Below are 72,089 nucleotides of genomic sequence, written 5' to 3' on the forward strand. Positions count from 1 at the left end.
CAAGAAAAGCATTCTACTAAACTGCGTACTACTAATCCAACAAAAATATAAAATAAATTGAAGTAAAATATATTAAAAAACTAATGAAATAATAATTAAACTACAATATCAAATAAATTCTAAACAAGCATTTTTTTTTAAACTGTCAATTGGAAACAAACATATATATATTTTTTATTTTGATAATATTTAGTATTGTAGTAATAATTATTTTTTAAAATATATTTTATTTTAAAAAATATCAAAATAATATTTTCTATCTTTTAAAATTAATTTTTAATATTAACACATCAAAATAATATAAAACAAAAAAATAATTTAAACAAATTTTTTCTTTTTAATTTCGGTAAAAGCACGGCGCCAAACAAACTTTTCATTTTTCTTTCAATAATTGATTGATGGGTGACGGCCATTGACGTGAAACCATAGAATCTTATAACCATATTTCCTTTTTGTACTTGTTGAATTAAGAGTTAACTTCAAGTTAGATTAGAAGTCAATTAAGGTTAATTTTTGTTTAAGTTTTACGGTGATCTAGTATTTTCAGATGAATAGTTTTTCTTAATTAATGATTCTAAAATTCAAACTCAGAAATTTAGGTAATAGTATTAGATTATCGATATATTTAAAATATTTTTCGAAATTTAATATTAGATTACCATATATTTAAACTGTTTTTTAAAGTTTGCAATCTTAAATTCAAATAAAATCTAGTGCAATAATTTACTTTTTCTTTAACTGTAATAATAACTTTTAATCCAAGTATTAATTACTCTTGAACCTCATATAAAATATTAATCTATCGTCTAGCATAAAATTTGGCATCTCTAAGGAAAGTATACTTCTAATTCAACAAAAAGCCAGTAATGATATTATGATATATGTTATTTTTTAAAAATATTTATTTATTTTTAAAATTAATATATTAAAATTATTAAAAAATACTGCAAAATATTAATTATATATTTTTTAAAGATAAACACACTTAAAAAAAAAATAATCTAAAAATAAGTTTAAAACAAACATATCTCGAATGAGTAACATAATCATGGATGCGAAACTATAGATTTTCATTACCACTTTTTCATTTTGTACTCGATATGGTTAATATTAATTATTTTAAAATGATCTAAAAAACCTTATAGATAAATAAATTTTATTGATTAATAATTCTAAAATTTAAACTTATAAAATCAAAAAAGAAATTAATATTTTAAACCTACTCATTGGGGTTTGTGAATCTTAGTGATAAAACTTATAAATTAACTCGATCATAAACAATCACTAATTTTCATCAGAAAAAAAAAATCATTGAGAGTCCCATTTTGAAAAAATGTCAACATGTTTATTAAAAAAATAGTTTATCCTAATCATGAATCCAGCCAGTGCTATTATATAAATTAGTAGAATTAGTTGGACCGAAGGGTTACAATAATTATTTTTTAATTGAAGGACTAGCCCACTAAGTTAATAATTTAAATAATTCTCAACTACGAAATTAATTAAAAGATTAGTGGCACAGGTGAAACATTCATTCATGGTCCCCTTAAAGCATTTGGTTTGCTTTAATTTTTTTGGCCTGTTTTTGCTGAGGGCCACAAGGCCATTAGAGAGGATAGGGAATAGTTGGATTGTCAATATATATATATATATGCGCGCGCGTATGAAAAAAACCTAGCCACATCTATTTTTGTATCAAAGTTTAAAATACTTTCACAGTAAATATATCACTCTTGAATATTGTTCGTCCATATACAATTCAATTACTTTAAGGTTTGGATTAATTTAGGTTAAAAAAATTAAAAAAAATACCTGATTGACCAGATAATTCAGTTTAATTTGATTAAAATCTAGTTATTAATTCATTGATTTTTTTTAATTAAGATAATATTTTTTTTATCATTTAAAAAAAATTAAGATCAATCTTCACCTATAACTTGCTGCATTTTAAGTTTTAAAACCATGCTCTAGAACCTAAATCTTTCGTACTGAATATGTATTTTTTAAATAAATTTTTGGAGACATGTTAGTATTATTTTGATGCTGTAATGGTTTCTTGTAATATAATATATTAATTGATCCACATGAACCTGTCCATATAAAAAACTTTAATGGCTGATTAAGCTACTCTTCGTTAGGGATTCCCAGGTATTTTGTTAACGAAATGAAATTATTTTGTAAAGGTTATATTGTGGTGTGAAATATATATTTTTTAAAATGTATTAAAATATAATATTTTAAATTTTTTATTTTTAATATCAACACATTAAAATTATCAAAAAATATTAAAAAACCATTAATTTAATATTTTTCAAGACATATTCAAAAGTAAAAATTACTACACTTCTAAACCAAACTATAATTTAAAGTTAATTTGTCAGTAAGTAATACATAACTCGATGAATAACTTATTATTTTAATATTAAAAAAATAGAAATAACAAAATAAAACATAATATCTTGTTATTTTAACCAAATATTTTTTTTAATCTAAATATTTTGCATTGAAACATAAACCAAACATAATAATTGAGTTAAAACATCTTAATTTTTATTAACGGGACATCTCCTTGAATATTTTTTGTAGTTTGTTAATAAAGTGACATTAATTATTAACAATTTTGATTCCCAGTAATTAAGAGAAATGGATGGTGAGAGTTTATCGAAATAAATTAATTTAAAACTCTTCCTCCCTAATTTATCCTGAGCCAAGATGGGGAAATTGAAGAAAATCTTGTGCAAAAAATAGAAGAAAGGAAAACAAGGAAAAGCAAATGATGTCCAATTTGCTCTTTGTGGGGGAGAAAAAAAATGGAAAACATGACCTGTTCTTCACAATTAATTAGCTACATAAAAGGAAAAACTTACCTTTCAATTATTTTTTTAAAAAACTTGTATTTGAACACAAAACTATATTTTCTTGTTTTTTCTTTTTTTCTGAAATAATTATCTCCAAATTTACACTTCCTTAACATCTTTGGGCTAGACAACAAGATAAAATTCCTCCATATATATTTTTGAAATATTTTACAAGTTGAACTTGAAACTTCCAAATACAAATTCCAGAAAGTTATCAATCATTTTTAAATACCATCCATCCTTTCCTATTTAAATATATCATTAATTAAATCATACTCTAATTAATCAAGTGATCTTGACAATAAACACGCCAACACCCTCTCCTAATCTTTCTGTGTTGGTACCCGAACCCTATAAAAACACCATTTTACTTTGCAAGAAAGCACTCCGTCAAAGCTCTTTCAACTTCAATCTCCCTCCCTCCCTCCCTCCCTCTCTCCGAGCAGAAGGACGTGCCCACCATCGTCGCTTCTCTGTAGAACCAAGCCTCTCACCAGTCTCCTCTCCCATCAAATGGTACGTACACATCAAATCTTCTCTGTGAAAATTTACTTTTCATATATATGATCATGCATGGTGGGTCAAGGTATACCAAACCCGCTTATTTGTATTGCCTCCCCTAGCTATTTCAAGAAGCTCTCTTGTGGGCTATTCCCATGTTTTGTCAAGGAAAAAAAGAGCTGTTTTCCGGTGAGTAAAAGCTGTTTTTCAATAGGCAAAAGTAGTTTTCCGGTGGCTCTATATTTCCGTGTGCAAGATGGTATTGATTCCTGTGAAAGCTTTACTAGTTGTCATGCTTAGACTATTTTAGTGGCATGTATTTTGGCATCTTTCTACCTTTTTTTATAGTTCTTCGATACAAATGTAGAGAAATATGCCTCCAAGGTTGCTACTACCCAGGAATAGCAAATATTTTATTACTACACTTATATGAAATAAACTGTTATTTTATTATGCATCATGTATGATTAACAAGGTTAATCAATCTTTGACATATTATAATTTTTTCTTTGATTTTATTTCTCTCTCTCCCACCGGCATATTTAGAGAAAATTATTATTAAACCTGGTTTGGCCAGTGACAACCCAGAATCTATTCTACTGAAGACTTGGCCTAGATTGGAATAATCGAGGTGGTAGCTAACTTATCCCATCAATCCGTTTGATTGGCCATGTTATAGACTTGGAATTAATAATCTTGCAGCAAAATTCAATGTATAATATTTGCGGGTTTGTTATTTTTTGATGTAGAGTGTTTTTTTTATTTATAAATACATTACTTTTTTTTATTTTTAATATTAGCATATTAAAATTATCAAAAAATATTAATTTAATATTTATTTTAAAATAAATATATTTTTAAAATGTAGTTGAAAATACAATACCGCACTGTAATGTTTTTAACGTTTCTCATATAGGCTGAAAGTTATGCTTAATGGATGAAAAAATATTTAATATATTAATTTCTTCTGGTAAGTTAAACCTCTTGATGATAGATGCATGCCTATAATTAGATTATGACTTCACCAATTAATCCTCTCCCAAACTCGCACCACAAATTAAAATAGCTTCATTAATTTCTGCCTGCCTGCCTGCCTGCAATTAATATGCTAGTCGTTTTTGGCCTGCCGAAAGAAACAAAACAGAGCCAAAAAATAGTATAATTCCATGTTCATTATAACATTAGCGCACCCTTTTTGGATATTTTCACATAGTTAGTATTATGTTTATTATTTGGGGTTTTTTTTTTATCAATTTATATTAATTAAGCATCATTTTATAGCATACATTTGCACATCAAGGGGTATGTATTAATGAACATTGAAAAAAAAACTAATTAAAAAATATCTAAATATTCAGAGTTTAATTAATAAAATATTTCGATTTAAACTTAATTGAAAATGAGTAGTATACAGGCTAAAGATTAAATTGAGGTCTCACCTTAGTATTTTGTTGCTTAGAATAAATAACCTTATTGTCTTATTTTTTAGTATTTTCCCCCTTCGACTATATATATATATATATAACATTGTTGATTTGATGAATTAGTCTTTCATGTTACTTAATTTACTTGCCTTTTGCAGCCAACTTAGAAAGCTCATGTTGGCTACACCATCACTTTTGCTTAATTATAGAATATTTCTAATTTTAAATTCTTAATTGGGTGGCTAAGAATGGATTTTAATCAAGAAAGATGGTCAACATTTTCAAAACGTTAAAGATTTCGGTGCCCATAAGATCATTTTCAGACAGCAAATCTTTTTTTTCTTCAATACCTTTTTCTTTGCTTCTGCCCGAAGATTAATTTGGTGCATGAATGGAGTCTTTTCTTTACGTTAATTGTTTTCTCTCTTGCTTGTGTTAAGTGTCAAGCATGGAAGCAATCTTCCTTGATAGAAACCTTTTTTCTTTTTTTTTTTAATTTCTTAATCTTAAAAGCAGTTCAAATCTTAATTATTCAACGATAAGATTACTGATTGAGATGTCATGAACTCTCATATTTATTAAATAAATAAATAATTATAAATAAAATGAAAAAAATTATGAAATACTATTAAGCTTCACATTGTCATAACACACACACAATATTGTAAGAATAGTGAATGAAAAAAAGAAGAAGCTTGAAATGAATTAGGATAAGCATCATGGATGTAAGCACCACAGCCAGTCAAACACTCATTATTCCCTTTTCTTGCTTAGAGAGTACAAGGAAAAATATATTGACTTTCTGTTTCTTGTATCGAATGAGTATGAATTGGACCCAATCAAAGAAATTATAATCAATACAACAACTATTATATTCTGTAAGTACTTAAAAATATAACTTGTTTAGTTTACTTAATTAACCATTATTTTCAAATTTCCTTTTCTTTTAAGTTATTAACTCTGATTAGTCTAAGATCCATTTCAAGAATCGGATTATAAATTAATGGGATTAAATTTATCAATTCTAAATTGATTTTTTTTTAAAAATATAACCCATATCATATATTTAGCTGGTAGGATTTCATGGATATATTTGTTAATATGATAACGGTTGCAGTTTAAAGTATTTTTTTCTCAGAAATATATGAAATAATACTTTTTATTTTTTTAAAATTATTTTTGACTCCAACACATCAAAAATATCTAAAAAATATTAAAAAATACAATTTTTATCATGATTCTAAACACACCAAGATTAAGTTAGTGGCTAAATGGAGTTTGATAAATGTGATATTTTAATAAATTTTAGTGGCATAATCTTTATTATTTGAGTGATTAGTGGGGGTGGATAACATTTTACAGGTCTCTGAAGGCAATGATAATATCCAGGTTGTCCTTACCAAGCCTTTATCAGTGGAAGGAGATGTGGCGGCTGATTACAAGGCTCCTAATCTTGTCCAACGCATGTTAAGCCTGATTAGAAATATACGGCCAGGATCGGATCTCACCAACTTCCAGGCAAGTCAGGTTTTCTGTCATTTCCTGCTATTATAAAACAAATCTTCCACAATTTTCTTTCGCGGTTTATTTTTTCCCCTTTATTTTAATTCATGTTCCTTTCGTGTTTTGTTTGCAAAAAACAATATTTTAATTATTTATGCTCTGATATTTTGGTCCTTAATTGTTACTTGTAGATCATTGCAACACCACGCGCCTAAGTATTATAGTTGTCTGAGTAAAACTTGAGTAAAACTTCTTTTTTTTTTTTTAATGAAAACCATAATTTTACTAGAATTAATTTAGATTGAGTTTGCCTAAGTTGAATGAGTTTCTTCAATTAATATTTTATTTACTTTAGTTATAAACTTTGTCGAGTCATGCTTTGAATTTCAAGTTTCTTGAATCAATTTGAGAAACTAGATTGAATTTAATAACCGTAATTGCTGTGAAACCATGATTACAAAATACCTTTATTTTCACATTAACTCATGATAAAAATTAGAATAAACTAAATAAATTTGATAAATATTGATTATTTTTCTAGAAAATGAGTTGAAGGCCCATCAACCAAGCAATTATTAACATGCGTGCGGTGCCAATATTGATGATGTAGCAAAACTTTGAATCATTGCCGACAATAGAGTAAAGACTAGAAACTTTCTTAGACTGTATTTGAGAAAAAATCATTATTTAGGGATTAAAATGAAAATATTATATAAATCGATTAATTTGTTTGAGAAAATATTATATAAATCTCTATAGCTCACTTGATAATACTTAGGATGATTGAAGTTGTATAAATATAATGAATATGAGATTTTATATTCTTGTGCAAGAATATAAAGGTTTAATTCAACACAACTTAGAGTATGTTAATTCATGATTTCTATTTTTTTTTTGAAATAGCTTCTATATCATGTACATGTATATTCATAATCTATTTTTAATTTTGCATTAAAGAGAGCTATATATATGTTTCCAAAAGAAACTAGCCATTTCTAGCCATTAGAATATCTTTGACGTCTAAAGCGGTCGACTGGTTCAAATGAACATATCATTCGGTCGACTAGTTCCTGCAAAATTTCCAGGTGTTCATCATGAACAAACATTGGTCGACCTATTCATTTGGTATGCCCAAATAGTTAACTAGTTCAGCTTAAAAACCAATTTTGACAGTTTCAAACCTGGTGAAACTTGAATCGATTAAATTTTATCAATTCTAGTTATGCATGCAATGTGAAGTTTGTGAGTTCATTTTAGTTTGCTATTGTGTAAGATATAAAGATTTAACAATAAGCTTTACAATGAATCCTTAATAGCTAAGTTTTCACTTGCTTTGCATCTTAGACTTATTGATGAATTTATTCATTAAATTCCAAATGTTTGTTGATGTGATCTTTATATAAAACTTGTTTAAACTTAATCTCATTTAAGCATACCATTAGTCTCCTTTTCATTTAATTGTTATAATTAAAATACAAGATATTATAAATATTAATATGTGACCCATAGGTCAACAAAAGCCACCACCATCAAACTTTCCTCGTCGAATAGAATCTATCAACACCAAGTTTGACCATTTTTGTTTTTGGTATCGCGACAACCAATCATTTTCTCTCTCTTTTGTAGTTTTTTAGACAACTTTCTCTTCCCTCTCTGTAACTCAAATATTGAAAAATAAACAAAATAATTTTTGAACAAATAAAAATTATTGCAAATTTAAGGTGAGATATGTATTTTCTCAGTGTTTTAGTTTGGAGTTTAATTTCATATAATAAAATCATAAAATGATGTAATTGAAATAATTTTTTTTTTTAAAAAAAACCTTGGCAGGAGATTCATTGGTCATATGAATTGTGGCTGACCTATACTTTTTTTGTTTTTCTGAATTTGCTATTGTTCAAATGAACATTGAAACAATATTTTTGTTTTCAGTTTTTACAATCCTTGTCTTGCTAATTATGCTAATGCCATTATTTCCACAATAAAAATCGGTAGGTTGTTTAAGAACAAAAAAGATGAAGATAGTCAAACATGTTCTCTTGAATTTTTGTTTGAAAGGATATAAATTTGCTCTAAGTTGTTATAAAAATATATTTATTGTTATGTCTTTGACTCCATTCCTCCATCCAAGCATATTTTTGTCCTCTATGTATTTATACCTTATGTCATTAAATAATAACCAAACACACATAATAGCACATCTATGCTAAAATCATATTCTTTTTTTAATTTTCTTTTCTGAGGAATTACATATTTTATAGGTAATCACAATTATTAACAAATTGAATTATTATTGGGTAAACTATTTATGTACCCTCGTAGATTTATCAATATTTCACTTTTGTCCCTACAGTTTAAATGTTTTCAATTTTACCCTTATATTTTTTAAAAAGTTTCAATTTTATCCTTTACCACGAACTAAATGACAAAAATCTAAATTTTTCATATTTTTATTTTTATATTTTTTACTTTTCTCTCATTTTTTCCTCTCAAGTCCATATATAATTCATAATTTTCTTACAAAAACATTTAGAAACCTATAAAACCTCAAAAACCAAATTTAAAAAGTAGGCTATTTAAGGTCCCATTTGGTAGTGTGGCATGGCCACACTTAAAAAAAAATAATTTTTTTAATTCGAATAATTTTTTTATATTTTCAAATTGTTTTGATGTGTTGATGTCAAAAATAAATTTTAAAAAATAAAAAAAATTATTTTGATGTATTTTCAAGTAAAAAATACTTCAAAAAATAACTGTTACTACAATGCCAAACACTACCTTATCAGTTAGAAGTAACATCAAAACTTTTTGAAAAATTAGAAAGGTAATATTGTGAAATTTTAAACTAAGAGGTTAGAAGTGGAACATTGATGAATCTATAGCGGCAAGATTGAAGTTTACCCATTGTTGTCTCATACCTCATCTTGATTTTTTTTTCCCACTGGTGATTAATTACAGGAGTATTAATTTAATGTAACACATTCTTTTGGGCCAAAGTACTGATAATTGTGTTCATTTTGCCAAGTTCAGCTTCCACCTCTATTCAACATTCCAAAGTCCCAGCTCCAATGTTTTGGTGAATCAACCTACTGCTTCAGCAAAAATCTGTTGCAGCAGTGCAACAATGCTGAGAACTCACTGGACAGATTCACCTCTGTTGTAGCATGGAGCATATCTACTACACGTCCTCCCTCTTTTGGTGTTGCCCCTTACAACCCCATTCTTGGAGAGACTCACCATGTTTCCAGAGGAAGCCTCAATGTTCTACTTGAACAGGTACTTAAAATTCTCGTGAGATCCGATGGGCTTGGACTATACAACAGAGGGGGTATTATATCATATGATTGGATTCTTTTAATTCATGGTTTCAGGTGTCCCATCATCCACCAGTTTCAGCCCTCCACGCGACGGACGAGAAAGAAAATATTGAGCTGATTTGGTGCCAACAACCTGTTCCAAAATTCTATGGTAGGACTACTTTTCCCAAACTGCTTTAGCTTGCTTTTAGGTAACATGGATTTTGGTTTTCTTAATGATTTAGCAACTTGGTTTTATTTTTCATTGATTGTAAAGGCACAAGAGTAGAAGCTGAAGTGCTTGGAAAAAGGCAACTTAAACTCCTGAATCATGGAGAAACTTATATGATGAATTCACCAAAGCTCATGATCAGATTTCTTCCACCTCGGGTTGATTGGATTGGCAAGGTAAAAATTTCTTGCCAGGAGACTGGTCTTGAAGCTGAGTTATGCTACATTACCAGTTCTTTACTAGGACGTAGAGGAGAGCATCGCGTTAAAGGAAAGATCTACCAGTCTTCATCTATGAAGACCCTTTATGAGGTTGAAGGATACTGGAGCAGGTAGATGTATATTCACTCATGCACACAGAAACAAACTTCTTCTAGAATCATTATGCGTGTAAATAGTTTAAGATCAGTGTTAATCTCACTGAAAGATTCTTACTGAAATCACTTACTGAATCCAGTATTGTCAAAGCCAAGGACATTAATAGTGGCAAGGAGACAATTATATATGATGCAAAGGAAGTGTTCTCTGAGCTCAAGACTCCTATAGTCAAGGATTTGCAGGTAGCTTCATAGTTTATACTTATCGGTCGCTTGATATTTTTTTTGTTGTGCTTCTTATTAAGAGACTTTCAGAAATGACTCTTCTATATGACCACCAAAATCCTGATTTAGACTCAGAAGGTTGAGTTCTTTGTTTCACCGTGGCAGATAGATTTCTCTCTGTAGCAATCAATACATTGTCTTGCTGCAAAAAGGCTATTCTGCTGTGTTGAGAGTTTCAATATATTCTGATTTGTATCTGTAATGTGCATGCAAGGATACATGACTTGGTTTATGATGCTTGCATCCCGCTGGTTTCTTGTTTTGTAAGGGAATTTGGCCAACTGAATCAACTGCAGTGTGGAGTGAGGTGAGCAAAGGCATACTGAGCAAAAACTGGACGAAGGCAAGAGAAGCAAAGAGCACAGTTGAGGATAACCAGAGAAAACTTGCTAAAGAGAGGGTATCAAAGGGAGAAACTTGGGTTCCTAATCATTTCACTGTATCTGATAGCAAAGAAGATGGTTGGGACTGCTCACCTATTCAAGAAAGAGTCCCACCAGCCCCCATTGTTGTCCCTCTTTAATATTCTTTGATTTGTGGTAATCTAGCAGTTTACAATGAACAACATTTATGTGGTTTATCAGGTTTTAAGTCCCTTCTCTTGGTTTGTTCATGCGATTATTCTATTATCAGCAAAGAAAGGAAGGTTCTATACTTCCGTTAGTAGCTGGAGAACCTTCCTGTAAACAAGGTTTGAGCTTCATTGATTACAGTACTTCATCATCCTTAACCAAAACAGCAAATAAATTATGTGATTACTAGGTATTTTGCAACGAGAAGCTGTTTTCTTTCAAGCATTTTCCTGAAAAATTCGTGGTCCTTCCCTTTTCGCGTCCACAATACTACAGAGATTAGTGCAAAACCTGGTTCTTAGTGACCATTGATGGCAACTAGTTTCCTTGGCTAGCCATTCAGCTATGCGTTTCAGCTTCCACCAATAAGAGAAACAATTTTCAGGCAACCCGAACTATGTATCAAGTTACAGGATCAGATGACTAGTTTCGAAACGAATGTTCTGGTTAATCCTACAGCTAGATCCTCTATCACCAAGGCAGAGCTGAATTTTCAGGATTCGGTCAAGCCACGTTTAATCACCTACCCCGCTTTCTTTCAAACCATACTCACCAGTCGTCCTAACCTATGTTGCTTTGACGTCCTTCATTTTGCCTTATAGAGTACCCGTATCAGATATAGATCTATAGACACACGGAGACTCCAATTATATGGAAAGATTCGAAAACATAGGTATGCATGTCGGTTACGCCCCCATATCTGATATAGATCTCGAGTCCGAGCAATATAGACCCTGAAAATTAAGATGCTGTTCTTGATCAAAGAAGCATAACAAGTCTGCTTAGAACTTTTGTATACATGATTGTAATATTATCATATTACACTAACCCCAGAAACTACAGATGATAAAAATCTTAAACTGAAAAGGAACAAGAAGGTGGGTGGTATATAGACTCACAGTCGATTGTTGGGTTAAATGTTATGTATGTAAACCTTTATGCGTGCAGTCTCGAGTGATTCCCCAACATATATCTCCCTCCCTAACAAGTGGTATCGGAGCTAGACTAATGGTGGCAAGTATTTGTTTATTCGGATCTGTAAACTCTCATGCATATACGTCCAATTGAGTCTCCGATGTTGATGATCTTCCCAACACTTTCAGAATTTGGAATAGCAATACAATCAGGAAATTGAAATGATGAGGGTTAGAATGCAATATAAATGAAAAAGATTAAAAGCAGGCTAGGCACCATTTGTGTGCCTGTATATTCACATCGTATCCCTCAAATCTAATAGCAAGCTACAACTGCTAGAATACATCACACCTCAAACTTAAGCTTACAAATTATCATTTGCTGCATTTTTCAGAACTGCCATCCTCTTTTGGCTAGTTACAAGAATACATCACACCTCAAACTTAAGCTTACAAATTATCATTTGCTGCATTTTTCAGAACTGCTGTCCTCTTTTGGTTAGTTACAAGAATACATCATACCTCAAGCTCCTTTTCGAGGTCTCGAAATCCATGTCCTGTAGCTCTGATTCACTCCTCCGGTTGAAGGACTTCTCTCTGATGGTATCCAAAACCGGCTTCCATGACGTTCTAACCTGTGCTCTACATATCGGATTACTCTGGCCCAACGAGGAACTAGTTCCTGAAGACTTAGCCTGACCGCACCTGCTAGACTTTGCTATTGAACTGAGCTTCTTTACCAAAGCAAGAAAGTCCACAGGAGAAACATCAGGCTGCAGTATTGAGTATGGAAGCAAGAAGTAGAGTTGGCCTGTCTCTAGCTGAACATCAGGCTTCAATGGTTTCGATTCCGCAGAAAGAAGCTGCGCGGCAGTGAAGACAAGATTCCTTGAGGGTAATTGGCCTGTAGTCACTTGGCTAACTGACACGGGATTTTCAAATTCTTGTACATAACCATTGAAGTGAACTACTCGAATATTGTTGAATTTTGTAGATGATTTGCATGAAAAACAACCACCCATCTCTCCTTGTCTTCTCTCTTTCTCAATGGATTATAGTGTTTGTAAAGATTGGATCAGTATGTGTTTATGATTGAATATTGTGTGTGGCTTGTTATATGGAAATACTTTTTTGGCTAACCACTTTGCTATATTTTATTCCCATGTGAGACTATATATATTACTTTGTTTGCTACCAATCTGTGGAATGCGGAGTAGAATTAGGGTAATATGAAGTCATCAAGAAATTTCAAGATTCCTTTAGTGGTAAAATCACTTTCAACAGTACCACTAGAAATAAAGTTTGAAAGTTCTTCGCTAACCAAAATCAAAATCAAGATCAAAATCAAGGGGAAGAATGGATTTAAGATTCTTCCATATTTTTCATTGTTCTAGAAAAAAAAAATTATATTCTTCGAGTTCCAAGATGGTAATAGTAAACGCATATTTAGTAATGTAATATATATAATACTTTTTAAAAGTATTTTTTGATTGAAAATATATTAAAATAATTCGTTGTTTTTTTTTAATTTAAAGTTAAACGAGAATAGCATGGAACTAAATTTTTTGTTGATTTATCATTTTTTTTATAAACAATTTCAAAGCATATTGTACAAATTATTCCTCATTTTTACTATAAGGACAAAAATTGAGTGTTTGAAACGGTCAGTCCAATCCTCCCCCAGCTTGGTGGATGACTTGGATTGCTTGACTTCATTAGGAACAAAAATGTTGCCGTGGGGTTAGGGCTAAGCACAATGATTGAAAAAGTTTGATGTATGAATTGGATAATATTTTCATAAAAAAAAATAAATATTAATGAAAATATATACCCATTGGTTTACAGCTAAATTAATTCCTTCAAGTTGACGGGCAAGTTGCTTTAATTACTTTGATCCCTTCAGGAAGTAGTCCTTAGTCAACGAATAGTTTTTATTGAAGATAAAACATAACTCAGAAACCATAAATATAAACTTATTTCACTCTTTATTGTTTACAAAATTTTATATACAGCAGCACCTTATGGTATTTAAAATTTTATTGATTGCAGTATAAAATCTCTTTTTTTTAATAAGAAAACATGATATTAATTAAATGGAACTCTTAATTTATATATATTACCTTAATTATTTTTAGTTTATTGCAATTATAGATGGTGAAATGTAGGAAAAAAAACTCTATAAATTATGATTTGCAATAAAAGAGAGGCACAATATTTTATAATTGATTATGAACCTCTTAATTAATAAATTGATAAATTAAAAAATCTACACGGAATTACTTATCATATATTAAGGTCTCGTTTGTTTGCTGGAAAACAGTTTTTTTTTGAAAAGTGAATTTCAGAAAAATAAATTCCGGAAAAGTGAATTATTTTCCGATGTTTGGTAGTATAATGAAAAATAAGTTGGAAAACACTTTTCAATGTTTGGTTATTATTTTAAGTTTATTAAAATAATAAGAAATAAATTTTACAAATTAAAAAGTTGAATGAGAATGAAATTGAAAAAAAATATAATTTCATAAATTATCTCAAATAAAATAAAATTAAAATTAAACGAATAGTTTTTATTGAAGACAAAATATAACTCAGAAACCATAAATATAAACTTACTTCACTCTTTATTGTTTACAAAATTTTATATACAGCAGCACCTTATGGTATTTAAGATTTTATTGCAGTATAAAATCTCTTTTTTTAATAATAAAAAATCTACACGGAATTACTTAATCATATATGAATTAATATGATTTGTCATGACATAATCCGGCAAATTTATGCCAGCAGTTCATTTGTCAATTTAGAGAAAATTACCAATATTTTGCACTTATTTTACTATTATATATTGATTATTATCTTGAATTAATTAATTTTCTCAAGATAATCACGCAACTACATAAGTATTAAATTTACTGTATTTAACAAAAATAAGAACTTAAAGTAAAACGAACAACATCAATAATAATAATAATAAACGAATTTTTTTAACTACAAATGCAAGCAAGCCAAGCTATAAAAAAATGGACACTTCTGATAAAATAGTTTTGATCTTAGTCCCTTTGTCAGCTATTAATATTATTACTTTTCGGGACAAAAGGTTTGTTATCTCTATAATCTCAGATTTGAGCCCTATAGTTGTTTATATGATGACCACTATAAGTTTACGTGGTCGTTAACTTCAAGGCTCGTGGGATTAGTCGAAGTGCGCACAAACTGATCCGGATGCCTATATTAAACTAAAAAAAAAATATTATTTCTTATCACCTGTTTTTTAATAGCTTGGCTTGCTTGCATTTCTACAGCAAGCTGGAATTCAAACGTATCAAAGGGTCATTCTCAATCATTCCTACAAAGAACTTGTAATTTTCTACGGTAGCAAATCCTACAGTCAATTCCAACTAAAATTAAGAAAAGAAAGGCTTGCCCATACGATAAGTAATGACTTAAATCATTTATATTAAAGGTCAATTGACCTCTTATGTTGTTATCTAATGGACAGACAAAATAAATTAAGACCTCGTCTACAGAGACCTCTTCATATACTAAGGTAATTAATAACAAAGCCAACACTGACATCTTATTTAGTTTTCATCAACTCAAAATACAAAAAAATCAAGCAAAATAGCATATATATATTTTAAATTAACTGAGATATTTCAATCTTTTCTCTGTTTTTTTTTCAAAAAAAAAAACAAAACAAAAATGCAGTCACAACAACCAGCAGAATATGTTTTTAGTCTATGTATAAACAGTGATATGAACACAAGGGGACAGTCTTCTTGACCTGAAGAGAATTGCCGGTGACTTCATCATTGCCTATGGATGATCTTTTCTTAATTTGGTCTGTCCTTCGTATTTGTTCGAAGAAAAAATTCATATAAATAAACACATATCCGTTGCTGGGAATTATATTGAATTTCCATATTACTACTGTATGAATTAATTAAGAGATTTATGGATATAAAGAGAGGGATTTGTTGGAGAAATTCAAGATATTGATTAATTTAATTTATTTTGTTTTGATTTATTCCCTCTTTTTTGTGCATCAATAATTATAAAGATGAGTGTTTTGTAACCTCTAAAATCATAGAAATAAAGTATTTATTGTGATTTTACATAATTAATGAATTTTTAAATCGTAGATTTTAATTAGGGTAAGTGGTCTTAGATCATTTCCAACGATGACATAATTTAATTTTTATTTCTAGAGGTTTACTAAGGTTAGTAAGTGGGTTATTTTACGTGTTATTATTGAATATTAGCGATCGACTCTAATCCTAGTTAGAGGAGACTTCAAGAAAATAAATTCTTATAAATTTTATATAAATAACCTATTCAATAATCAATTCAATAGAGGTTGCCTTGAAAGATTAAAGTTAATTTGAGAATATATTTTTTATTATTAAAAGTAAAAAACAATTGCCTCTAATGCATGCTTTTTATACTAAGAGGTGTTTGGAAGTGTAATTGCGGTTATTTTTTAAAATATTTTTTATTTAGAAATTCATCAAAACAATATTTTTTTTATTTTTAAAAAATTATTTTTAATATCAGCGCATCAAAACGATTCAAAAATACTAAAAAAATATTAATTTTAAATAAAAAAAATTAAAATTTTTAGAAACACGGGTTGAACCGTATACTAAAAATCTTTAAACCAGAAGATCATTTATTTTTTATGTATCCTATCTTCTTGGAAACAAAAAAAAGTTCTAATTTCTATGATTAAAAAGCAGTTAATTCAACTTAAAAATAAAATAAAAGAAAGGTAATGACGAGACCAAGCATCCGGGCTTGGTTCTACCAATTCTACAAATCTATCCATCCCATGAGAGCCAAGTCCATATGCATTATTATAGTTGTAATATATCTCTTACTAAGTATATGGTACCAAAATTTTGTGTTTAAGCTGCAATTTCTTTCACCTAAATAATTGAATTCCTTAAGAGAATATATAATTTAGAGTCCCAATTGGAGCAGAAATTAAGTTGAACAAAAAAAAAAGAGTTTCAATAAATATAATCTTCAACCAGTTATAATTATATTATATTTTCATAAAATTAATGTATTTAGGTAATTAAATAAAATTGGGTCTCTAATCCCCTTGCATTATTAAGATTATAAACTATTTAAACTTGAAAAATTAAATAATTAAAATAATTGCTCTCCTAGCAAGATATAAGGATTTTGGAAATGATGCTCTCAATGTGTTTGTTGGTATCTCCCACACCCACTTGACAACTTGGCCACCTAAGTCCATGCAATTACAAATTATATTTTTGTAAAAATATTAAATTAGTCCTTTTAGTTTCAGAAATTAAAAATCAATGCTTTTCCCAGCTTTAACCATCAAGTTGTTCTCAGATTTCTTAAGTTTTTGTTTTTTCTTGCCAAACCAGAGGAACTAACCGTTTCTATTTCTTAAAAGTGTAAGGACTAACTTATAATTTACTCAAATACTCCTTTTCTTTTGGGCTTAAGAAGCGGGCTCTTCTATAGCTTTTTTTCAATAAATACAACTGACCATGGAAACCCACAAAGGCTAATTGCGGCTCAGCTCAAACCCAAATTCCAGGCCTCTAACAATTTTAGGAGCTACAAATCATGGTTTTCGTTTTCATGCTGGTTCGGGATCTTACCTGAAAAAAATCGGAGTTTTGAGGTCATCAGTTAACTTGGATCTAACAATTTTTAATATTTATTTATTTATTATTGTGAGTTAATCTACTAAGTCATTCAAGATTAGCTTGATAAATATTAAAATCGAGTTGAGTTGGGTTCTTAATTGCAAGTAAACTCATATGCCGGTTTAATAATCATAGTACAGGCACCCATTTTTTACTGGAAAAGCCTGAAGATTAAAGAAGTTGACTTCATGAATTTAGGGCCTGCCAAGAAAGCAAAATTTTCACTGCAGCTTGCTTGCTCTAATCATTCTTTATGTCTGACTTCATGGATTCTTGGAATGTTATTGCTGTTGTTAAGTTTTTTTTGTCTTTGGATTCATTTCCTCACCTAAGGAAAGAAGAGAGATTGACTGAAGCTTATTTAACTTGCTTTGCTTAAGAGATGTTTCTTTGCTTCTATGTTCTGTTGTTTAAGTGATCTTCTTTTAAGGTTTCAATACCTTATGATATATTTTGACTGAAATTTGCAACTGATTCATTGTAATTCAACACATAATTATTATACAGGCATGAAATCTTAGTAAATATCTTTGGAAAACTAGTGCTTTAACGTTGTTTTAGATGACTCTAAGGTGCGTGTGAAGGCCCAATGCTAGTGATCTGCATATTTTAACTGATAACCAGATTAGTTTGGTTTTCTCATAGCAATAAATACCTTAGAAAACTAAGAGTATTTCTAACGTATCATGAACAGAAGAACTGAGTTCAACTGATCTGCTGTTAATTTGGAAGAAGGATTCTTGGGGTGGGGGAATCTGAAGTAAAGGGCCTGTTTGGGATGCCGGTGCAACCGCAGCCATGACCGCATTCCCAAACGGGCACGAGGCTGTTTCAAACTACGTTCCAAACGACGTCCCACACTCTCGAACACCACTACAATTCAAATTCCCAAAGGTTGAACAACTTGAGCGTTTTCTTTGCTTGAGTTGGTCCTGGAAAGAAAAAAAGGCTGTTAAGCTTCCAATTTTCTGTCGGTAGGTTCAAATTTTCTGACAAAAAATGAGACAGTAACCAGAATTCACACAACTGGAATATAGAGCTAGTGGTTCTCCCACGGCCCTCGGTGCAATCATCGGCGTACTGAGTCGTTCCCAGGAGTTTCTAGTAAATGATCCTTATGGTGACATTAACAATCTATATGATTTTGGCATGCAAAATATGGAGGGCCTATAAAAAATGTGTTGTCTCCGGATGTAATGCGATGGAGATTCTTGCAGAGGGGAAGGAATTAGAAGAAGACATCTTTCCCAACTTGGAGGATTTGAGACTTTATGATCTGCTAAGGTTGAGTAATATAGTGGAAGGGCATGTGTCACCTGGAAGCTTTGCAGATCTGACGTTCTTGTCTCTAGAAAAATGTGATAATCTGAGATATATCTTCTCATGGAGCATGATCGAGCAACTCCCTAAACTGGAGACTCTCTATATCAGTAATTGCAAGAACCTTGAAGATTTCTTCGAAGAGAATGCGACTGAGACCGAGATGGTCAATTATGAACTTCTTTCCCTTGAAATGCCTGCCTAAAATTGTCAGCATTGATAAGATTGTGGCATTGGCTTTATCCTCAATAGAGGAAGTTTATACTATCCATTGTATAAGCGTAAAATCTCTTCCTAGGAGCCTTGTCAATGCACCAAGATTAATGATCGTTACAGGTCAAAGAAAATGGTGGGATGAAGAACTACAATGGGAGGATATCAAGCAACAACTTCAGCCAATCTTTTAGAAACATCAAAGATCGGAATCTGGGGCAAACAAAGATCGAAATCTGCTTATATTTTCTCTGTCTTCTGTTCTTTTGCCTTTTGTGTTTGGCTGCAGAGAATTAATTCTTGCATTGTACTGTTCAAATTCTGAGACTAATAAATGATTTTTTCTCTTCCAGGAAAAAACTCCACAAATACTTCTGCTGGATTGTCATTAAGCTTACCAGAATATGAGCTTAAGCACAGCATTTCCACCTTAGCTATTGCTTAATGACAGAGATTAATCTACTCCTAAGGACTAGATTACGCTGGATAATACTAGCTTGTACTTCCAAATTATCTACTAATTAATCTACTCCTAAGGACTAGATTACGCTGGATAATACTAGCTTGTACTTCCAAATTATCTACTAATTAATGAAGCCAAGTTTTTAATTGGAATGAGCTCAATGGATTTTTTGATACCCGGACTTCTTATTTGCCTGGTGAAGCACACATGCCTATGGCAGAAAGCCTCTAGTATTACACTCAAGATTTGGATTCAGAGAAACCTTACCAATCTTTTTCAGTCCCATCAAAGCAAATTCTTTATGCGTTACAGGTGGAAATGGCACAGCAATAATTTGGCATCACATCAACATTGCATATTCAAGAAAAACTGAGGAGAAGAAAATGCAGATGCTGTGCATTTGGTGTTATTGTTTATGCAAAGTAATTTTTGATAAGGTTTTTTTTTTTTAAAAAAAAATGTAAATAATTTTTTTAATTTGAACATCAATATATCAAAATTATTTAAAAATATTATAAAAAATATCAACTTAATATTTTTTTTAAAAAAACTTTCAAAATATAGTTTAAAATGTACTTTTAGAACGTGTTTAAGAACAAAGTTATTTACGTATTTTTAAAATTTTAATATTTTTTTATTTAAAATATTTTTTATATGTCGGTATGTTTTAAAAAATAAAAATATATTTTTTAAAAAACAACTATTGTTGTTTATTAGTGTAATAATTGTAAATACATAGACAACAATTAATTTATTTTACATTATCACATTTTATTAAGTAAGTATTTAGATGAGTATTTAGAATTGCTGGAATTTTTGTTTTTAAATGATTTTAAAATAATCTTTTATTTAAAAAATATTAAATTAATTTTGTTTATTTTTTAGATAATTCTAATAAGTTAATGTTAAAATTTAAAAAATAGTTTTAATATAATTTTTAAACTCAATAAATCTTGATTTTTATAAAAAAATTTAAAGATATAATAGATTTAGCTTTTAGTCGAGGTTTTATTTTACCATAACCTCGATAGTTTATTTTAAAAAATATTTCCATATTTCGGACTGGGGCACCAAATCCTTTCGAGGATTCCCTGGGGACTCTGTGAGTTTCTCAGAGCCTAAAATCCTTAATGACACAGAACAACGTTTTCCAAATTCAAAGTAGCAAAGAGAACTCATGTCTTTCTCTCCTTCCTCCTCCTCTTCTTCTGTACAAACTCTACTCAAAAGTGGGTTCTCTCCAACTCTCAAATCCATCAACCAATTTCTCCACTTTCTCTCAAAATCCCACAAATACGAATTGATCACTCACTTTTTCTGTCAAATTAATCGAAACAAGATCAAATGCAACCCCCAAACTCATTCAGTTTTCACCTGTGCTCTCCTCAAACTCGACAAATTTGAAGAAGCAGAGCATTTTATGAAGACCCAGATGGAGAAATCTTTAAAAGTTTCAGGATTTGGCGTCTGGGATTCTTTAATTCGAGGTTTTAGTGTCAATAAAAAGGACCCTGAGAAGGGTTTGTCGATACTAAAAGATTGCTTGAGGAATTATGGTATTGTGCCTTCTTCTTTTACTTTTTGTTCACTGATTCATAGTTTTAGTTATAAAGGAAATATGAGTGGAGCAATTGAGGTGTTAGAGTTAATGAAGGACGAGAAAGTTAGATACCCTTTTAATAATTTTGTTTGTAGTTCAATCATTTATGGGTTTTGTAGGATAGGAAAGCCAGAACTTGCTATTGGGTTTTTTGAAAATGCTGTAAAGGTTGGAGCTTTAAGGCCCAATGTTGTGACATATACTACACTTGTGAGTGCACTTTGTATGTTAGGTAGAGTTAGTGAGGTCTGTGATTTGATTTGTAGGATGGAGAAGAAAGGACTGGCATTTGATGTTGTCTTTTATAGCAATTGGATTTGTGGGTATTTTAGGGAAGGGATGTTAATGGAAGCGTTACGAAAGCATGGGGAAATGGTGGAAAAAGGAATAAATCTGGATATGGTAAGCTATACTGTACTCATTGATGGTTTTTCCAAGGGAGGGAATGTGGAGAAGGCGGTTGGTTTTCTAGACAAGATGATTCAAAATGGTTCAAGACCCAATTTGGTTACCTATACTTCAATTGTGATGGGGTTTTGCCAGAAAGGAAAAATGGATGAGGCGTTTGCAGCATTTAAGATGGTTGAAGATATGGGAATGGAAGTGGATGAGTTCGTTTATGCTGTTTTGATTGAAGGGTTTTGTAGGGAAGGAGACTTTGATCGTGTTTATCAGTTGCTTCAGGACATGGAGCTTAAGAGGATTAGTCCAAGCATTGTTACATATAATACTTTGATCAATGGGTTGTGCAAGAGTGGGAGGACATTAGAAGCAGATGAAGTCTCAAAAAGGATACAAGGAGATGTAGTTACATACAGTACCCTGTTACATGGGTACACAGAGGAAGAGAACGGTGCAGGGATTTTGGAAATTAAAAGGAGGTGGGAAGAAGCTGGAGTTTGCATGGATATTGTAATGTGTAACATACTTGTCAAAGCACTTTTTATGGTTGGTGCATTTGAAGATGTGTATGCACTGTACAAAGGAATGAAAGAAATGGATTTGGTTGCAGATTCAGTTACTTATTGTACATTGATCGATGGATATTGTAAATCCAGTAGAATTGATGAAGCACTTGAGATATTTGATGAGTTTAGGAAGACGTTAGCTTCTTCAGTTGCATGCTACAATTGTATGATTAATGGGCTGTGCAAGAATGGTATGGTGGATGTGGCCACAGAGGTATTCATTGAACTCAGTGAGAAAGGTTTGACTTTTGATGGGGGCATCTATATGACTTTAATCAAGGCAATAGCTAAAGCAGAAAGCATGGAGGGAGTTTTGAATCTAATTTATAGAATTGAGAATCTGGGATTGGACATTTATGACACTCTATGCAATGACACAATCAGTTTTCTGTGCAAGCAGAAATGTCCCCTGGCTGCAACTGAAGTGTTCATGGTGCTCAGGAAGAATCAGTTGATTGTTACATGTACGTCTTACTATTCAATTTTGAAAGGGCTTATTGATGATGGAAAAATATGGCTGAGTAAGCTCTTACTAGGAAGTTTTATGAAAGACTATGGCATTTCAGAACCTAAATTAAGTAAGATACTGCTGCATTACCTCAGTCTGAAAGACATTAACAGTGCACTTTGTTTTCTGAGTAAGATGAAGGAGAATGATTCATCTGTCACTTTTCCTGTTTGTGCTTTAAAAGTACTTATGAAAACTGGTAGATTTTTGGCTGCCTATGAACTTGTCATGGGAGCTAAACATAATCTACCAGTTATGGATGTGGTTGATTACTCTATCATTGTTGATGGCCTTTGCAAAGGAGGGTATCCTGTCAAGGCTTTGGATCTCTGTGCTTTTGTTGAAAAGATGGGTGTAATTTTTAACATTATAACTTATAATTCAGTCATAAACGGACTGTGCCGACAGGGTTGTCTTGTTGAAGCGTTTCGGCTATTCGATTCATTAGAGAAAATCAACTTGATTCCCTCAGAAATAACATATGCGACACTCATTGACAACTTATGTAAAGAAGGATATTTGGTGGATGCCAAGAAATTACTTGAGAGGATGCTTCTCAAGGGCTATAAAGGAAACACACGCATCTATAACTCATTCATTCACGGTTACTGCAAGTTTGGACAACTAGAGGAAGCTTTGATGATTCTGGATCATATGGAGATCAAATACCTTGTTCCTGATGAATTTACTGTCAGTTCTGTGATTTATGGTTTTTGTCAAAAGGGTGACATGGAAGGGGCTCTAGGATTTTATTTTGAACACAAGGGGAAAGGTATATCCCCTGATTTCTTGGGTTTTCTGCGTTTGATAAGAGGCCTTTGTGCAAAGGGGAGGATGGAAGAGGCCAGGAGCATTTTAAGAGAAATGCTTCAGTCACAATCTGTTAAGGAGCTTATAAACAGAGTCAACACAGAGGTGGAAACAGAATCAATAGAAAGTATTCTTGTCTTTTTATGTGAGCAGGGAAGTATCAAGGAAGCAGTTACTGTACTCAATGAAGTTGGCTCTGTGTTTTTTCCTGTTGAAAAGTGGTTTGGCCCTTTTCATGAATCTCAAGAACTGCTGCCACTTTCAGAGTTGAATGGTTTTAGTAGTGTTTCTTCCAGCACTGTATCTTCTTGTGAAAGAAATGATTTGGATTTGGCATCTGTGAATAAAGTAGATAACATGGTGGAGAACCCTGGTGATTTGAAGAGGTTTTCTCAATGTAATTTCTTTGACTCTTATTACTCTCTCATCGCACCACTCTGCTTGAAAGGGGAGCTACGGGAGGCTAATATATTAGCAAAGGAGATGCTTGCTAGTTTGGATGGAGATTGTTAATGGATTACACATTGTTTGGTTCTACCAAGTTCACAGTTTCTTCCTCCCATGCAGAACATGTAACCTCCCTATTACAAATTTCAGGTACATCAAACTAATTTTTGCTTGTTTATGGTCTTTAAACTGAGATAATGTTATTCAGTATTGTGGTCTACGATAAATAATCCTGCAAAGAGCAGTTTAACACAATAATGATGCTAGAATTTAAATATGTGATGTAGTGGATAAGATGGTGTCTTTAATTAACGGTTTGACTTGGTCATATGTGATTTCAGAATAAATGAGTCAAAACTTTGAAATAGTATCTTAGGAAAGTTAAACTATACCTATGAGATTATTGGTTTCAAGAGGTCAAGGAAATAGAAATCTTGCAAGCACCAAAGACTATCTAAGGCTATATAAGTAGTCTTGTAGTGTAGATGTCATATCATGTTATTTTATTTTTTTAATGAACTATCTTTTATGGTTGTTTAGGTTGTGTTTGGCTCCCTTCTATCCATTTATGGTTTGCTTCTTCTTCTTTTTTTTCCACGTGTGTGGATTTGAATATTTATGTTTCTTCTCTCCTCCTGTTGTATCAATAAGTCTTATCTTCTGTTATAAAAGGCATTCCAATAAAATCAACATTAAAGTGTTTTTGAACTCGTTGCATCTGGGTTACTGAGAAGATTATATAAGGTTGAAGTCTAATTCATCTTGTGAAATTCAACTAGATCAGCTTACTAGCACATATTTTTTATTGGAAACCAAATGTTTTTAATTTTGGGTTTTGCATGTCCCCATTTGTAAGCTTTTTATATTTTCAGCTACGTCCTTGTATTATAGTCCTCCATACATGACATGAGGAACCCATTTCTTTGGCTTGAGGCATTTGAAGGAGCCAACTTCTATCTTGCATTGCTTATATATATATATATATATATATATATATATATATATATATATATATAACTTCCTCTTGCAATCCTTTCATAGCTGCTCTTGGCTGGGTTTGCGCTTTCCACCATCCCCTCCCTTCGACTCTCTGTCACCTTAAGTCGTAATATTGTGAAGATTGTTGTTCTCTTTTTGTTACAATTGTTTCAAAACTTTCCTGTTTTCTTTTTGCATTTATGCTCGTTAGAGATAAGCTTTCTAGTGTGAAATTAAATTAATAATACAAGGTATTAGAACTCATTTAAGTTGTTCTGCTTTTGGGAACAATTTAGGAGTTCAACTGAAACAATGTATATGAAATATTAAATGAGAATACTTCAGAGTAGACAAATGACAAAGACTGTGATTGGTCTTATGGTTTAATAAAATGCCTCATTTTTCTGGCCTTGAAACTGTGGTTTCAGGGTTTTAGTAAGCATAATGGGCAAGCATTTACTCTATATTTTTTAAGGAAGAAACGATCACTGGGTGCTTTTAAAAGTTGCTTCCAAGGATGTAGGTTTGTAAATGCTTTTCCACCAAATTCCCCAAGTATGTAAGCATTCTTTCCTCCATTTCAAGATCCAGATGGATCGTAGCACCCCCCTTCCACTTCTTTTTCTTCATATGCTTTTCCTTGCATATCAAAACAGAAATAAATTTGACAATGATGAAAATGATCTCATTTTAAACATCTCCATCCTCCTCTTTTTCTTTTTCTTGTAATTTCCGTTTCATCCATATGGTTATTCATTCAGCTTCATAATAAGACCTTCACTTGAACAGCGTCATCCACAAGTAAAATATTCACTTTTATCATTGGATATGATTTGGTTCCCTTTTCTTTTTTAGCTGGTGCATCAAATTTACATTGACTAGAACCATTTACATTGATACAGGGAATGGTGAGGCTAGGAAATTGAATGAATGAAGCAGCATCACTCGCTTCAGCAATCTCATTTTGTTTAAGGTAAATTTTAAAATTCTTGATGTTTTTATATTCTCCTCTGTTTTGTCTTTCCTTCATTTTGGTCTTGGATTGTTAATTTAGAGTTTTCTTTTTTGTTATTTTAGGATGTCTTGATGGGATTGCTTTTTGTTGAGGTGATTCTGGGAGGCTGGACTTTCGTGTTCTGGAATGGTTCAACAGCGCTTGCATGAGCTGAAGATGGATTTAATAGAGGCGTAGCAGGGATCTTTCCTATTTCATTGGCCCTATCTGTCCTAATTGCCATGGAGACCATAGTGCCTGTCAATCCAACATGCTTGGGGTTTTGAATTTTGTCATTTCGCATCTTATGATGAAAATCAGCAGGGTTTAGGTTCTCTCTATAACTTGCTTTCTTCTATGGCTGTAATGTAACCTCCTTTTTTATGGTTTTTCTTGGTGGGGTTGCCTCTAACGTCCAAAATTGCTAGATAGAATCGGAGAGGGTTCTGCTCTTACACTTGTGATGGTTTGTGAAAATTGGCAGGGACACTCCAATGTTTCTTCTGCAAAGCTAGGATGAGTCCGTATAAAAAGATGCATTGCATGAGGGGATCAAGAGATGTTATTCCGATCCACACAGTGGGGTGTCTAGCAACAAAGTTTGGATATTTAGGCGTCTGAGTTGGCTGCTGACACAACAAGATGATGCCTTTCTGCATGGCGTCTTCTGGCAATGTTTCTGCGTTGGTTTTCCAGGAATGTAATCTTCTGCATTCAATATCAGAAATATAATCTTGTGATCATAGTTCAACCTGGCCAAATCAGATAATGTAAATTATAGTTTTTGTGATCATAGTTCGGCATTCAATATCAGATAATGTACATTATAAACCGTAATCAATATATTATAGTCATTATAGGGATTCTAAAATAAATAGAAAAAATTATATTGCATCAAATATGCACTAATTAAATTGATGAATTATTTATTATGTATGAGGGCTAGATTTGTAAATTTTTTAAGGGAAAAAAACTTGGAAAAAACAGATTAAATCAAGAAAATTAAAAAAAAATCTAACTGAAAAAACCAAATAAGTATATTAGAAAACCCCAAAAAGAAAATGTTTGGTTTCGGTTTTAAAAATTTAAAACTGATTAAACTGGATTGATTTAACTAGTATTGAACCAGATTGGTTCAACCAGCACACTAAACCAAGTTGCAAAAAACCAGATATAAATAAAGAATTTTCTTCTAACCATGAAATAATTAAAATATTAGTTTTATTTAATTGTTTTATAATTGCTGTTATATAACATGATAAGTTTTTATATGAATAACCCCTCGAATTATTTTAAGCATCCTGGCATTGAATTGCTACATTCAAATAAATTTAATAAATTTTCCTTTATGTTACCCAAAGATTTAAATACAAAAAATCAAAAACAAATTAATCAAAATTATAGTTTATTTCTATTTTAATTGAAGATGTGGCTAACTTGTCATTCACTATTTAGTTTATGTAATGAAAGCCCATTATATCATTCTAGATCATGAAAGCAAGTTACAATAACCAACTAATATGATCTACTTTTATGACATGTTTAGTGGCATAGTTGACTTTTATAACCTATAATGAAATGGCTTGCTTTTATGGTATGGTTGGTTTTTATGACATGACTGGTTTTTATAACCTAAAATGTCTAGCTTGTAATGGTTAAGTGGAGCTCTATCAAGTCAATAATCAATCTAGAATTTGCATGATGTCTTAGTGTATCTATACACCCAGTTCTTGAGATTTTTTTCACGAAGAAAAAAATGTATAATTAATGAAGAAATTAATGTGTTATCATTGACAAGTCATGGTAGCTACATTAGTTAAGTGTCATTCTATGATTGTTGTGCCACACTTTATTGATGGAAATGATGTATGCTCTTCATAGTGCCCAAGTGAAAGAAAGAACTTTTCAGGCTCATTATGAAATTTTATAGAGCTTAACTGGGTCTAGTGTGTATGATATGTTATACAACGAGTTTGCGCATGAAAAAATATAATGGACAGTGTCCTAATTATAATATCTAACTACTAGGTAAACCTGGTGACCTGCTAATATAGGATCTGGCTTGCACAAGATTGCTGAAAAAACTTGGAGATTTTTTAAAATTATATTATCTTAGGCTTTTTTTTTTCAAACATTTATTTTTTTTAAAAAAAAACTTGAGTTAACTTACCTGTTCTTGTTCCAAACCTTATATCATATTGATTTTTAGGTCGGTTTATAATTATGGCAGGTGCAAAGATGTTTTTCCAATGAAGTCACCAATTAGAAGGGTGCAAATAGACATTCCAGATTGCTTTGTTTTTCTTGATAATATGAGAAAGGAGTCCAGGTGAGGAAATGCTACCAACTCCCCATTGAGTCTATAGACAAATCAGACCCCTCCAAAGCCGAAGGATCTCCTCTTCACTGTGCAACTCAGCTCCTTCCTCGTCAAGATCCATTCAAATGCAGACAGGTGTTGTCTCTCAGGTTTTTACCACAGCATTATTCAAATGTAATGCCGTATAGAAGCATCTACAAAGACAGGCATCCAAATTCAACAAGCCAAGGTGAGAGGTCCTAGAATTTGGGAATTTTGAAGAAAAGAAATTCTCTTTCAATTCAAATGGAAAGCAGGAAAATTGGGAGTTTTAAGCTGATTAACTTCCTATACTTCTTTTTTAAAAAAACAATTTGAAGGAATTTTGTTTTTAAGCTTCTCACAAATTTTCAAATAAGTTGTACAAAGTTTTGTCTTTGCAAGTTCGCAATTTTATTTTAATTTTTTTATTTTTACAAAACATCCAACCATTAAATGCACTAAAATAAATCCCTCAAAATTCACTATACCAAAGGAGAACACTAATGGCCCAAAATGAAGGGGAAAAAATGGATAACAAATCACCCACTCCTGTGGAAGGCGGCAACACTAGCTAACTGTTGGCCTCCATCCCATCTAAAGTCATCCTAACTGATCTCCAAGTTGCCCTTGCACACAAGAATTGTGCTAGAGGAACGGAACATTCACACCTTGATGACACAACATTTACAAATTTGTAACTTGGAAGGTTCGATGAGAAACCAAGATGGTGGGTGGTCGAAAGCAACAGTCGGTTCGACCAAAGAATTTGAAGTGTTAAAACTATCTCACTCAAAGTGCTGTGTAGTTCGAGAAAAGCTGCAACAAATCATCAATAGTTTCTTTGTGGAATTTCCTCGCAAACAAGTAACATGGTCGTGTGATACCATTCCACAGGCAAGGCTGCACCTGCACTTCCTTCTACAAAAAGCACAAGGGAACGGAGAAACAAAGACGTCAGCCAACAACTTGTGAAAGAATCCAGTACCTAAATAGCCTTGAAAAAATTGTACCTTTTCATCACTTGTCACATGAATACTCAAATCGATTGACTGCGTAAAGATAAAAACATTCATATGGTTACGATCAAGTCCCGTATGATAACACGGTTCAACAAAACCCATCCATAAGAAATTAACTCCAAATATAACAAGAACAACCAGTCCACCTTTAAACATATTGGCATGCCAACCTACAAAAAGGCCAGTAAATGATCCAATCCAAGTTCTGATGACCAATTATACCGTTTTACATTGTCATACAAAGGGGAAGCAAGGGAATAGTAACTAAAATGATTGGGTATCTCGGATGAAGGAGTGGGTATTTGATGGATGCTTGTAAACTCCAATCACTTCCATTCAGCTGTATCTACAAAGAACTTTAAACTACTATGCCAGTGATAAACCAAACTCTCACAAAACACACCAATGGCAGTACCTATTCGAAAAGATACTCTTAAATATGAAGAAAGACCTACCGTAATATTCCTCAGAAGGTCATAAGTAACATCCTGAGACCTATACAATTTTGGATGCCACTTTCTCTCAGACCAGTCAACATGTGTTACTGACCAGTTTGCTATTCCACCTGGATCAACCATCTGAATTCACATATATAAAAGAATGTCATAATGAGGAACCAGGATATGGAAGGTCAAGTTAATGGAATATTGAGGAAGATTCTCACATGGAAGTAGGTTGGTAAATAATGTTCATCAGCAATGCAATTTTTCCCATCCAAGCCAGGCTGAAATTATGTAAAAAATCCATGTCAATATCATAATCAGAACAAAATTTAGAAACTCCACAATGTACAAAGTCCCACGAGGAAGCATGTTGTCATGAAACATTTAAAAATGGTCACACGGTTAACAAATGCAAGATAAAAGACAATTTGTTGTGGCATTTGCTTGAACTTAAAACATGGAAGAAGGGTTCAAAGTTAAGCTGAATGAGATTGAATATCAAACAATTTTTTTATTTAGATCATCCCACCATCCAGTAATGACATCATATTGTTCCCTGCTGTGGGAATCTGATATGGTTCCAGGACGAAAACACTAGTTGGATGCAAAGCGTCCAAAATATTTTGTTGGTGAAAGAGATGCAGACAGTCTGGTTGTAATAGGTTTTCAAATTGCAATCCAAGTAAAGAACAAAAAAAAAAGGAATAAAACAAAGAAAGAAAAGGACAAATAATTAAGAAATTATAAAGAAAGAACATATGAATCTTCAAACAAAAAAAACAGAGCATGCAGCGATCATGAACAAATAAAGAATCCTTTATTCTGATTATTATTCCTAATATTAGAGTTGTATGACCAAATGTGAATGATATAAAAAAAAAAAAGTTCTCTGGATGGAGGTCAGTCGAATCAAACAAAATTTAGGAAGATCTCTAAGATCTTTAAGGAAAAATTCCCTAAAATCTCAAATACTGTTTTGATATTCCAATGTGAGAATCAAGAGCTAAGTGTGCATTCAGCAAACCAAATTCTTGCACTACACTCAGAAGAGACAACGTGTACCATGAAGAAAATAAAACAATCATATACATATATGCAACTCTGTGGCTGTTGGAATAATGCAAAACCCATATAGAACAGATTATAAACACCTATTACAAAACCATAACTTAAGTCAGAATTCAGGAGAAAATACCTTGCAGTAATCACGGAATTTTGAATAGTAAAGGCTGTCAGCCAAAACCATCACAGCATGTTGTCGCTTCATTGAGAACCACTGCATAACAGTTCATTCATTAAAAACTGTGAAAATAAACTGACAGAATTTGAATCGAGCATCTATGTTCTATGTTGACGTATCTATCTACACCAAAAGCTCCATTGTAAACATGACAACATATCTAGAAGTCACACTAATATGCTTCTATGCCTGACTGTAAGATATTACATCAAGAACCCACGTTCAAGGGCAAATAGCCAAAAGCTTAGCATGATCATAACTAGTAGGAATTACAATAGACATTTACATCAGGCCTTCTAACGCATGTTCATGCAGCCACTAATGAAAAATATGAAATAATTGACTGCATTATTTTCTTTAGTTGCTCCTGGGAGAACAAAAAGGGTTGCCATAAAAAATATAGCCATATGGTCAAATTGGCTTGGAGGAAGTATACCTGTGCACCCTTACTAAAGTCTTTCATCTCAACTTCAGGTAACATGTGCTCTGAATACCTGCCATTGCCATGTGGGCCAGGATCGTAAAAGCTGAAAACAAAAGGGCACATCCATCAGGAAGGGGAAAAAAGGATCAATTTGTAGTGATTGATCTATGACAGTCCAAACAAACAACATTTCTATAATCAAAGTAGCCAACTGGAGAACCTTACACAAGTACCATAAGGTCACCGCCATGTATGAGAACAGTACTTACCGATCAACATAGCTTATATTTGTAAACATAAGATAGTTGTAGATGTAGTCAAACTTGTACAATGGCACACAACTGCAATGTCAGATGAGATTTGATCATCCAGTCAGGGCAGTCAAAATTATATCAAATTCAGGTTAATTTCAAGATTGAATGGGTAAAAGCTACAGGAAGATATAATGTGATACCTATCAGAAAGTAACACAAAGTGTTGGTTATCAGGGTCTCTAAGAGCATTTGCCAATAGGCGTCTCTCTGCATCAATCATCGAAATTTTTCCCCATATCACCTGCAAAAAAATTCCCCAAGCCTGAATTTATTAGCTGTTCACCAGATCCAAACTCATTTAGTAATTTGAGTGATATGTGATCTGTTTTTCAGTCAATGAACATACACTAAAAATATAGCTTTCAGTATGTCTAATAACATGAGATAATTCTACCATTCATCACATAGTTTATAGTGCATGCTACAGGTGTCCCATTACTCATTACAAGGGTAGCATTAACATGATCTCTACATCATATATGGTAAAATTAACTAGTTTTACCAACTCTTTGGAGATTAAGCATGGATTTGGGAAATCAATATCTGCAGTACCATGATGATTTTGATGCAGATAAATTCCATCCTTTACCAATAGTCTGTCAGAAAGTTTAAATTTTCCCACTCTCAGAACAACTATTGATTAGTCAAAATTTGTTCCACATCTTCAGATATAGCAAACAAGATAGTTTTTACAAGATTTATGCAGATGTTTTGGTTCATTATCATTAAATAGTGCTGACTCCAGAACAGAGGGACAATTGAAGAAGGCATCAGGTCACCACTGATTCATCTTTCAATGGCTGACATTTGACATTATCAGCAGAGCAGGGGAAATGGTCAATCAGGAAAAGGAAAGTGGACAGCTTATAGAAGGAACAGGACTCCAAGAGCACCAAGGCATCATCCCAAATGAATATCCCGAATGGGTGTATTAAAAGAAGCCAAAACCTATTAACTCATCTAGCATGTCCTTTCTTACAAGCCCCAGATACAACAAATGTGATTGACAAGGCAAGTTTGTTTGAGAAATCATTGGTCAGCCATCTATTCTTAACAATGGGAAACCCAAACCTAGAAAATAACTAATCACTGTTAATTTGAAAGCAGAGCAAGCACCAGAAACCAAGAGACTATGTGTAACCAAAAAATAATGAAGAAACTTAGAGGCCTGCAAAGCCCTGAAACAAATGCAGCAAATAGGGAAAAAGTAGAAAGGCAATAAGATATTCTTTTAAACATACATCCAAAAGTGTGAAAAATCAAAGTAAAACATTAATAGATTAAATATATGAAAATCCAAAAAGGCACGTTACATTGACATTAAATTTACAGACCTGGTCACTGCGTATATCTTGATTAACAAAGTAACGGCTCACATGAACTGGTTTTTCCTTGGATGCATGCACATAAACAGAGAATCTATCCTCGTGACCCTGGCAGAGAAGATAAATTAGTTTCAGCTACAGGTACTTTTATAACAAGATTAGAGTCTAACCGAACATACAACAAATAGGAAATCTGTCAGCAAACATCAGCAGTTTTGACATTGATTACAGCATATTAACATCCCATCACCTAACACCTGAACTGCACAATGACATCGTGTACATAGCTGAACCACACAGAAATCTGAGTTGGCTAAATCAATTGTGCAAGCAGCACCTAAAACCTGTAGTATTTATTGTATATGTATTATGGACCACATAAATCACTAAACAAGCTTTACTAGTTTAGGAAAATCAACCGTTACAGTTCAGAACGACATGCAGCTTGACAATATCGACAATGTTTTTCAATTGCAACTTCACTGGAGCATGTTATAACAGTCAATAATGCAATGACTTTTTGTGATATTACAATTTCTTTGGGGATAAAAATCATATTTCCAGCTAGGACTTCTGGAAATGAATCTCTGTAAAATAAGCTTCCAGACAAGATTGTTTGCACTACATTTCAGAGTCCTAGCTTCACGTCTTCAAACATATTATCAGATCTAACACAGAGAAAATGATGACTATATGTATACCTTTTCTCCTCCAAAGATTCTTTTACGTTTTTTTATCCTATGACATGCAAGAAGAATCTTTCCCATGAAACTATCTTAAACAACGTTGCATTCATACCTTCCTATCAAATCATTTAAACATTCATCAAAATCATCTTATCTGTATTAGAATACTGGGACTAATCTTCTAGCTAATGCAATGTGCCAATTTCTAGCCTGTCCAATCCAAGACATAGATGGGAACTAACGATCATCAATCAACATAGAGTTAAAGCCTTATCTATAAATTCAAGATTAGTAGACAGTTTAAATATGTTTACTTATCAAAGATTGTCTGAAACATGAACATGCATAAGCTCCATCTATTCTCGTAAAAATGATAAGCCACAACTAGAAAATGATTTCTTTGATCCAATAACTTTCAAGGCAATAATTGATAATAATTCAGCAGAATGAACAGAAAAGATATGAATATTTAACATAAGGTGAGATCAAAGCTTACAGAGAAAAATTTGTCCCAGAGTTTCTCGAAAGGTAATGGGCCAGGAGTCAAAAACATAAAAGCAATTTTAGCGTTCTTTGTTGGAGTAAGAGATGCACTCAAAATTTCCCTAATCACAACACGAGAAGCAATTTCTTCATCCGTAAGTTCCCTTGTAGGAGCAGGTGGAAGCCAATCTGTTAGAACCTGGCATCCTCTTGAAGAAAATACATAACAAGCATTCCTGCTTTGCGGTGGATAGATATAAGCACAAACTAGAAACAGGCTGACCATTGAAACCAAAACAATAATCCATGTTGGCCTCTTCGAAGGAGGGCGGTGGCGAGCTACAGGCAAAATCTGCATATCACCCATGCCTAGACGCCACACTTGAGATGTCTTCATCCACTACAAGCACATCAGAGAAGAAACTCCCAGTGATGCATCACTTTTCACCACTCTCTCTCAAACACGAAATTAGGATTTGAAAGCAAGAAGGGATTCTCCAATTGATTGAAAAAAATCTCCAATAGAGCGCAAAAGATCTGAAGTCAGAAAGTAGAAATCATTAGTTGGTGTAACATAATCCATCAATTAATATTCGACATGTTAAAATACACCTATTTGGATTGCATAACTGATAATCAAGTATAAACCCCAGGAACAAATAAAAGAAGAGGAATAGGTTTGCTTCTTAACAAATGGGGCAGAGAATCTTCAATGCTTTGCAATAACAAAGAGAAAACCATTTTATTTGCAAACATGCCCTCGGAAAACAAAACAGGGAAAAACAGCACAATCATGCCATCATTAACCCAAACTAATCGCCAGATAAATAATAACACAACCATTAACCAAGCCAAGAAATCGCACAACAAACTCTCAAACATTAGAAATAATGTAGGTGAGGATCTAAGAGTAAGAAGAAACAAACTAAAAGGAAAAAGGGTATAATGTCAGAAGGCACCTTTATGGTCAAATCAAGCTCCAATCAGATGGCACTTGAGAATTTACTTGGCTAATAGCACAAAATCTAAATTCTAAAACTCAAAATCTTTATCCTACCTTTTCTAAGCAAACAAACTGAGCCAAAAAAGGTTAAAGCTTTTTGAACAATTGAAGATTAAAACCAAACCATGACGAAAGATCAAATAAAAAACAAGATCAAGAACCTTAAAAGGAAAATAAAAAAGCCTAGATGGATACAAACAATTCAAAGTCCTCGAATTGCCCAACTACTAAAACCAAACCTGTATCCCCTGCTTCACCAATAAATTCATATAAAAAACAAACCCCTGGAAAGAAGTCAAACCAATCCACAACAATTCTTAAATATCAAAATCTTCACACTTCAATTCCCTCCTACAGTTCCAAAGCAAAACACAAAACCCACGACTCATTCCAAATCCAAAACCAAAATGCACACTCAATTGCACTGAAGTCAACCCCTCCCCTTCCTAAATATCAAAATTTTCACACTTCAATTCCCACCCCCTGTTTGGTTCCCAAGAAAATAAAAGAAGCAATCTTTTCTTGCAATAAAATTCAAAAGTATACTGAATTAGCCATTCACTTGACCAGCCTAAAACACTCACTTAGATCCATGCAACCATACAACAATTCTTAATACCAACACAACCCACAAAAACAAAACAAACATAACAAAAGATTCATTCTTTCCTCTCCTTTCACTTCCTTTTCCTCAATTCTTTCCCTCAAAACCCAAACAACAAACATGAATCAAAACCCCCCCGCCCCAATCAACTAAAAAAACCAATGAATGAGCCAAAAACAATAACAACACCTGATAAAGCTGAACAGAGAAGAACCCAGATCTCAAATTCTCTCAATCAATTCAAAAACTTGATTCAAAAAGATCAAATATTTCTCCCCTTATTGGCTGTTCAAGATCTGGTGCCACCCAAGAACCACAAAAATAAAATAAAAAACAAAAACACAAAAACCTAGAAAGGAAAACACTTTATATTTACATATATAGCGAGAGGTGAGAGAGTGTTTGTGTCTGTCTCTGTGTCTTCGTATGATCCGTTTATGTGTGTTGCGTTTTGTTGTGAGTTTCTTCTTCTCTCTGTTGTTTTGCTTGCTCTCTCTCTCTCTCTCTCTCTCTCTGTCTTAATATATATTTTTCTCTCCCTCTTACATCCAAAAATGGTAAGAAAATGGAGAAGTCTTCCTGTGTGGTATGATCCGGTCGTTATTTAGGGAGGGGCTGGCTCTGTTCCAAACAGAAAAACAGGTAGGAAAATCAAGCCGGCGGATTATTTTTGTTAATTAAGTAGTAATTAAATTGATTAATGATTCATTACGGTTTTCTTAATAGTATGACCATGCTTGCTTTGATTATTTGATGGATAAATTAGGAAAAGAAAAAAGAAAAAAAAAAGGAAATGTGTCTTGTTGCATGATAGGAAGTGATCGCTGTGTGCCGGTGTTTTGAGTTGAGTTGGAAAATTAAGGATGTGAAATGACTTAAAACACCCTTGTAATTTTAATTGACCACACTCATAGATGTATGTGTATATTTTAAGCTTTGGTTTTGACATGTTTATAAGTAAAAAAAAAAATTAAAACTCTTGGTGTGTACATCTATTTTATCAATAAAAAAATATATATTATTGGTATGAGAGGCAAGATTTTGTGTTTCGAGGTACGCTTAATTTGTATACCTTAAAACTAATTTAAGATATCATTCATTAAAATAAAAATAATAATTATGGGGTCAATGTTTTTTTTCTTTGCTTTAGTACAAGAGATTGACTTTGCAGTTTCTTATTGATTTGTTCAATTTGTCATAGATATTTAGGTCTAGGGAGGCATAGTTGGAACAATTCAAAGTTTCAAATAAAAAAAATAAGACAATAATAAACTATAAATTATAATTTATTAGTGGAAATTTCAATTCATTAAACAATTTTTTATGTCTTGCTTTTATAATAGAACACTAGGGCCATGATTTAGGATCTAATCTTAATCCTTCTATTGTTTCATTCTCTGTCCCTTCTCCTTTTTTTTTTTTTTTGGAATTTTATGAGTCCTTATCCATCTTTTGGGAATTGATCCTTTTTTAAAAAAAATTTCTTATTGTAATTATGATGTGATTTAGAGATATTGACTTTTCTTACCTAATTTGATGGTTTCAGAACTGTTGCCATTGAATCAAACAACTACCCTAAATGGAAGGATCTCGCTTGCTATGATCAAAATACATGCAAAAAATTAATATTTTCTAAAAAAATAGAAAATAAAATCCTTATTAATTGTTTGCCATGTTTTAATTGCCCTACAGCAAATATTACATCTATTTCTAGACCTTTCCCCCCCTATATAAATGAATTAAAAAATAGAAAAAATGGAGTAATAATTTAATTCCCAATTTTACATGTCGTTTTGTTGCAGGCAAGGTTGCATCTGCCAAATGGGTCAAACGAAGCTCTATTTAAGTGCTATGCATAGTTTTGTTCAAATTATTTAATTTTCAACTATGTAGGAATGGAAAAGGAAAGGTCTCACATTGATTTGATCGATCTGACTGTTTCTAAGAAACACTCTGCCGCTAACAAAGATAATTTAATAATGGGTATGGAACGGTCCTTGGAAGCATTCTCCTTTTCTTTTTTTCTTTTTTCTTTTTGCATTAATAAAAGTATTTTTAAATTATTCTCGTATACTTTCACTAAATCATTCTTGGATCTAGTTTTAAGAAGTGGTATTGGACTTGCCCATTCAACACCTAGTATGAGCTGTATTTTAAATTAATCTAGAAGTAGTTTGCTAGGTTGATTGTACAAGTCTACTCGGTCAAATTTTTGTATGATTTTTGTGTAATAATTTTCAAAACAATTTTATTTTACTTATTTTAAAAAAATTTAAAAATAATATTTTTTTATTAACTCAGTTTAGTTAGGTAAATCAATTTAACGGTTTTAAAAATAATTTTTACATATCTAATTAATCTATAAATCCAAACCTTCATTAATTTACTAATAATCTACAAAGTAAAGTGAAGCAATTAATTATAGACTCAGTTTAGTTAGGTAAATCAATTTAACGGTTTTAAAAATAATTTTTACATATCTAATTAATATATAAATCCAAACCTTCATTAATTTACTAATAATCTACAAAGTAAAGTGAAGCAATTAATTATAGACTCAGTTTAGTTAGGTAAATCAATTTAACGGTTTTAAAAATAATTTTTACATATCTAATTAATATATAAATTCAAACCTTCATTAATTTACTAATAATCTACAAAATAAAGTGAAGCAATTAATTATAGATGTTTACTAATTAATAATGATATAATTCTTTTTTGGCAATTATTATTGGCTCATTTGACATTTGATGAGGGATCACACACAGATGACACATTTCTTCACGTGGAGAGGGTCTGCTGTTGACCTAAACAAACTTAACTATAGGCTCGAACAAATCATGCAAAAAAAAATAGGATTCATTGTTTATTTTTCTCTTGAAACTTTGTAACATGGCTCGTGAGCCACAATTATGTGGTCACACTATATATTAAATATTCAATCATTTTTTTTTTGAAAAAGAATTATTTGTCATGTTATCTTATGATGGATGAACAAATTTTCAAATGCTAAGCTTGTATTCATGAACCTTTTCCCCCCTCATCCATGCATGATTCGATGGATCTCGGAGTAAGTAAATAAATAAATAAAACAAATATTTTAATTTTTACTATTGTTTGGTTATAAAATAGTCATTCGCTTCAAGTTCTTTCTCTCTGTTTGGAATTTTGTTCTAACTCATGGGAAATGATATGCTTTTATTGAGGAATTATTTGCAATAGAGACTCGCCGTTTCCTCTTCCTTTCCTGTAAAAACAATGTATTGTCACTCAATTTCTTAAAAAACTAATGTTAATTTCTAGAAGTAGAACGGTCGATCTCCATGCTTTATATATATATATATATATATATATATATATATATATATATATATATATATATATATGTTGACATGCAAGATCAAATTTGGAGTCTAAGATTTGATTTTTGGGCATTGAAAAGTAAACGGGAGACGAGAGAAAAACCTTCTTAAAGGATTTTGTGTTTGCTTCTAAGGTAATATATATACCAAATACAAAGACAGAGTCAAAGGTGAACAGTTGTCTTTCAATTTATCAGAAGATAACATTGCCCAATTAGCACTTCTCCCTATGATGATGCTTTTTTATTTATATATATATATATTGTTTTTATTGTTGAATGGTGCTAGAATCCAGTGAGAAATTATTTTCTTTCAAATATTAATGCTAATAATTTAATACAATGATATTAAAATGAATTTTTTTATATATATTCATTTATTTAGATAACATTTATTTATGTAGTGTTTGATTACAAAAACGATAAAAATATAATAGATATATCTTTATGTATTTTTTATTTTCAAAGTATAAAAATTTATTTCAAAACTATCACGTATTTATTTTATTTTTATACATTTTTAATTAAACATATTTATATTTTCATTATTTTTGTTTTTTCTATCTTAAAAACAATAATCAAATACTTTTATACAAATGACTTTCTTATTATGTGATAAGAAAATCTTAAAAGTAATTCATGAATGCCCTAAAAATTTTTTTTTAAAAAAAATAGAATAAAAAAGTCATTAAGTTTATAATATTGAATGTTAGATCTAACCCATCTGATTTTCTTTTGGGTTTGAATTAAAAAAAAAAAAAAAACTCCTCCATTGGTTTAATGGTTTGCAATTGAATGATTGTCCCCAACCTGCCCAATCAGCTGAATTTTAAATTAAAAAAAAAACCTTATAATATTTTCATTGATTTACTAAAAAAAACCTTTTATTACTTCAACGTAGATTCTTTTACAGATTTAATATCTTGGACAAGTTGAATTAAAAAAATAAATGTAAGGTCAACAGCTCCAAAGAAAACTATATTAATATTATTGAAAAGGTATGATCCATCTTATCTTTTTTCCACAAGGAACCTAATTAGCTGTCATGTTTAGTCTCTTGGGACACCCATAAGCTAATCACACCTCTTAATTATTTTCTTAAACTCCTTAGAGATCTATCCACGTAACCCCCATCTGCTTAGTGCCACAATAATTGTCTAGTGTGCCCTAAAGCCCATCATCCAACATTACGGCCTCCACATTCTTAACAAGTTTGTTAAATATTTATAATTTAATTATTTGAGATTAAACTTTTTTAATATTGTTGTAGAAGAAAAGGTTTTTAATATTGTATGTAGGGATTTAGGAGAGTACTTGAGGATTTATTAGCCCTAGATTCAACAAATGTCTCCATGTAAGCTCACATATCTCCCTTCCTTTCCTTTTCTTTTATTCCACTCCTAACTACCTGGGACATTGATTTTTAGATTACTTTGCACCAAAATAAAACACCTTTTTGGATTGGAGTGTGATAATTTTTATTTTTAGATGAATATTAAAAATATATTTTATTTGAAAATATCAAATTGATATTTTTTAGTGCTTTTCAATTATTTTAATATGCTAAATTTAAAAATAAAAAATTATTTAGAAGCAAGTTTTAGTGAGAAATACTTTTAAAAAATATTATGCATTACAATATCAAACACATTTTTAATAATAGATAAACTTGCTTCATTTAGTCCTTCAAGTTGTTTAAAAATATCAAATAAATCATTTTATTTTAACTTTGGACATGTCAACCACACACTTTTCGATGTATTGTCAATTGCAGTTTTTTCATCCATCTAAGTGTGTACATGTGAGAGATAAAATATGAACTTTTGTTGCACAAAGGGACCACATGTGACTAAATTGAAAGTTTAAGGACTATAGAGGCTGATTTAATCAAATTATTGATTAATTACAAGATCTAGTTGTGTTTTGTTTAATTGGCACCTTAGCTACATCATTAAAAAGAGATTAAATTGCATTGTAAGTTCATTTATAATAAAATCGAGAAACTCTAAAGTCTTTAAGGACTATAGAGGCTGATTTAATCAAATTATTGATTAATTACAAGATCTAGTTGTGTTTTGTTTAATTGGCACCTTAGCTACATCATTAACAAGAGATTAAATTGCATTGTAAGTTCATTTATAATAAAATCGAGAAACTCTAAAGTCAACTAACATTATATGCAAAGAAACTATGAATAATCATAGTATATGATTAGGGGTAAAGCCAACTGGAGACAAGAGGGGGAAATTGCCCCTTTATTTTTTTTAAATACTTTTTATATTAAAATATTAATATAACAGCCTATATCTTGTACAACAAATTAAACAAAAAAATAAAAGAAAATAGAAAATGACGTGGTTAGAGAAAGGCCGCAACTTATGAGTTTATATCTCAATAATTTTTATTTTCTTGTTATTTTTTTCTTGTCAATTTCTTTGCATCTTCGTGTAGGTTGATCTTTTTTTTTATTCTTTCCTGACTTATTTGTATTAGATGGATATATGTCATACTCACTTTTTAGAATTTCAGGATTACAATGATTCTTGAATTTTTAGTGTCAATTTCTGTTCAAATTTTCTAAATAACAAATTTAGCTAAGGTTATTTCACTTTTTTTTTTCTCTTTCAAGAAAGTTTGAGAATTTTGATCCTAAGTTTTAAAGGATAACTAACAAAAATTAAATTTTTAGGGCTTATGCCAAGCAAAAACTATATGAATAACTTGTTATTTTTTAGATGCATACACATAGTGTTTCAATATGTTATGTTAGCAATTCTATGATTACTTAATCCCTTGTTATTTTATTATTAATTAATTAGCGATTGAAAAAGTAATTGTCAAGTTTATAAACAGAATTTAATAACTTGGACCTGGAAAAAAAAGTTTAATCTCTGCTTTTTGCATGTTATCACTACAATTTATTTATTAAAAAAAGCTACTAATTTGAAAATATAACCTCAAAAACATAATTAATGATCTAAAAAATATTAGTTATATATCCTAGTTTACACTGTTACTAATGTTTTATAAAAAAAATACTACTGAATAGGAAATTTAGTCTAAGAATATTAAAGTAAAATATTAATTGTTGTAATTTTTCTACATGAACAAAACCTTCATGCAATATATTACCACAGTAAATGAAAACAACTTCATGGTTAGCACCTGTGTTTGTATATAATTTTGACTTAAAATTTATTTTATTATCATCAAATAAAACAAATTGTAATTAGGTAAATATATAAGGCTAACACAATTTTACATATATATATTGTTACTTTAAAATCAAATATAATTAAGATTGTTTGATAGTTAAATCAAATCTATATAATATCATAATAATTACTGTGTAACTTAACTGACTTTTGCTTAACAACAAATTATTTTGTGTGTAGTTATGTTAATTGTTTAACAATATCATTAAGATACAACTTAATGAGTCAGGATTGATCATTTCACTGAGGCAAATGCGGAATTACTTCTTTTATATTAGCATATTTAAACTCAAATGATTCTTTATCTGCTTCCAGCAAAAAAAAGCTTACTCGTCTTGCTCATTTTTATTCCAATGAATTCTTTATAGTAGACCTTATGGTAATTTGTGATCAACTAGATACGTATATTATTGATCTACATAATAATGATAAGTTCTCTGGTATTGAAGGCATTGTTAGTCTTGCGGAGAAAATGATAAAAACAAATAATTATAGTTTGAAGAGAGTTTTTCAAATTGGTATATATGCTAATTAAATTTTCATTACTTCTACCGGTTGTAATTGTTACAGTGAAGAGTTTTTTCTATTATGCATATTATCAAGAGTAGATTGTGGAATACGATGAAAGATAAACAAATAAATGATATTTTGATTATATACATTAAAAAATATATTTTCAATAAAATTGATAATGAAATCATTATGAAGTGGTTTTAAAATATAAAAAACTTAAAAAGAATAATTATAACATAAGCATTCTTATTTTTAAAATATTTTTAAATTAATTTTTTTATATAACATATATTTATATAATATTAAATATTTATTAGTAATTTATACTATGATTTAAAAAATCTTGGCTTAGTCACTGCATGTGATTCGGATTAAAAAACAGTACTAGCACATCTTGCCATGAAACTGGTATAACTCCAATTGTGCGAGCTTGTTCCGATCCTCCTGCAAATGCATGTGCACACTTGCTATCATCATCCACACACACACACACACACACACATAAAGAAATTAACCGAAGAAAATGAGAAGTAATGAGGAGCTAAATTTCACTTGTATGCTATTTTCTTTTCTCATTTTCTTTTCTAATTTTGTGAATGTAAAAGGAAGTAAATAATTATAGAGTGACTTATAGCTTATTTGATTTCTCCGTGTTATCGATGGGGAATGGTGTGTTACCTCTGCAGGAAGGAAAGGGTTTAAAACATAGTTTTAATACTTGCTTTTAAATCAACCTTGAAATAATATTGTTTTAAATAATAATAATAAAAATGGTTCAAAGTAAAACCCATTCCAAACTAGGAAATCATCATGTTAACCTGGCAGGCTAGTTTTATAACCATATGTTGGAAATGCAACAAACGTTGCTCTCACTCACCTTTGTTTTGCATATGATCTGAAGATATTAATTTAATGACAGTCCTAAAGCTATGATGGCTATTAATTTAATGACAGAAACTTTTAATCCTTTGAAGAGTGGGATTTTCTACACAAAAGCCTGTCTAATGCTCTCATCTCATGCTTTGAATCTTCAATGTATGAAGTATGTTTCTAATCACTGTCTTTTCAGATTGGAACTCATTAATTACACCACTAATTCTCAGCATTTAAGTTTATCCTTCCTTCTGCGATTAAAGCTGTTGAGCAGAAGTACCACTCTTTTTTATGGGATGGTAAAGATAATCCTTCTGTTTGTAGTAACCCAAATTTTTACTTTTATTTTTGCATATTTAAAAAAAATAAATTCAAATATATATATTTTTTCAATAAATTTAATTTTTTTTTATTTTCATCATTTTTTTTTATTTTTGTGTGCTTACAAGTAATCATAAAAAATACAAAAAAATAATAAAAAAAAACACATACCTAGAGTTAGACTGGACCAATAAATAATCATTAGAGACAAAAATTGAGTTTGGAAATTTCTAGGGCAGAATTGAGGTTTGAATTGAAGAGAAAATTAAGAAAATAAGGTTTAATTTGATTTAATTTGGCTAAGATTAAAATAAATTTGAAGTTCAAGAATGAGTTCAAAACAAATAGTCAATTTAGAAATTAATTGAGGGTTTAATTGAAGAAAAAATTAAAAGTGAAAGTCAATTTGGCTTAAAAATAGAGAATTGAAGGATGAAGGACTAATATGAGAGAAACAGAAAAATCAGAGGGCATGTTGTAATTTAATTGGGGATGAAATTGAAAACAAATTAAGAAAAAAAGGTGAGAATTCACTAAAATTAGAAAATTGAAAGAACAGGAACCGAAAAGCAAAAGGCACCAAAGTGAAAGGACTGGTCTAAAATTAGTATGATTAAATTAGAAAAAACCCAATTCCAATTGAGAAAGAAAAACAGCACTGTTTCATATTAAATGATACGGTGCGTTTTAAATAAATTGGAGAAGAACACCCTTTGAAGATTCAAAGCAAACGATGTCATTTTGTAATTTAATTTTGCAGAGTTTTGGGCAAGGCAGAAACGGCTAGCTTTCACACGATCTTTAAGCTTAATTTCTGATCTTGATTGATTCTCTTGACAACGTACAATGCAAGAAATGTGTTCTCTAATAGGTCAGCAACAATCATGATTTAATTCCTTGAATCTACTTGAGATTTTGAGCCAAATCCACACGCTCAATCAACATCTTTTCTAGACCATAATCTAGCATTTCCATTCTTGTTTAAGATCCAGCCTTTAAACTTTGATTCTCTCCCAACATCAGCTTTCCAAGTTATACATCAGCTTCTCGAAGACGTTGATACATCAGCCTTCCAAGTTCGAGCTAATGAAGGCAGCCCTTTATTTGGAACTGTAGATCCAGTTATGAAATAAAAGCACAGCAAGTAGCTCTAGACATTGCAGGTACTCCCTCCATACCTATTTTATACTTTATGTTTGCTGTTTGGTGTTGCTTCTCCCACTTTCGTTAGCTCCTTGCCTTTTCAAGTGGAAGTTACAATATCTAAAGTGGCCATCTTTCTTGAGCATGGCATGCTGACAGTAAAAGAGCAAGTATTCGGCGGTGTATCTTTAAAACCAATTTTATTCCTTTTCAAGGTTTTTGTCTTAAGCCCCGTGTCTTGATCCATTTTCTTTCAATGAAGAAGTATGGGCTGGTGTTTGTGGGCCTAAATATATCTATATGTTGGGTTGGTCTTAGACTTTCCTAGATAAAAGCTACTGAGTTTTCGGGCTATGGTTTGACAACTCGGGTTTCTTTATTTTGAGTCGTGTTTATCGGGTTTGGGCTAAGCATATTCATGTTCAGAAAGAAATAAATATAAATATGTAGAGTACATTACAGAAAAGTCTTTTAAAAAGAATTATTTTTGCATATTGTATAATAATTAAAAAAGAAATTTTCTTTTTAAAAAATATTGTAAAACGAGAGATTGCGACAAAAAGTCAATGAAGTGCTAACTCTTGCTAGGTTCTCATTCCCTCTCAGGATTTAACATAAAGGGTAAGAAAAATATTCATAGCTTTATCTCCTATATATGCAATATTGTTTTTCATCAAGTATTTTGAGAACTTCTCGAGTCTTTTAATCTTAATTATTTTGTATATTAATTAATCGCGCGCAATATATAAATTTTAATAATTTGATAACACTCTTTAATCTGGTGCCTGTAACTTTTTGCATTTTAGTCCTTTGCTTTGTGTCTAGTTAACTATATATCTCAGAAATTATTTAGAACTGTTGGTAGCTAATGCTTACATTCTACCATGTAAAAGGACTCATTTTATACGATATCTTGTGTGATTATATGATTTATGTTTACTTTTTTTTTTCACTTGAACCATAAATTTAATAAAACATTAAATATTAACAAATTTTATTCCAGTCGTCCGAGATGTCTAATTTTTTTTATTAACCATCCTTTTTTTTTTTTCCTGTTCAATAGTTTGCTATCTCTGAACAAGCCAATACAATAAAAGCCATAGTTGAAAAAGGATCGGGTCAAATCTTAATTTTATTTAGATACTAATCTATGGTTTGGATAAAAAAAAAAATTAATTTTTTTTAGCATTATTAAACCCGGTATATCGGTTAAACTTGAGAACTTCTGTCTCGATTCTTTACTTAATACAAATTTTTAATTAAATTTTTTGGAAGTTGCCTTGACATAAATTTATCAACTTAGCAGAATCGAAGGAAAAAAATAGACTAGATTAACTCAGTAAACTTGTGAAACTGTGACTTAGATCATGGACTCCACCATATTTAATTAGTTTTTATTTTATTTTATTATATGATAAAAAATATGAGAATCCATTTAAAATAAATAAAATTTTAAAAAATAAAATTAAAAAAGATAATTAAAACTCAACATTGAAGAATAAGATTGGAAAAATAATACCAAAATACTAAAAAAATCCTATAGGATAAAAACAAAAAACTAGACACGCAGGCCTAAGAGATATAACAACGATGAGTTTCATTGTTGAAAGTGGCTAAACGACCACTTTCTATCTCCTCACTATTTTTAGGTGAGTTTCTCTTTTTTTTCTCTAACTTAGAGACTAAAAAAATAAAAAAAATAAACTTTTAGATCAAAATAAAAATTGTCATTATTATAGAGTTATCCATATATTTTCCCTATTTTTTATATTTTAGTCTCCTATGTTTCAACTTTGTATTTTTACCATTTCTTGGAGCCTAATGTTTCCTAATTAGGCTATAAAATGGTTTTATTGAAAGAAAGAAAAAGTTTATAAATAAAATAATAAGTTATTTAACTGCTTATAAGAATAATAAAACCAACTCCATCTGTTTTAGTTGTTTTTTTTTTAATTACACTGGATAAATAATTTATTTAGAGATTCTGTACTATTTTGAGTAGTAATTAAGGAGGGTGGAATACTTTTTACTCTAGTTATAAAATCTAACTCGACAAATCATGTTAACTCGATGATTTATCAACTCTAGCCTGGGCTGGATCAGTGAAGAAATTAGTGGTTTTTTGTTTTGCTCTTGTTTTTTTAAAGTTAGGTTGATCCAAATCAACCCACCCAACTCGTAATCTAGGCCTTAAGTCGGGTCAACCTTGAATTGGATCATAACTATATATTTTTACCCAATTAATCTAAGCTATTAGACATTAGTTTGTTTAGTTTTCACTAGATTAATGGGTTATATAAAAAACATGTTCAGGATATAGGAAATTATTTGATATTTTTATTAAACTCGATCCATTGAGTCAACCTTAAAATGTACCTCCTTACCTCCTCATTTAGCTCATGTTTAAAATTAAATCGTGTAGAAGTTATCCTGATATGAACTAGTTAACTTGATTAGTTCAAAGACAACTCGGACAACTAATAAAAATGGTTGAACTTTTTTAAAAAAATTCAAGATAATACCTTTTGTTTTAATATTGAAATAATGATATATTGGATCGACTCAGGCTTTATAGTTTAACCTATTAAAACTGCAACTTGAGTCATGAACTTCAATGAGCTTCATAATTTTGTATTTTAAAATTACTTTTCACTTAATTATATGATAATAAAAGTAGATGTTCATAAAATTGAACATAAATCAAATGACAGGATTTTTGTTTGAGATTGAAATAACTTTATATAAAATAAATCAAAACAAATTATAAAGATTAATTTAATATTAACCATGAAGGATGATATTAAAATAAAGCAATAAAAAAAATTGAATATAAACACAATGTTAATGATAAAATTAGAAAAAAAAAGGAAAAAACCTCCTTCCATATTTATAATGGTGAGTTATATCCTAACCTTTCTAGTATGAATTATTTTAGCCCTATTGTCAACACCAAAAAATCCACTCATAGGAAAGAATTATTGAAGGCAATCGCTCTCATTTCATTTATCGCTCTTTAATTGGAAATCTCTCTCCTCTGTCAACTACTTGATGGCATGCTTAGGGCCCAGAGTATCAGTACATGATATATATGCTTCCTTCCGGCAACTTAAAAGTTAAAAGGATAGGAGTCCAAATTGGTGGACATGATCAGGTTTTTCCCCTGGATTCTCCCTCTCCCTCCCTCTCTCTCTCTCTATATATATACTTATATATGATATGGACCAGTAATTCTATCCTGCATGCACTTGGGGATTGTTCCTACACTATGAAAAAAGATTATTGACTGTGTGTCGGCATCGTAAGAAAATTAAGGAAGCTTTTTGATTGGCTCATGAACACTGTTCATTGAACAGTGTAGAGAGATCGTTTTTAAAATCATATAGAAAATAGATTTATTTTCAATTGACATATAAACTAACGAAGGGTAACATTGAAAAGTAAAAAATCACCATCCCTGATGATGTGGGTTATATATAAAATACGTTTAGCAACACACAAAAGAATGCATAAAATTAAAATAAACCTTCAGCGAAGATTGAGAACATAGTTCCGAGGTCTGGGCTCAAGGTGCCATCGCCATCGGCACGCAATTAGCTCTTGAGAGGCTCGCATGAGAAAACGAAGAGCAAAGTTGAGCCAAGAACGACTCGGCGGAATACTCATTCTAGCATACATATTGCTCTGTACGTAGCAATTGCTAGCCTGCCGGCAAGTCATTCTTGGCTCGGTCTCTACTCTTCATCTTTTCATGGAAGACACTCAAGATAAGCAACAAGAAGCTTCAACATTGTCCCTAATTAATTACATCTCCTAATGGAACATCTCCAGTACTCTCCTTTTTCTCTACTAGATCTCAATATCAATCTTGCGCAGCATTGTCTACGTATTTATAGCCCAAAATATTCAAGGAATACGGATTGCAAATCTCTATCCAAACCATCACGCCACCTAAGGGTATCAATGCAACTAGGTCAATTTATTCTCTTGTCATCCAAATTAGCATGAGGCAGATATCATAAGAAGTGGCAATATAATATGTCAACGGGAATTGATTCTTGGACTTCAGATAGAGTGGTATGATAAGGTTCCCTCTCATATGCAAGGCATCTGCATGGCCAGTACTTAGATTAGTTTCATATCCTTTCGTGAGAGTATTTCTCTTACTTTTGTAATTCAGAAGTGTTTCAAGTAAATTTTCTCCCCTAAATCCTCAAATCTTGTGAAAGTGATAAATACTGATATGATTGTGAGCTAGTGCTGGGGGATAAATATTTTGTTCGGTATATCATTCACTTTTTTATCTGTTTTTTCAACGTAAAAAATAGATAATTGGCTGTCAAAATACTTCAAAATCAAATAAAGTCTGAAAACAAAAACCTAAACGATACCAGATTATTGAGGAGATGCGTAAGGGAGTGTCATTTAGGGTGCTCGTTCATGGACCTGCATGAGTGAGAGCTCACATGCATTATTTTAGGTGGCTCGAAATTTCTTTAGCTAAAAGTTTTATTCTTCTTTAGCATGTCAAAGTCAATTACAAGCTGCGATGCTCATCAGAAAGTATCTTAGTATTGAAACATACAGCAAAAATAATGAACACGATCTAACATAGATTTTATTTTTGTCGAAGTCAACAACTGTTGGCAATCGGTAAGCTGTTGGTAATAATCACAATAGCTGATGGTCGTTAGTAAGCTATATTGGTAATAGTTTTTGTTGAAGATTTTTAGCAACAAGTTCTTTCGTATGATAATTGATTGGTAATTTATATTGTTCAATATTTAGATCTACAAGATAAATGAACGATAGAGGAAATCTACTATAAAATAGTTAAAGATTATAAGAAATCACATAAAATTATTCTTATTCCAAAATCTCAAATAATCCAATCTCACTTTCTCTCGATCTATCATTCTAACTTGATACAGGAGAGAATAAGAAAATCTTATTCTTTTCTCTATGCAACATGCAAGAGAAACCGCTAACTATCTTTTCTCGTCGAGAATAAACACTCCTCTCACGCTTATCCTAAAATATAATAACCTTGAGAATTTATATGGGCTAAAGCTATTTGCAATTTTATTTTTATGTTTTAAAATTATTTTAAAAAACAATTACTACCATACTCATACTCAAATGGGACACAAATGATCCCTCGCCGCCTTGTATTTTTCACTTCTTGGCCTACATAAGAGCTTATTAGAGCCTTAATTCTGCCAAGTCTAAACTCCTCCTTTCCCTTAAATGAGGAGCTCTTTCTGTACACTTCAATATTCAGGCCTTCACAACGAGTTAGTCGTGGTTTTTTATTCATGTTATATTAGCCTTATAAGTAGTTCAGATCAAGCATAAGCATTCAAGTGTCTGCAGAATGTTGGCTACTCTACTCTATGATGGCTTCTCCACTCAAATTAATGGTTTATGCTGTGCAGAATCATTTTTTAAGAGCTTTGCAAGCCAAGTTTTCTTTCAAAATTTGTTGGCAGTTTTATTTTTTGAAAAGAAAAGGAGAACGAACAACTCCTGACATATTTTTGAATGTCAATAAGATCTCTCTCTCTCTCTGTGAAAGTTGATAATAATTAATGCATGCGGTGAATGCGTGGCTGGCTCTCTTGGATTAATCTCAAGTTATCTCTCACGAACTTGGTCTTGAAAGTCTAATTAGTTGACTCCAGGGATCCAAGTGTTATTAGAAAGAATCGGATTCGGGATACAGAATTTATTTTATCAACATGAATAGTAAAGCCAAGCATGGTGGCTTTCATTCTTTGTTCTTTCAGAGCGAAGTGTCCTTCGAAAAAATATTCTGCTTCTGGTTTTTGGATTCAAAAAGTTTTCCTTTAAAAAACAAAACGATAACATCATACATTAGCCGGCATAAAAGAAAAAGTCAACTCGCTAGAAGGAGGGCTTGAACCTCCGACCTTGTGGTTAACAGCCACACGCTCTAACCAACTGAGCTATTCCAGCTTATTGATCCTGCTCCTTTTTAGTTTGATTATATATACATACATTGACACTGTATATGGTCACAAAAAGTTTCGTGTAACTATTAAGATTATGAGTTTGCGAGGTCAATGTCAAAAGATATCTTTTTATTTTTTAAAATAAAATTTTGTATTTTTTTTAAAATCCCTTCTCTTCACCTAGATTTAATTAAATCAATTTTTAAACTAATTTAAAATAAAACGAGTTAAGTTTTTAAGTTGATGAGTGATGAAATGGACTTTTTAGAGATAAGGAGGTTTAATAGGACTTTTTTTTTCTGAATTATTTTGTTCTATTTTTTGAAAAAAAGTTTATGATATTTTTTCACACGTATCAAAAGGCCAGATCTAGAGCCCATGAATATGAGAGTGGGCCAAGGATTAGGGTCGTTGGGCCAATAATTCTTTTTGGTTGTCAAAGTTAAACAAACTCAATATCTAAGGGCAATGATACTAGTCTCAGTCTAAGCAAGAAATAGTGTTCAATGTAAGAGTAAAAAAAAGAAAAAAGAAAAAAGGAAGGATGTGCACTCTAGTAGAGTTTCAATTTAAAGGACGCAAACCGGCCGGTTCTCAAACAAGTTGGTAGACTGTTAATTTGGTTCTCAAGTAGTCGTCCATGATTTATCCATACAGATATTCGTCCATTAAAAATTAGTAAAAATATTATTTTAATTTATTTCTTAAATAAAAACCACTTTAGAATACAACTATACTATACTTTCAAATATTTTTTTAATATAAATTAAAAAAATACAAAGCTATAATTCTATCAACCCGTCTAGTTCTTGAATAGTGGATGTTTTATATTTATAGGATCATGCTCCTTCTTCTTTTTAATTTTTTAACTGAATTTTCAATGCAAATACATTTTTGTTTTATTAAACAATAGACATGCAGGGTATGTCTTGAATTTTGAGATATAGAAGGAGGACCATACAAAATACCAACAGCAACAACAATAAGAAATAAGGTGGCATACTTTGTCTTCGTGATTATTTATAATAGGTCCCTTCCACCTTTTGATATGTTGCTCGTCTAGCAATATTATTTTCCTCCATAGATCAAGGATCTTGCTAATAGACATGTTACAGAAGGATATCAATACGAAATTACTTGATTAACATTAATAATATGACAGAAATATATAGGTATATGATACATTATGGGAGTCGATCAACTCTTAGACTAGGCTATATATATGGGAGCATGGCTAAATATAAAAAGTAGAGTAACAAGAGATAGGTTAGAAAACATACAAAATGAAACAAGGACCATGCAGAGTTGAATAAAATGATCATTGGAGTTCATGTCATTGAAATCACTCTGTAACCACTACTGTAACTGCTATGATCTCAAGTATAACAATGTTTTTTTTGAAAGAAACTGGTAGAATTATTCAGAATAGGAGCTTGTTCTGACATTACATGATATATTAAAGCACTCTTGAAAAGATCTTGTAAGAAATAAAAACTGCCTGTAAAGGAGCTTCCCAAACTCCTGGAATCACTTGAGACATCGGATTCTGCTACGAAGATTGTGCGAATAGGTCTATGGTCTGACAATCTCGATTCACCTCTGCTGAATTCTTGCTGCTTCAGTCCCTCTCGAAAACAAATTATTCGATCACACCAAGCAGGAGCATGCTTCTTTTCACCCTTCATCTTCTGATCACAGTCATACAAACCTGTGAGTTCTGATAGTACTTGTAAGTGGGTGCAGATTCAATTAATCCTTCACGCCAACCCTTGAAAACATGACACTTCATGAGCTTGGCCTTGAGCTGATCCCTTTCCAACAAGATTATGAAAGAAAGGGTATATGTGAAAATTTCAAAAAGTTTGGGATGAATGTGGCCACCTGTAATCCCTTATTTATACAATTAATATCTCTTTATTTTATTTTATTTTTCAAAAAGTTCCGGACTTTTCTATTAAAACCAAAAGAGAACTAGGTTAATTAACACTTCGTGTTTAAATCATTTTAATAAAAGAATGTACAATTTGAATTAGGCATTTAATATCTATACACAGTACGTAGATTATGAATATGTTTCTAATTTAGTTATGAAACTAAAAATAAAATGAATTAAACCACTCACTTCAGTAAATAGATCAGAACATCTAGCCCCTCTTGTTGCTTCTTGAAAACCATGGCAACCTTTGAAGCAACTGGAAAACAATCTCGCATGAGGAAATACAGAGCGAAGGAGAACCAAGGATGCTTGCCACCCAAAACCCCCCTTGGTATGTGATCAGCAAGGACCATGCATCTGCGGCAAGTCATCCTTGGCTCAAATCCACTCTCTATCACTTCATGCAAGATAATAGATAACTAAGCTTCATTTTGATGATCATGATTGATCATCCTAGCTACGTACGTACCGCCTTAGCTTCTCTAGCAAACCTAACTCAATTTCACGTAAAACTTGCAGCATTGTTAGCATATTTATATACAGTAGTCGATGATAAGGTTTCATGCATGACTCGGAAATTCCAATTCCACAAAGCTTTGTTGTTTCAAAACCAAAAGATGCCACTGGCCACCATGCATGCCCACTTGTACGGCAATATGAACAAAAGCTTCCACCCACATTATCTACTTTTATCGATAAAACCTTCAAATAGAGCACACAACACGTATATATAGCTGGTCCTGCATTCCACTAATGTAGTAAAATGGATGCTGTATGCCATTAATATTTGGAATAAAATCTTGAAGATTTTTAGGAGAAGGTGTAATTGGTTAGAAAATGTCAACACGAATTTGTTCTTATATGTTTAAGTTAGAGACATAATATAAGGATAATTGAATGCACGTAGTTTAAGTGGTTAGAAATTTGTTTAAGGCTAAATTAAAAGTCTCATTTTTATTGAAAAATCATTCTTCAATAAAAGTATTTTAACATAGAACATTAATATAATTAAAATAAATTATGGACAAATAAAAAATTAATTCTAAAAAATCTTTAGTTGATATATTTTGTGAAACTCAAAACTCTCTATTCCATATAAAAAAAAAATATAAGACTTTCTTGTAACTTATATATATAATGAAAAGTTAAAAGGTTTTTGAAAGAGCCCATACACACCAAAATTTTTAGAAGAGAGAGGACCTAAACAAAGTGAATTTGAGACTTAAACAACACTCGAAGCTTACTTGCCTCGCATGCTCGCTCGGCTTGCATTACACAAACACGGGCTCTAGGTCCCTAAGTATAGGTTTATTGCAAAATAAAATTTTGACCTATAAAGAAATATTTTTTGCCTACCCATTTTGATTTTAGATTTTCTATAAATTGATTTTTTTTTTGGCATATAAAGAATTATTTTGCTTGCCCATTTAGTTTAGCTAGCCCATGAATAAATAGTTTAATCTTCCACTTCAAGAATAATTTTAGTTTCTAAGTAAAAATATATGATTTTCAAGGTAAAAACTATTTTTTTTATGATGGGTAATTAAAGCAAAGTGATATGAATTAATTTTGGTAATTACTAAAATCAATTCTGCATTAATTTTGGTTATAAAATCACTATAAAAAGGGTTGAAAGTGAGATGTTTTGCACACAATGCAACACCTCATTTGCCTTCTCATGTTCGATTTTCTTAGTTTTTTTTTATCCCATTAGCTTGCTTAGGTTTTTCGCCCCCTTTTTCTTATGTTCTAGAGCTTATGTTCTATTTATTTATAGAGAGATATTAAGTTTAATTATTCTTTTAGTTCGTAGACTTTCAAAGAAAGTTTATTTTTTAAAAAATTAAGTTCTTAGAATCCTGGAAGACTACGTTCCAAAAAATTATTTGCATTAAGTGACAAGTATTTTAGTCTTTAATGGCACATGTTTTAATCATTAACATAAACACTTCCTTACTTTGTCCAAATATCTTCAACAAGTACGTAACTTACATCTACACTATTTTTATTATACTAATTATTTGTTGCCATGATTTTTTTATATTTAAATGCAACCTTAAATATTTTAGTACATGCATAATAGGATTTGATTTTTTAACTTTTTTAAATCTGTTGCTAGTTTATGTATTTTCATCTTGTTTTATGACATTACATGCCATCTAAACTAGATAATTGGAGCCCCTGAAAATACCAACATGAGGTCACAATATTAACCACATAAATAAAAAGATAGCTTGTTGGTAGTTTACTTACACATGTAGCTATATTTATAATGAATTGGTGAAATACTTTAGACTAGATTTGTATTTTCTATGGATTGTGATTTTGGGCTGGTGGGGTGACTGGGCTTTGTTATTGGTCCAGTGGGTTGATAACTACTTCCCTAAGCCTTTTTTGCATAACAATTCCTTTATAAAAAGAGACCCTTAAATGTTTAAGTTAGTAAAATATAAAACAAAAACAATATTCAAGAAAGTTAATAATGTGGGAGAGTGTATATGTGAAGGCTGTGTATTTTGTTTGAACTTGTTTAATTGTTGAATGATTGCTTATGCTTCCTAGAATTATTGTGTGGTTGCTAGTTGTTTCTTTTACTTAGTGACTAAAAATATTTATAGATCTTAGTAACACTTGTCTCGTAAAGTGTGATGTTATAGTTATCTCATGATGTATAGAGCTACAACTTAATGATGAAAAGTCTCGTGATGAGTAGAGAATATCATTAATGATGAAATTAGTGTTCATCTAATGGAGAATGATGTTGTAAGCACATGATGATGGAGAAATTGGTTATTGTGCTTGTCATGTTATTGGTAAAAAAGTTGGTGATTAATGGTTATAGACAAGAAAAGTGATGTCTTCTTTGCATGAAAGATTTTAATGTGCACCCACTCTAACTTCCCGAGAATGAAAAAATACATTAAGGTATGTGCTAATCCCTAAATTTTTTTTTGTGATTTTTCTATGTCAAGATGAGAGAAAGAGGAGGGGTTTGGGTTATTGGCCAAAACTGGATACTTTTATATTTTTTTTTGTGAATGACACATTTGATGCACCTGCCATCAAGGAAGCTACTTTGTTATTTTTTGAGCAACGTATGCTACTCACACTAGCCTCAAAAAGCAACCTTTTAAGGTGTATATAAATTCTTCTTATTAAGATTTTTTTTTATTATATTAGAGGTGTCATCGTCGAATTTTTGGTGTGATTTTTATGTGCCTTTCTTTATCTCTCCTTTTCTCTCTCTCTTGTATGCTAACTTGTGTTTTCTTATTAGTCCCCATTCTTCTGTTTTTATTTCGGTTCATTTAGATTATGTGAAACATATATTTTTTTTTATTATTATTATGTGTACCATCAATTTCAATTACCTCTTCTCGTGTTACCATTTGCGTTCTAATGGAGTTGAGTTCATCCAGGTGATCGGGCTTGCTTGTGTGGAGATAATGAAGATAATGGAACCTAAGTATCCAAGGATGTCATATGTACAAAGGTACTTTATTTAAAGTGTCCAAGGGCTCGTATCCATGTTTGACTATCCATGGATGTCGACATATGGACAAGGCAGGATATATCTATGCACAAGAGTGATTGATTAATTAAGGATCTAGTTAAGAAGGAATTTAATCAATTTTCCTATTTTGTAACATAATTTATTATAGACATAAAAAATATTATCTTATAAAATATCATTGTTTATTGTCTTTAATTAATGACATATTCTTTTAATATTGGATGTCTATTCTTTTTTTTATTTCAATCAAGCAAAAATAAGTCTAATAAATGCATATATATACTTCACTAATAATGTATGCGGAATACTTTTTGGGCCCTTTTGTAATTTGCTAAGAAAGATCCTCTTCTCACTCTCTTTTTCAGTCAGTCCTATCCGTATTCAAACATGAGAATTGATTTCCAGCATTAAGCTAGAAGGGTCTGGCCTCATCATGAATTTAAAGAATAAGATACAGAGAGGTAAAGCTCTTAGATTCTCACATTCTCTTGAGTTATATTCTATACTTGCAAAAAAAGGGTTTGGTCCTGCAAGAATTGGATTCAATCCAATCACATATGCCGCTCAAATAATTGTGCATTTCTTTAATTCCTCCTTTCTAACTTTGAGGGGAAAGCAGGAAGTCAATGCCTATTGCCTGATTGAAATCCTTTCTTTGGAAAGTTTTTCGAAATCAATGGCTGATTGTTGTTATCTTTCGTCTCCTCCTTCTCGATGAAGCAATGCCAAAAAAATAATTTGGACTTGGAACACATTAAAAGTCTACCAAATATCATATTCTTTTTTTTTTATATTATTACTTCCCAAATATGTTTAAAAAATTATTTAAATAATTTTATGAGAAAAGTAGAATATTTTTCTCCAAACCATTAGCTATTAGTTTAAAGTTAGTAGGCAAATCTCACAAGCTGTCCACAAATACATGGGGTCTTGAATGAGTTACCACTTACCAAACCAAAACTTGTCTCAAATACATCCTCAAGGAATTAGAAACTTTTCAATTGAGTCCCTCTTTTTCATTAAGAGCATGCATGGAAAACTATTTGATAATTGAACTCAATTGGGCAACTACCTAGAACTGATTACAGAAGGGAAAAGGGCAAGTAAAAATCGGATATGAAGGGAAATGATTACTCTCTTAATTATTTGACGATGGAAATTAAGAATCCACTTAGTAAAGCACACCCGACATAAAATTATTTTGACAAAGAATTGTACTAATATAATATTCCATTTCTAGAGAATCCTCATCTGTCATCAAATACTAGTGGTCAAATATATATTTGGACATCGATATTGGTGCTCTTGTCAATGTGTTTTTGTACTTGCTTGTGGGATTTTCTATTCCACAGAAAATGATTTTCCTTGATGCCGTTTTCAATGTCAACGAGTTTCTATCATTTTGTTTTCCAGTTACGCGTTTCATCCTCTAATTATTCTACAATCACTATCGGCCCCCTTTTTGTGACCTCAGATCCTAGAAAAACAAGAATTAAAATCTTAGATTTTAACTTGATTAAGGTTAAATATTCAAATGTTAACAATACAGCTAATGACTACTTTGCTTGATGCCAATTTCATTGTCAACCAGCCTATGTCTAAGCAATTATAAGATCTTCTGGGACGATGAAGTACTCTCCTTGCTTAGCTAATTGATTGGACATTCTGTTTCCTTCTCTCGGTACGTCAACATTCTTGATCTTCTGAAAGAACTTAGAGGAGATGTCAATTTCCTCTTAGACTCATTTTTCATCCAACCAATAACGATTTTGAGAATCCGATTCTAGCATGAGATTTTATGCCACTAACACCATCATTTGAAAATAATGTAACATCCAAAGCTTTCCCAATGGCTAAAAGTTCAGCTTCATTAGACTTCAAAATCCACCACAAAATACAAGATGCCACCATTACCATGATTTTCCAGTTGAGAACCATTACAATTCCACTTGAACCAACAAGCGCAAGGAAGAATCCAGTTAATGGCAGTCCTATTAACTTAAATAAGACCATCAGCTGACCTGGATAAATCGAAAGCATTGTAGGGAAAATCATCCACAAAGTCGTGTTTGGTTATTGTTAATGGATAAAAGGGACAAATATGGAAGGAAAAAACATTTTTGATTGAAGAAATAGACATAAATCTGTCTCTAGTGTGTTTCTTTACATCTTTTCTGTTCCAATACAGTATATAAATAGTTACCTAAGAGCTTTGATCCAAATACATAAACGGGATAAAACGAAGTAGAACAAATCATCCAAAAGAGGATCAGAATTTTGAAAAACCACTTTTTTTCGAATCAACCAAATATACCATACACTGAAAAAAGAAAAGAAAAAAAGAAGCCCTCCTGAACTCCTACTGGCTGAATGGCATTCAAGGCCTTACTCTGTTCTTAATCTCTTAAAATCTCTTTTGATTCTATTCTGATTGCCTCTGAAATTTACCCTGAACGAAGATTTCCCATTGATGGTAAAAATCAGCAAGAGAAAGAGGCACGCACCAATCAATACCAAACCAGAATATAAACATGGCCCAAACTTTCCAAGAAAAACAACAATGAATTCATTCATGGTCTACCGATTCTTTAGCAGATGAACAGAAAGGATAAAGAGCATGTGAAGCTGGAAGAATGTCTCTTCTAAATAAGACGAGCCTTGTATATATTTTATCAAGAATTGCCATCCATGCAAAGGATTTCAACCTTTGGAGGGATAAAACCTCTTCAAATACGTGATATAAAACTTTGGGAATATCCACTAGATCTAGCAAACAAAGCAGAACGCATAGACTTAACCAAGTAGATTCCATCTGTATTGGAGTCTTAAACCCTTCACAGTCCCGCACTCAGCTTTAATTTCCTAATAAGAAAAAGGGCCTTCAGGAAAGCAGCAGAAGATAGCTGCAGTTTCAAGTCGCGGAGGAGGCAAACTATCAAGAATGAAGATGATGTTCTTATATATAGTAGTCAAAGATAGTGATGGATAATTGATGAAATAATGTTATCCCAATTTCTAGAGATTGCATAGAGATGGCGAAATTTTGTATTCTTGACCCCAAGTTAGCACCACTAAATTTTGGATATCTGCCACCAAATAGATTCCTGAATAAGGAATAGCTTTTGAAGTTCACAAGACAATCTTTCTAGTAAACAAACAAACTAACAAATAAATAAAGGACAAGCATTTATATACATCTAAGAGAGAGAAACAGATCATTATAAGTGTTTACGACCATTTTTATTGAAAATTTCTCTGCCAAATTATTCAGGGGGAGAAAATCTTTGTAATAAAAACATGAAACATATCCTAATTGCATAAAACTCTTATAGAATTAGTTTGCTAGGTTATATATATATATATGTGTGTGTGTGTGTAATTAAACATGTCTTCTATAAATAGGTCTATAGAGTTTCACATGAGAAGAAGATATCCAAATGTAGCCAAGAACAACTTGCCGGGGTGCCAAAAACATTTGAAGCCCTTGCTTAGTTGCTTTGCAACAAGTGCTGGCCGGCGCCGGCAAATCATTCTTGGCTGCATTCTACTATCAACATCTTCATGCAAATCTCTTAGACCATAAACAAATGATCCTCATGGGATTGCAACTCAATGCACACACACATGCTCACAATTGTTGATATTTATATAGGAAAAGATGAAATGAAACCAGTAATACCAGCTAGTAGTCTTGTGCATTATTGTTTTGCCCATAAGATTCCAAGGCTGAAAATTTTCTAAAAACGGAAAGTGCCTTTTCTAAAAGGGGAAATGCTTCCCTCCCACTCACAGCCACTAGGCTATTTTCAAATTGAATGGAGCGATCGCTTAGAAATTAAAATCATCCATATTTCTGACAGGATAAAAAGCTACAATAGCACTTTGTGGAATGAAAATAATTTGAGAATATTCTGGCGGTCAAGAATTCATATAAAGAAAATTCAAGAATTTTTCTGACAAAAAAGCTTTCAAATTTAATGGACGCTTGTAATCGACATAATTTTTTTTTTATGAAGGGTAATAACAAAACAAATAAAAATCAACACTCCCAGAATTATATATTTTCTTAACTCCTATCTTGTGGTGTTTCAGCTTGACAGCAGTTCTATTTCATATATTTTAATCGTTAGATATTAGGTGCAAATCACTTTTGTTTATAAAAAATCATTAAAATAATCATCTAGAATTTAAAGGTTGTTTTTTTTTTTGATAACGTTTGGATTATGATGAAAGTGGAGATTGAATTCTCAATAAACTTTTGATCATATTCTTATAATTCCTGAACACTTTATAGGAAAACACGTGCAACTTGTAGGCTAGAAAGTGGTAGAGAATATAAAAAAGAATTAAAGTGAGGAAAAAAGTTCAATTTTTGTTGTTTGATTCAAGGAAAGTGAGGGAAATGAAGTTGTGCTTGTTTGAATATATTGATGAGAAAGAAAGGAAGACAATTTCTTAAAAGATATTATGAGCAATTTGTTACAAAGTTTTACTAAATGCTTAATCAAACGTTGGGTTAATTTCTTGATGGAAGAACCTCTAAAAATGGTAATTTCTTGTCCTAACTTTAATTTGTAAGTATATATTTAATCATATGTAATATATAATTTGTCCTATGGACAATTGCATTCGAAGTATTGGAGAGTGGGAGAACGACCTAGCCCCTGTGCGACTCAACCATCCATGACTGTTTTATTGCTTGATTTGTGTAGTTTGAATCAAATGTGCATCCATTTGTCAATTTACTAATATATCTAATAAAATTAGGTTTAAATCATCAGATATTCCTATATATATATATATATATATTATGTGAATATGTTCAAAATAAAATCATTGCAATAAAAATCAACCCTTGTGCTTCCGCTTTTGGTCTACATTAACCTCTCTATTCATCATTTCTATCAGCCTAATCAAAGTGGACTAAGAGATTTATAAATTAATTTAGGAGTATAGAGTAATTTCAACCTTCGGATGAACTAGTATATATGAAAAAAAAACTACTCTCAATTCTTGGGGATTTATAGAGTAACATGCCCCGATCTGACTGGCTGTTCATTGATTTTTTCAGCAATAATTGATCGATCACGAAGTTATTGATTGTGGGGCTATCGATTTGTGGGTTTAATAGGAACAGATGTCCTTGTGGTTTCAAGACATGGATCATATATGTCATATGTGGTTCCAAAGATTATAATTAGATGCCTAACATCTTGAATATGGTGACAAATTGATAATCAATTCATTCAATGCGTTTTAAATTTCTATATAAATGGGCATTGGTCAAACTTGATAATTAATTATTAAACTTTATAGAAATTAATTACAAAAAACTGTGTCCTTTTTTATCATTCTTAGGATCAAAACTTTGACTTTCACAAAAAGACATGTTTAAGAATTTGATGATACTGTTAACTTTGTCTCAAATTCAAAATATCAAGAATCAAGATGTCTTTATGTTCTTTGAATCATAGGATTTATTGTTGGGGCAACAATCAAAACCATAGAAATCTTTGGTGCCATGAAACATCTGTTTGTCATAGTTAAAAAGCCTGTCGGGTATTTGATTATAATTTAAATAAATTAATGACTCATTTCATATACTTATATAATTTATATAGTTCAACAAGTCCTTAATATTTTGAATTGTGTCTATTATATATCTTCTTATATAATATTCGATTTCCTAATATGTATTTATGTAAATCTTTCTATCCATATTAATAACTATATTTTCAATTCTGAAATACATAGCTATATCAGAATATAATTTTAATTAAGAAAATTAAACTCTCTATTTTAAAAAAATACAAGTGGTGAGTGATTTTGAAACTTTTTATTTCTTAAAAAAATGAGAAATTCTGAGTTTCTGATATATTCTTATATATCTCAAAGATAACTTTGAAATAAAAAAAACCCAGTTTTATTAATTTAAATGAAGAAATCTGAATCGAGAATATATTGATAAAATCGAATCCAATACAACAATATAGACATAATTAAAAATATATTAAAAACTTATTCAATAATTCAAGGATAAATTAATATAACCATTTATCCTTAAAGATTTATCTAAAACAAGGTTTATTTCTAGAAGTTGCAATCCAAACCAGTGGTTTGGATCTATCTCCATGAGTTTGGCTCCTTTGTCATGAGGTCATCGACTTCCTTGACAACATTGGGCAAAGTGTCAGCCTCCATACATAATTTTATGAACTTGCGAAAACCTGTGTTTATGGTAAACAGTCACTGAAGCTTGATCGGTCATAATGTGAGCAAAGTCCAAAATGAACAATATTGCGTAGTGCTAAAACCGTGGACCGTACGTGGTCACAACTCCAATCCATATATATATATATATATATATATATATATATATATATAGATGAATATCATAAACTAATAATTAATATACAACATGGACATTCGCCTTCAATCCAATAAAATAGAATTCGAAAACTTATAAGCTAAAAAATCATCCTCTGCTCGAAAATCGTCGTCTCTTATGGAGCTTTGAAGCTCGCAAAATTATCAAAATTTGTAAGATGACATATCCATCAGTCCCTGGCATAAAAAAGGAAAAAAGAAAAAAGCAATTAAGATTGATGAAGAACCAATAGAGAAAAGCATAGAAGAGAATCCCAAGAATCTATGGTTGAAGAGATGTAGAAGATGTAACAACATATGTAAACCAATATATTTCATGTGTCTGTGGATGTATACGAAGGAGGTCGAGCTGTTGGGAGGCTTCTACACCTTCCTCTTATAGGCCTGGAGTCTCACATGAGAAGAAGAGAACAAAATATAGCCAAGGACAACCTGCCGGCCAGGCATGCCAAATAGAAGGCTTGCTAGCTAGCTAGGAGGAAATGCCGGCAAGTCATCCTTGGCTGCATTCTACTCTCTACCTCTTCATGCAAAACTCCTACACCAAACTTCACTCTATTTTGTGCAATATCTTACCTCTCTACTTCATGTTTTTGTGTGCCAAGCAATATCTGGTTTATATAGGCAGGGATGGTCGAGCAAAGGCATGGAGGTGATCTCTATGCTCATGCTCATGTATTCCATGGCTGACCAACTTTTCTGAAAAAACGGCTAGTGCTTGCCTGACAACTAAAGGGTGTGACCACTTAAGGCTTATAAAATAATTAGGAAACTATATTCCCATATCATTACACGTCCAGCAATTCACTTTGTCGTAGGAAAAATAATCCCATATGAATTTGTTTTTTCATAACTGAGAAATCAATTTGGAAAAATTGGTGAGAAAAATCACGAAAATCTTACTGTGCCCAACCTGTAATTATTAGATACAGCATAGAAGAGGAAAACAAGAATGAGAGAATTTAAAAAATAATTTATAATAAGAAAAGAATTCTTATCACATTTTGAAGAATTAAGAAAATAAGTTTTTAATTGAAAAGAGAATTCCTATTATAATTTTCTCTCTTTTCTTTTTCTTTGTATTTATCTCTCATATGCTATAAGTATCTAGTTATTACCCCTTGACTATGATAAAATTTCTCAGAAAACCACCTGATCGTTTTTTGTTACATTTATGCCAATAGTCGTATATTGCTCCTATTAGTTCTATTTTCTTTAATCATATTTTCCCCTTGATTTCGGTCTAATTTTACATATATAAAGAGAAATTGTAATTAGAAGGACACTACTGACCCCACCAAAACTAAAGGGATAATATGATAAAAAAATAATTCAAAACACCTAGATCATATTTATATTTCGTCCGTTTTAATGGATATATCTTAAATTCTAAATTTCATGGTATATATATATGGTTAGGAATACATATGATGTTTAAAGATAAAACTGATATAAGAAATTATTTGATGGTAGAATTGATACCAATATCCCAATAATTAGGAGATATATTTCAAATTCCCTATTTTGAATTTAGACAATTTGGATACTTATGATTACTACAATGCTATATTATTATACATATTACACTAATGAATGGAGGGGATGTCCTAATAATGTTCTAAATACAGAACTTGGAAACAACATTTTCCACCAACTTTGTTTTCTATAATGAACCTTTTCAGATAAAATTTGAAAAAAATAATAACTCCACTACCTTAAATGATGACTTATTTATATATACACGGTCATTCAAGAATCAATACATGAGATTTTAATGAATTTGAAAGAAATTGTATTGAAAAGTAATTTAAATAAAATTCATGATTTATCTATTTATTCCAAGAATCCTGAATGAGTTATTAACTACTCAAGACATTATCTTACTATCATATATAAAAATTATTGATAATACATGATATATATATATATATATATATAGTTAGTTAGTTAGTTTAGGGAACATATTGATTTACATATCGGATTATAAATCGAGAGGAATCATGATTATTTTATAAAACTATCAAAAACTTTCAAAATAAAAGTTATTTTATAGATATTGTATCCATGCATGTTTGAAACGTGAATCATAGTATTTATTCTTATGAAAACTAGAACAAAAGGCAAGATATATTTTTTTCTTGAAATATGGAAATATGAAAGTTCAATATATATTAACTTCACAGTAAAAGATATTTTCAAATCAGCTTACAATTTTTTATTATAGAAAATGGCAACAAAATGGAGGAGGCAAGGTCTCGAAAATAATTCCTTTTGCAGGCTGTGAACGCACGACGTTTTTTTTTTTATGAATCTGTGCGGCACCAATTAATTCAATGTATAAGTTGGGTACGAATTACTTTTAAAGAAAGAATAGGATTCATAAAGGGGAATAATTTAAATGCCATCATCAACTAATATTAGTGGATTTTGACCCTTCTTGTTTGCCTACAAATCTGACCACAAATGTCCTTAGAATCTTGTTGTTTTCAAATTGTGGCATTCAAACTACTGAAAGGGCACAACCACATTGGCCCTCAAATTGTTAACGTTCAATTCTGTTCTTGCTTCTTTCCCATCTATTTAAAATTCTAGCTGGTTTACTTGTGGAATATTCCTGAATTTTCTAGAAATGTTTAAAGTTGAAGAAGAAGAAGAAGAAGATGCAAGCATACTTGAAATTTTGCAAAATCAATGGCTAGATACCCATGTACACTTTGAAACTTCTGGCGCACTATATATAACACTCATGAAAACTCATATTTCTGCATGGAAATCTCAATAAGATCGAAGTTTTCATGGATTTGAGCACAATTCTATGATTTATCATTGGTAAATCTCTAAATGGGGGTCCATAAGTTTGGGCCTCAGCTTTTGTTGGAAAAATCATACCCAACAAAGAACAAAATCACAGAAGCATCCAATGTAAGGTCCAATAAATTTTGTTAAGCAAACACCAGATTTATGATGCAGAACAGGAGACAAGATCTAAAGGAAGCACCGGTCCAAAACCTTAATGGAGCACTAGTGACAAAATTCAAAAATTAAAAATGTTAAGCAGCACAAATCGCTAATTATTAATGTACAAATATTTTAACTACAAAATAATGAAATCACAAGTTTTGTTAAGATGAGGTACAATATTGTAAATGGGGAACACTTTCATCAGTTCATTGATTCTGTTTCTGGTTACTATATGCACTTCACCAAAAGTTCCTACTTTCTTAGCTAGAGCAAAAACAATATTCACCTAGAGATCTTTATACTTGTTTGGTAATAATCTTTGCCAAGCCTCCACCAAAGTTGGTGTGTAGCGTTAATAAAATTTAGGATTCGAAATAGGAAGAACTTCGAAGTTTTTTTAATAAAGTCTATATCTCTAATAAAAACTCTATTATTAAATTCTAGACTTTTCATAAAACTTCAGAGTCATCTCTTTAATTCTCTATAGTTTTGGAATGTAATCTTATAGCTTATGCGCTTTCTCAACTTTCGGGCTAGAGCATCACCCTGAGGTGCAGATTGACATTTGAGCTCCACTTGGCACCTTCTCAACTTTAAGGGTAGAGCAACACCCTGCGGAACAGCTTGAATTTTGAGCCCCACCCTGCACCTTCTCAACTTTCACGTTTGAGCAACCACCTGAGGCACAACTTGAATTTTGAGCCCCGAACTGCAACTTCTCAACTCTCCGGCTAGAACAACATTTTTGAGTCCCACAGTGCACCTTCTCGACTTTTTTCATAGAGCAACAGTCACTGTGATTATTATGCGATGAATTCTTATTACCATGTTTATGTGAACGCAATGCACCTGATGTTTTAGTGCATTTTCCAGCATGATGTTGTGTCCCTCGTAAAAGCAGCATGCTGCTGAAGATCACCAACAAACATGTACCCAAATCGGCAAGAACAGCTGCCCAAACAAGTGGGTGACCAGCGAAAGCCAAGGCAAGGATAGCAGACTTTGTGGACATGGACATAATCACATTCTCAATAACTTTCCTAGGAGCTTTGCGAGCAAGTCGGATGGCTTTCGGGACTTTTCTAAGATCATTGAACATAAGAATCACGTGTCCTGTATCTATTGCAAGTGCCGATCTTGAAATTCCCATTGAAATGCCAATATCAGCGATAGCTAATGCAGGGGCATCATTCAGGTCATCTCCAGTCTTTGCTGCTGGCCCTTCCTTCTTAAGTTCTTTGATAATCGTAGCCTTGCCTTCAGGAAGGAGTTCTGCATGAACTACTTCAGGCGCATGATCTAGATGCACATGGCATTAATTTTACTTCCATGTCAGTTTGAAGTGAAACGCAAATAGACTAGAAAGTAGATATGATTATGGATAAGAGCTTCGCCTGTTCTTGTGCATACATAGCAGCCGCTTCAGTATCTCCTGTAAGCATAGCAGTTCTAATGCCTAATGATGACTTCAGTTCCTTGATGGCCTCTGCAACCCCTGTCCTGCAGCTGTCAGAGAGACTGAAAATCCCAGCAAGAGTTGCTCCATAGTACACGTATCCAACGGTCTTTCCTGTTTTCTTATCGCCTTCTATTGCTGGCACTATAAGAGCAAAGCACCCAAGCATTTAGAACACCTCGAAAGTCCAGTTCTACCGGTTTGTTACTAGGATACAAAGGCTTTTTACCTGTTCCGGAAGCTCTGTGAGCAATCTTTCTGTTACCAATATATATATTTTTCACTTCAATTTTCCTTGGATTCCTTCTCCAGGAAAATCTTGAAATTCCTCTACATCCTCAGGCTTTGGTTCTATTGAATGCCACCTTCCATAGTCAACTAGCGCAGCTGCCATTGGATGACATGATTTACTCTCGATGCTTTATACCCTGAGAAACTTGCATAAACATTAGTTGCCAGTGAAGAGTAAAGGTCGCCATAATTGAAGAATTATAGACCAAGTCTTTACCAATAAAGCAATGTGTATAAGCTGATATCATCGCAGAGATGTTGGAAATCTGTGACAACAAATTCACCTCTTGTTAAGGAACCGGTTTTGTCGAAAGCGCCCCGCCCCCCCCCCCCCCCCCCCCCCCCCCCGCGATCAGAAGACCAGCTGTTGCTGCTGCCCTTGCAAGTGCACCAAAAATTGCGACTGGTGTAGACAGGATAAGAGCACATGGACATGCACTGACTAAAACAACCAGTTCTAAGTAAAACCAGTGATCACGGTTATGAACTCGTAATGCTAGTGGAATCACTGCTACGCCAGCCGGCATGAATATCCCCGCTGCAAAATCTGAACAATGAACTAAAATGAAAACTTAACACTGACATTACCTGAAAGTGATAAATACCCCATTACCACCAAAGCCAGAATGCATTCAAAAACAATTCAAAGAGTGTCAGAGAGAAGTATTGACACCATTTAAGTTAATAGTTCCAACCCACACTACGGAATCCACTTGTTTGGCAACAGGAAATGACTCTACAGTTAAAGTTTTCTCATCCACTTCACAATTTTCTCCATCAATTGGTATAGCTTCACCAGCCTTAACTGCAAGAACAGTGTTTAACATGACCTCATCAGCATCTACTTCTTCCCTAGTAAACTATGACTGCTTTCTGAGGAGCTATGCTCATCAATGATGACATCACAGCATTGGCCTGAGACATTGTAGTTTCAGAAGAATTAAGGATCCAACTTAATTTGTATGTATAGTGAAATTCATTTTCATTCTGTAACAGCATCCATAATCAGCAAATTAGTTCTTAGGCTTTTGATGTAGGCAGATACTATGATGGTTATAAACAGTGAGTTGCAGATCTGCCACAGCTGGGCAATTTAGAAAGCATAGCATACTCTTTTATGAATTAATGGGATAGAGCTAAGCTAAAGAACATGCATGATCACACCAAACAACTAGCCAGACGGGAAAACACAACTTTTAATTCTACCATTAAATCAAGCTCAATGTAGTCAAGAGATTCTACAAGCCCAAATATATAAGGGTTCGTTTGCTTGATTTTTGTATGAGACGCAAAGAAAGCGCCAAAACTATACAAAAAAAAAGGAGACCTTCCAGGCTGAAAGAAGGTGGAGGTCAGAAGGATTTCATAGCTTCGTATGTCACAGAGTCTGTGTGGGTGAAATATATTCAACAACTGATGTTCGATCGTTTCGTGTGAAGATCACACTCTAGCGCGGAAAAGCAGATTTGGCGTCTTCACAGTTTTGTTACCATGTATACTAGCAGCTCCATTCTATTCATTTCGTATGTGAAGTGGATGGTAAGATTTTTTTTTAATTACATCAATTTTTTTTATTTGTTATTTTTAATAAATATATGTAACTAACAACAATTTTCTCTTACAAGCTACTATTCTTGGACGCGAACCAAGCCTGGTGGTGCTTTTGTGGAAACGCATGTGCATACTGATGACTACCAAAAAAGGGTGCAACAACTCATGGATAGCCGATCTCAGCACTTTGTGGTATATTGTTTTCAACCATATTTTTCTTAAGTTATTAATTTTTGACCTTTTTTTTCAATATACATATAACATCAGGTTGAAGAAGAGATATAGTGACGATCCTTTGATTCATCCAAATCTCGATCCGGATTTGTGATTGAAGATATGATCGTTCGGTGGACCTGATAGAAACCGGGTGTAAAGAGTTTCTAACACTACATCTGAGTTTTTGTAGACGACCAATGATGTCTCAATTGTTGGATGCTCACAATCGATTCTAAGCACTTTAGAGTTCGAGGTTATTTTAGACCAACGAGTTAAAGATCGGATGACCCATTTTGCTACTAATTATGAATGATTCAGTGTTAAGACGGTTGAACTCTACCAATTGATAATGGAGATGAGATCGCATATAGGTGGTACAAGTGCTCCCTCTTATTTGCCTTGTTCACACGTGTGCGGCATCGCGACGATCGTTCACCCTCTCAGGTAATTGTATAGGTATCTGGAAAATATGTGTAGACAAAGAATTCTTGTCTTTTATCAGTGAAAAAAAAAGAATGGGAGTCGTCACCTAGTATTTTGGTCACTAGGAACCCTAACTGGTCTTAAAGATCGGGTACGGGGACTGGTTGTGTAAAGGGAAGGTATTATCACCCCTAAATATGTAAGCTGCATTGTTTAATTATCTGATATATCCTATGTTTTATAGTATTTCTAATTTGTTGGTCCGTCTATGGTTTAAGTAAAGTTCTTCTCGGTAAGGAGATCCTTATCTCATTGGGTAAAACCTAACAATTCTACGTCGTAAAAAAATATACCCTTTTTAACGAGAATACATTTTACGTATAAAATTGTAAGCTCAGATACTAAAAGGAAACAAAATATTTTTTTTAAATTTGTTTTGAAATATTGGCCTAGTTCTCGTGACTTTAATAAACTAGTTATTAAAAACAAAATGCATGTTAAAATAATTTTTTTGAATTTTTGTTATATGAAAATATGATATGATTTTTTATTTGAGAGACTTGGTCGTATGCATGAAAACAAAAACATATTTTTATTTATTTATTTTCCAATGTTTTGATGAAAATCGGGTATTTTAAAACTGGATTTGTATTTTTACGATATAAAAATACAAACCAATATTAAGCAAAATTCAGTAGAAAAATACACGGGAAAGTCATAAATTTTCAAAAATATTATAAAAAAGGGACTGGGTCGGACACGACCTAGTCATTTTAGGCTGGGCCGGCACTGCCCAACCCAGTAAACAGTGGAGAGAATTAATTGACTCTCAACTGTTCATGTGAACACTAGAGAGAATTAATTCACTCTCCACTGTTCACGTAGAACAGTGAAGAAGCTCTGGATGCAGGAGAACGAGAGGAGAAGAATAGAGGACCGGGTCCTGACCGGCCTCCTTTGAAGATGGGCTATGTCCGGACCTAAAAAAAGAACTGGGCCTAGATGCACCCTAAAGAAACTAGGTCGTGAGTCCGGACCCAAAGGAGCTGGGTCCAGACCGGCTCCAAGAAAGATGGGCTGTGTTCGGACCCAAAGAAGAATTGGGTCTAGACTTGCCCCAAAGAAACTAGGCCGCAGGTCCGGACCCAAAAAGAGATGGGTCCAGATTGGCCTCAAGACAAAATGGGCCCTGGTCAGGTCCCAAATGAAGTTGGGTCCTGATTGGCCCCCAAGGAAATGGGGCCGAGGTCAGTACGCAATAGGGAGCTGGGTCCAGACCGGCCCCAAAGGAGAATGGGTTGCTATCAGGACCCAAAGGAAGTTGGGTCCAACCCAGCTCCAAGGTAAAACGGGTCGTGGTCAGGACTCAAAGGGAGTTGGGTCTAGACCAGCCCCAAGGCAAAATGGGCCGCGTGTCAGGACCTAAAAAGAGTTGGGTCCAGACCGGCCTCAAGGCAAAACTAGGCCGAAGTCAAGACCCACAGGGGAATTGGGTACCGACCAGCTCCAAGGACAAATGAGCTGCTTGTCTTGACCCAAATGGGACTGGGTCCAGCCGACCCTAGTGTTGTAACCCATTTTTGGGTCCCCATATAAAAATAATAAAATAATATAAATATAAATATAAATATAAATATAAATATAAATATAAATATATGGTTGGAAGAAATTGGAAAAATAATAATAACAGTGGAGGGTGGAGTGCTCAGAAAATGGTCAGAAAAAAATTGATTAAATAGGTTCAAAAATACAAGGATTGAAATTTTTACAATTTATACTTGAATGATGAGAGCCCTGTTGGAAAAGAAAATTCAATTGGAGGAGAAAAGTCCAAAATTAGATGTTTATAGACTCAATTGGATTTTATTGAAGGTTCAATTGAATTTATATAGGGTTTGATGGCAAGAAAAATTGATTTTTAAGTCAATTTAGGCTTTAATTGGAAGAAATTAAAGTTCAGGGGTCAAATTATAATTTTAAAGAGTTGATTTGGTCAAATCAGGGGTTTAATTGCATAAATATTGAAGTTTGGTGGCCAATTAGGGACTTCATGGCATAAATCCAAAACCAAGGATCAAACTGGAAAAGACGCGTAAATATAGGGACTGAAATTGATCTAATCAGGGACCAAATTGAAGAAATTTAAAGTTTATTAATCAATTGAGGGTCAAAATGCACAAATTCAAAA

The 72,089-nt window shown here is 31.9% G+C and overlaps 5 protein-coding genes, 1 non-coding gene and 1 pseudogene across 13 annotated transcripts; 2 read left to right on the plus strand and 5 right to left on the minus strand.

The window, feature by feature from the left end:
* The first annotated feature begins 3,160 nt into the window (after positions 1–3,160).
* LOC133673694 (oxysterol-binding protein-related protein 4B) lies at positions 3,161–11,188 on the plus strand. Of its 3 annotated transcripts, none has more exons than XM_062094558.1 (7): positions 3,161–3,374; positions 6,146–6,301; positions 9,317–9,562; positions 9,658–9,754; positions 9,860–10,145; positions 10,271–10,373; positions 10,630–10,750. In XM_062094558.1, the coding sequence occupies exons 1-7, from the start codon at positions 3,372–3,374 to the stop codon at positions 10,636–10,638; spliced, it is 900 nt and encodes a 299-aa protein (XP_061950542.1). In that variant the 5' UTR covers positions 3,161–3,371; the 3' UTR covers positions 10,639–10,750. The 3 variants fall into 3 exon arrangements, with proteins under 3 accessions (XP_061950542.1, XP_061950541.1, XP_061950540.1); XM_062094557.1 differs by having other exon boundaries at positions 3,163–3,374; positions 6,173–6,301; positions 10,684–11,188; XM_062094556.1 differs by having other exon boundaries at positions 3,164–3,374; positions 10,684–11,188.
* On the minus strand, positions 11,097–13,088 carry LOC133673696 (uncharacterized). 4 transcript variants are annotated; one of them, XR_009835039.1, is made up of 3 exons: positions 12,424–13,086; positions 11,887–12,083; positions 11,097–11,721 (listed from the first exon to the last, which is right to left on the minus strand). XR_009835039.1 is itself a non-coding variant. In XM_062094559.1 (2 exons), the coding sequence occupies exons 1-2, from the start codon at positions 12,921–12,923 to the stop codon at positions 11,574–11,576; spliced, it is 648 nt and encodes a 215-aa protein (XP_061950543.1). In that variant the 5' UTR covers positions 12,924–13,088; the 3' UTR covers positions 11,097–11,573. The 4 variants fall into 4 exon arrangements, 2 of the variants coding, with proteins under 2 accessions (XP_061950543.1, XP_061950544.1); XR_009835040.1 differs by having other exon boundaries at positions 11,097–11,736; XM_062094559.1 differs by lacking the exon at positions 11,887–12,083 and having other exon boundaries at positions 12,424–13,088.
* A 7,530-nt stretch (positions 13,089–20,618) lies between these two features.
* LOC133674749 (pentatricopeptide repeat-containing protein At5g57250, mitochondrial) lies at positions 20,619–26,682 on the plus strand. 2 transcript variants are annotated; one of them, XM_062095968.1, is made up of 4 exons: positions 20,619–24,067; positions 25,798–25,868; positions 25,973–26,220; positions 26,374–26,682. In XM_062095968.1, the coding sequence occupies exon 1, from the start codon at positions 20,762–20,764 to the stop codon at positions 23,981–23,983; it is 3,222 nt and encodes a 1,073-aa protein (XP_061951952.1). In that variant the 5' UTR covers positions 20,619–20,761; the 3' UTR covers positions 23,984–24,067; positions 25,798–25,868; positions 25,973–26,220; positions 26,374–26,682. The 2 variants fall into 2 exon arrangements, with proteins under 2 accessions (XP_061951952.1, XP_061951951.1); XM_062095967.1 differs by having other exon boundaries at positions 25,973–26,682.
* Positions 26,683–28,694: 2,012 nt separating this feature from the next.
* Positions 28,695–36,404, minus strand: LOC133674533 (glycosyltransferase BC10-like). 2 transcript variants are annotated; one of them, XM_062095695.1, is made up of 11 exons: positions 36,148–36,404; positions 34,178–34,701; positions 33,005–33,103; positions 31,811–31,911; positions 31,626–31,697; positions 31,369–31,459; positions 30,888–30,968; positions 29,914–29,973; positions 29,705–29,827; positions 29,241–29,279; positions 28,695–29,148 (listed from the first exon to the last, which is right to left on the minus strand). In XM_062095695.1, exons 2-11 carry the CDS (start codon positions 34,559–34,561, stop codon positions 29,020–29,022), a joined length of 1,179 nt encoding a protein of 392 aa, XP_061951679.1. In that variant the 5' UTR covers positions 34,562–34,701; positions 36,148–36,404; the 3' UTR covers positions 28,695–29,019. The 2 variants fall into 2 exon arrangements, with proteins under 2 accessions (XP_061951679.1, XP_061951680.1); XM_062095696.1 differs by having other exon boundaries at positions 35,961–36,404.
* A 14,692-nt stretch (positions 36,405–51,096) lies between these two features.
* TRNAN-GUU (transfer RNA asparagine (anticodon GUU)) lies at positions 51,097–51,170 on the minus strand. Its single transcript has one exon. It is a non-coding gene; the product is annotated as a tRNA-Asn (tRNA).
* Positions 51,171–52,471: 1,301 nt separating this feature from the next.
* LOC133673773 (uncharacterized) lies at positions 52,472–53,580 on the minus strand. Its single transcript, XM_062094661.1, has 2 exons — positions 53,289–53,580; positions 52,472–52,977 (listed from the first exon to the last, which is right to left on the minus strand). Exons 1-2 carry the CDS (start codon positions 53,471–53,473, stop codon positions 52,848–52,850), a joined length of 315 nt encoding a protein of 104 aa, XP_061950645.1. The 5' UTR covers positions 53,474–53,580; the 3' UTR covers positions 52,472–52,847.
* Positions 53,581–66,505: 12,925 nt separating this feature from the next.
* LOC133674013 (cadmium/zinc-transporting ATPase HMA2-like) overlaps positions 66,506–72,089 on the minus strand; it is a 49,655-nt pseudogene continuing 44,071 nt past the window's right edge.

The sequence above is a fragment of the Populus nigra genome, chromosome 15, assembly GCF_951802175.1.
Source record: "Populus nigra chromosome 15, ddPopNigr1.1, whole genome shotgun sequence".
Taxonomy (NCBI): Eukaryota; Viridiplantae; Streptophyta; class Magnoliopsida; order Malpighiales; family Salicaceae; genus Populus; species Populus nigra.

What these genes read in the sequence shown, in the direction of transcription:
- LOC133673694 (XM_062094556.1), top strand. An exon ending in CGGATCTCACCAACTTCCAG is followed by an intron (nt 6,302 to 9,316) that starts GCAAGTCAGGTT and finishes TGCCAAGTTCAG; the next exon opens with CTTCCACCTCTATTCAACAT. An exon ending in TCAATGTTCTACTTGAACAG is followed by an intron (nt 9,563 to 9,657) that starts GTACTTAAAATT and finishes TCATGGTTTCAG; the next exon opens with GTGTCCCATCATCCACCAGT.
- LOC133673696 (XM_062094559.1), bottom strand. Translation starts at nt 12,923, where the DNA reads ATGGGTGGTTGTTTTTCATGCAAATCATCTACAAAATTCAACAATATT. An exon ending in ACCTCGAAAAGGAGCTTGAG is followed by an intron (nt 11,722 to 12,423) that starts GTATGATGTATT and finishes CTTAATTTTCAG; the next exon opens with GGTCTATATTGCTCGGACTC.
- LOC133674749 (XM_062095967.1), top strand. Translation starts at nt 20,762, where the DNA reads ATGTCTTTCTCTCCTTCCTCCTCCTCTTCTTCTGTACAAACTCTACTC.
- LOC133674533 (XM_062095695.1), bottom strand. Translation starts at nt 34,561, where the DNA reads ATGAAGACATCTCAAGTGTGGCGTCTAGGCATGGGTGATATGCAGATT. An exon ending in TTTGTGTTACTTTCTGATAG is followed by an intron (nt 31,698 to 31,810) that starts GTATCACATTAT and finishes CTGACATTGCAG; the next exon opens with TTGTGTGCCATTGTACAAGT. An exon ending in ACTTTAGTAAGGGTGCACAG is followed by an intron (nt 30,969 to 31,368) that starts GTATACTTCCTC and finishes ACTGTTATGCAG; the next exon opens with TGGTTCTCAATGAAGCGACA.
- LOC133673773 (XM_062094661.1), bottom strand. Translation starts at nt 53,473, where the DNA reads ATGACTTGCCGCAGATGCATGGTCCTTGCTGATCACATACCAAGGGGG. An exon ending in GTTCTGATCTATTTACTGAA is followed by an intron (nt 52,978 to 53,288) that starts GTGAGTGGTTTA and finishes CTTGTTGGAAAG; the next exon opens with GGATCAGCTCAAGGCCAAGC.